General features: G+C 35.2%; 4 protein-coding genes and 1 non-coding gene across 9 annotated transcripts in view; 2 read left to right on the top strand and 3 right to left on the bottom strand.

Annotated features, from left to right (window-relative positions):
- LOC140776179 (F-box protein At2g32560-like) overlaps positions 1 to 686 on the bottom strand; it is a 3647-nt gene extending 2961 nt beyond the window's left edge. Inside the window, exon 1 of the mRNA XM_073119798.1 lies at positions 1 to 686. This exon is cut by the window's left edge and continues 490 nt beyond it. Coding sequence (XP_072975899.1) covers positions 1 to 188 — 188 coding nt within the window. The 5' untranslated portion in view covers positions 189 to 686.
- Positions 687 to 15583: 14897 nt separating this feature from the next.
- LOC140776387 (heat stress transcription factor B-4b-like) lies at positions 15584 to 16905 on the bottom strand. Of its 2 annotated transcripts, none has more exons than XM_073120078.1 (2): positions 16522 to 16905; positions 15584 to 16350 (listed from the first exon to the last, which is right to left on the bottom strand). In XM_073120078.1, exons 1-2 carry the CDS (start codon positions 16804 to 16806, stop codon positions 15760 to 15762), a joined length of 876 nt encoding a protein of 291 aa, XP_072976179.1. In that variant the 5' UTR covers positions 16807 to 16905; the 3' UTR covers positions 15584 to 15759. The 2 variants fall into 2 exon arrangements, with proteins under 2 accessions (XP_072976179.1, XP_072976180.1); XM_073120079.1 differs by having other exon boundaries at positions 16555 to 16897.
- A 22909-nt stretch (positions 16906 to 39814) lies between these two features.
- Positions 39815 to 48510, top strand: LOC140776554 (pentatricopeptide repeat-containing protein At1g80270, mitochondrial-like). Of its 4 annotated transcripts, none has more exons than XR_012106899.1 (7): positions 39816 to 40025; positions 40508 to 41072; positions 45147 to 46411; positions 46860 to 46928; positions 46997 to 47054; positions 47510 to 47832; positions 47950 to 48510. XR_012106899.1 is itself a non-coding variant. In XM_073120292.1 (3 exons), exons 1-3 carry the CDS (start codon positions 39991 to 39993, stop codon positions 46392 to 46394), a joined length of 1848 nt encoding a protein of 615 aa, XP_072976393.1. In that variant the 5' UTR covers positions 39815 to 39990; the 3' UTR covers positions 46395 to 46679. The 4 variants fall into 4 exon arrangements, 1 of the variants encoding a protein (XP_072976393.1); XR_012106898.1 differs by having other exon boundaries at positions 47039 to 47054; positions 47950 to 48509; XR_012106897.1 differs by having other exon boundaries at positions 47039 to 47375; positions 47950 to 48509.
- A 3989-nt stretch (positions 48511 to 52499) lies between these two features.
- On the top strand, positions 52500 to 52572 carry TRNAA-AGC (transfer RNA alanine (anticodon AGC)). Its single transcript has one exon. It is a non-coding gene; the product is annotated as a tRNA-Ala (tRNA).
- Positions 52573 to 53347: 775 nt separating this feature from the next.
- LOC140775845 (CDPK-related kinase 1-like) lies at positions 53348 to 62246 on the bottom strand. Its single transcript, XM_073119304.1, has 12 exons — positions 61800 to 62246; positions 61121 to 61714; positions 59661 to 59791; positions 57273 to 57314; positions 57044 to 57152; positions 56763 to 56841; positions 56356 to 56652; positions 56163 to 56275; positions 54323 to 54430; positions 54191 to 54253; positions 53939 to 54106; positions 53348 to 53820 (listed from the first exon to the last, which is right to left on the bottom strand). Exons 2-12 carry the CDS (start codon positions 61613 to 61615, stop codon positions 53683 to 53685), a joined length of 1743 nt encoding a protein of 580 aa, XP_072975405.1. The 5' UTR covers positions 61616 to 61714; positions 61800 to 62246; the 3' UTR covers positions 53348 to 53682.
- Between the last annotated feature and the right edge of the window lie 9843 nt (positions 62247 to 72089).

Below are 72089 nucleotides of genomic sequence, written 5' to 3'. Positions count from 1 at the left end.
CCAAATTCACAAGTGATAACTGACCTACAAGAACTCATCAAGGAGTTCAACAAGAAACACACAAGCTCCTGCCAGAACAAGGTGGAGAGCATCCTCGACTCATTAGCCCATGCAGAAGACAGGGGATGAAGGGGGAGAGACTTGGAGAAGAGGAGGAAGGAAAGGATTGACACAAGGAAGAAAAGCATCAGGGAAGCAAGAGATGGGATTTTCCAAAGGGGTCGAATGGATGCTCCACATGAAGATCACAAGAAAGGCTTTAAAAAGACCCAATTTTTAAAAGAAAAGAGACAACTTGATCAATTTGTAAAGAACTTTTCCTGACATGAAGCCTTGAGGACTTGGGAGGAAGGATCCAAACACTGTTATGGGTTTATTCGAGGTAATCTAGTAAATACTAGCAATAGAACCAATTGGGTTGTTTAGAAATGGACCTGATTAGGTGTAACCAGCTTAGAGATGATTCAGTAAGGAGCAATGGAAGATGGAGATGAACATGAAGTTGGGTCCCTCCACCACCTCTTCAGCTCATCAAGATCTTCCACACAACCTACCAAATCTTCTTCCTCCCTCTCTCTCTCTCTCTCTCTCTCTCTCTTCCTGGAGGAGGAAACCAGAGAAGAAGAGAAAAAGGGAAAGAAAAATAGTGGGCAAGAGAGGGACAGAGAGGAAAAGGAATAAAGATTTTCCTCCATTGGTTGGAGATATATAGTTGGTTGGGAAGGAGGGAGTTCTCTTAATCCCATTATTAGTGCTGGAGTTCAAGGTACCAATCAGGAGCAGACACCTGTGTATTGTTCTATATTGTTTGAATTCTCTCTCCTCTCTCTCTCTCTCTCTCTCTCTCTCTCACATCGCCCAATTGATGTCAGGGAAAATCGGCCAGCCGGATATATAAACAGCAAAATGGTGCTTTTTTTGGCTTAAAATAGGTAGCGGGCGTTCCACTGCACACGAGGCTCTCTCTCGATCTTTAGTTCCATAAAAGAAATTATTTTAATATAGGTTTGCTGAAATAATTGCCTCCGGAAGTTTTTTAATATTCTTTAAAATATCACACTCGTCATTCCTATTATCTTTTTAGCAAAATACTCTTGGAATATCATGACACATGATTGTTAAAGCTCATGTTTGGAGTGTTAAATATTTACAATTTAAGATTCTATCTTTTTTGTATTACGAATATTGAATATCGTTAGATAATTTTGGAACCAATTTAGACAATTTTTACTAGGGCAAAGTAAGCTCTTTTCCTAATTAATCTAAATCCAATTTTAATGGTAATTAATTAGATTTAACAAGAATAATGATATTTTTGAAAGAGCTAAATAATTTTGATGACAATTATACCATTTTGAAAGTTTTCACGCAATTATGTAAAAATTCTTGTAGCATAGCTATGCTTGTTTAATTATAGAGATAATATATGCTTCCACTTTTTCCTCTTTGCATTTGATAATATTTTGACTTTTGGGGTGTCCCTGTGCCACCATCCTCCTCCCAATCCCCTTCCCTAGCCATGCCGGCTAAGTGGAGAGTAAAGGTCTTTGTCATCTTCTACGAGGTCATTTTCCTCTCTTCTCTTCTTCTACATCCCTTCACTTTCTCTCATCCCTCATCCTCTATTTGTACGTTGCTGGTAAAAACCGTCGATGGGCAAGTACTTATGCACCTCCACTCCCTACCTTATTTGTATGCATTCATTGACTCAAAGAGGCTCCGGAGGGGTTTGGGGGTCTCTTCCTTCACCTCCTTGTATTCTATACCATCCTTAGACTGCGACAATAGAGGAAGGTTAGAGGGAGTCATCGAGTCGACGTCCTAAGTGGGTTTTGAGTGGTTGTAGTTTTAGGATTTCTTTTGTTGGGTTTCTACTTAAGCTATTATTCTTGTGGTGCTCGAGAAACCTATCTTCTTCCCTCCTCTTGAGTATGATAGTAAATGCCAGTCTCTGTATGTCTAGGGCAGCGGAGGTCACAATAGAGCTATTGGCTATCAAGCCGTTTTACTTCTATGTTCCTACTGAGGCTATTTTAATTGTAGATCTTTTGTAGCCTTTAAGCTTAATGTTATATTTTTTTCTTATTACAACGTGTGTTTCACTTTACGTTGTAGGTCCTTGTTCAAAAAATAGTCACTCTGCCACTTTAATGATTACAAAGAGTGCTTCCATAACCACTTTGACCACTTGGTCGCATGCTGCAAATCATATTTGGCAAGGTTCCATGATGGAATCCCTTTTTATCTCATTCAACTCATTGGCTCTCTCATTCTAGCCATCATTGGTTGACCAACTCACTTTGTACATGGAGGATGTTTGAGATTTGGTTGTTGATAGGATCCAAATTTGCTGGACCAGTGATTGACCAGAATAAGATAACAAACATAATCTAGCCCTGCAAGAAGATAGGTCTAATCAATCAATGCTTGATAAGGAACCTCACAGAGAAGAATATTAGATTTGAAGAACTTTCACAAAGAAACTAGGAGAACATGATGCAGTTTTAAATGGTCGAATGCATGTTGATGCAGCTATATTTTTGAGGATCATATTCCAAAGATTTAGATCCTCATGCCATATCTATAAAATAGTGATACTATGAGAGCTTCCAACCATCTTACATGCTTAATACCTTTCTATCGCTTTCATACAGTAGAAAAATGATGAGCATGATTGCAAGAAAATATCTAGTTCCAAGATATGAAAGCAAAACACATCATCTTTTCTCCATTAGATTTTTACGAAATATTTGAACATATGATAATTTTAAGGCCAAAAGTAAGCAAGGAGATAAACAAAAGTATAAAATAATCTGATTTGGTAGATAGGATAAGGGTATAGATAAGCTCTTAATTAGTAGGATTAACATCAAAATCCTATCAAAAGTCGTTCACCAACAAAAAGCTGAGCACAATTTAGAGTAGAACACGGAACTGGGAAAGTGTTCTACTCCTCCATCACTGGTGGTGTCTTTGTAAGGTCAATCTTGCTTTATGATTTTCCAGAATAAGGTTGATCAGATATAATATAATTCTACCATGTGAGAAATGCGTCCAGTTATCAAATTTGACCATCCATTGATTTGGTGGGCAATTTAAAAGCTTGATAAATTTCTAACCATACACTTTCGTAGTACCAGGACATGCAATTGACATATATAATTTTTGAGATTTATATCCATCTTAATCCGTTTCTGATCAAATAATCCATTAGACAATCTAATTGAGCACCAAGAAGCCTCCCAGGAGACAATTATGCTTACTAGAATGCCTACCATAATTTACAATTAAATTCTTCAATGGTGGTCTACTTTACGATGGATGTTTGAAATAAGACAATGAGTTGAGTTGGTGTAGTGAGAATCTTCAGCTGACCAAAGCTCTTTGATTCTCCAAATCTTAGTTCCACTAATAAAAAGAAATAATAATCCAAGTATGGATAAGAACCCACTAATGAAACATGCCATTGCCACCAAGCCTGCATGGAATCCATAAAAGTGATGTAAGGACCAATAACTCTTAATTTATCAGGATATAAAATGGCTGTCAACTAAGTGGCACCCAGGACTAGTGCCATTCACTTGCTAAGGAAACCTTAGTGGGGCTCAAGTGTATTGTCACACTTTCAAACTTGATAAAATTATTGTGTGTATGTAAGTGGATTAGATAAGTGTATGAAAAAAATATATATAGGTGGATAACATGATAAGTATTTAATCATTTGGCCAAATTAATTGAAAAGAATCTCGTAAATGGTCTAGAGAATGTTATAAATAACACGCTATTTTTTTTTACTATATTATAAAAGTATGTAGCACTTTCTTTTTATTATTTATAAATTGAGCCCTCATATGTTTAAATATACTAGGACATAAAATTTAACTTAATGAGCACTTGAAGGGATGCAATAAAAAGAGAAATATTCTGTTCATTTAAATTGATCATTCCTAAATTAATTACTATTACTTTTTTTTCTCTGATATGATCTTTGAGAATAAACAATAGTTTTGGATTTGCATCTTTGGATAAAATTTTAATATTTTGGAGGCTTGATTTGGTTCTACTATGCTGGAAACTGGTATTTCAGGTTTATTTCCAAACTATTTTAGATGCTTGATTTGGTGTATAAGTAACATAGCTTGATGGTTAAGTTTGATCATATTTGCCTATTAAATGGTATGATGTGGCTTTTGTCTATTTTTCGCACACTAGAACATCCAAACGATCGCAAGCCTGTTCAAATGCCTAACACCAATTTTATATTTCATCATCCTGATATTCCAATAGGCTCATGACCGTTCAAACAGATTGGAACACAAGAACGGTGTTAGGGTTCGAAGTGATCTATGTGTAAGGTGCTTGAGCGCACCGCAAATATCTTTATGTTCGAGCTACACTTATAATGCCTTTATGATAGGTTTTATAGTATAAGAGAGATAATTCTTTGAGAGGGCACACCTCCAGAGAGATTAGAGTTTAGAAAATTTTTATTTAAATCTCTACTAGTGTATTAAAGTTTTACATTGCTTGTGAATGTAAGCAGATCGTTGAATCATGTAGATCTGGTCCAATCTCTCTTCGTTGTAGTTTGCTTGTGTTTGGTGTTCTTATTTATGTTAATCTTAAGTAATTAGTAGTCCTCTACTTATAGTATCTTTGTTGAGTGTTTTCTATTTCGTATTACTATTAGCTTTGCTATTTCGGGTTTGTTATCATCCTTTACTATCCCATTTGGTCTTCTTGTGAGATTTACTTCTACCTCCTCTTATACAGCATCTTAGTATATTTTAGCAAATGAGAGAGCTTTATATGCAAACAATGAAAATAGAAAAGAAAATTTATAATATAGTAAAAAAATATAATGCATTATTTATTATCCAATCAACATGAACTTTGTCCAATAGTTCTAGAAATATTTCTACTCATCTAACTATGAGACTCTTTTTTTTAATAAAAACTAAAGGGGTTAGAAAATAACCTAATAAAAAAGACTTAATTTAATACTTGAACCTATGACATCTAATTTAATATTATATTAACAGTTCAAGTTGTTAAAGAGCTGTACATTTTTATATTTTTGGCTGTTATCTAATAGTTTATAAGTTTTTAAGCTAGAGTCAAGTTTACAGAAAAGACGACACGTATAGGAGAACAAGTCCTAGTCATAGTAGATAAGAGTGGGTCCTCAGGAAGATTTGATGCTGTTGGGGAATTATATTGCTACCTAACTTTAGTATACTGGGGAAAAAATTCTCTAGTTCACCAACCTTTTGCTCATGTGGCTAAAGTTAGAGCACATGTTTTTGGAGCTTCTTAGATAGTTTGGAACAAATTAATGGAATCTGATCCAACTGGAGATGCTTCAATCTTTGATAGAGCATGGAAAGAAGGGCTCACATTTGATACACAACTATCTATTTCATCTCTCAAGGAATACAAAGCCAATCTATTGTCAAAAAATGGATGTTTTATTCAGTAAAAATGGTATATGTTTGCAGGAAAACTTAACTATGTTAAGCAATATTACCAACTCTAATATATGGCAAAGTAGATAGAGCTCATACTTAAATCTCCAAACAAGTTACTATGAGTATTTTTGTTGTTCTTTTGATCCAGCTGTTGCTTTGTCATTAGTTTGATGTTCTTGCATGATGGTTTTGAAGATGAGAATTTTAGTTTAGGTCATGAGGCATGATATATATCAACTTTGAATAGGCTGGTGGGCTGGATGTAGGTGTGAAGCCAACTTTGCTTTGTTGGATTAGGGCAGCCCAGCAAACTCCTCTTTCCCTTTCCTATTGTAATTACAAATTAGGTTCCTCTCGAAGAAAATTATTTTACCCCCTAAACTTATTTTTGGTATCGCTAAACCTTCTAAACTTCTGAGTAAATTGCGACATTTAAGTCTTCCACCCCAAATTAACAATATTTGTGTTTGAACAAAATATATATGTATACATATATATTCTCACGTTCTCTCTCTCTCTATATATATATAAGCAGGGTTGTTAAATAATTTTGTCATTTCTGTCATTACGTTTATAGTTACAATTGAGCTAAAACTTCAAGAGCATTTATAGTAAATTCATAAACAATTTTTTCACTATATATCACATCAAAATTAATTATTATACTCTTATTTTAAAATATAAGTGAACATAAGAATAACTATTGCTAGAATAAAGACTTTATTTTAAAAATAATAAAAACAATACTTATTATAAAATTGGTCTTAGTTCTGAAATAAACTACTACAAAGCTCTCCGAATAACTATAGTCAATACACATAATATATCAAATATAGATGAGGCTAACACCCAAACCCAATCACTTTCACTCTCCTCAAGAAAAAATAGACACATACGACCTCTGAATTATTTAATTGTATTATTTTATCTCTTGCATAAAATAATTCTATTTATAAAAATATAAAAAAACTAACTAACTAATTAGATGGGAAAAATACCTTTACTTTCTCCTCCAAGATTGATTTAGAGTTTGACATATGAAGTAGTTGCTCAAGAGACTACTAAAAAGAAAGATGAAAGAATATGGAAGAATGCAGAGGGAATACGTGCATTTTTATCCATCTTGTCAAAATTTTAAGATTATTTATATTAAATTTTTAATAAAATATTAATGGAAGGAGTTTGGTCATATATTTAAATAATCTAGGGGATGCCAAATCAGGGTGAATTTTTTGCTTCACTCATTTTCATCTATTTTATATGGATTTTTTTTTTAATTTTGGAACTGTCTGGAAATTTAAAGGTGTTCAACTTTTTTTTTCTTTCTTTTGCTTGAAATGATGTGGGGCTTCTTTCTTGCAGTTATCTAATGTTAAAAATTGATTCCAATTCAGTTTCAGTAAAAAATTCAACATGTATCAGTATTTTTGTGCCGCGCGTTCGAACGAGCCTTGGGGGCGTTCGAACGCGGGCTCCAAACAAAGAGTAGTATGTGATGCAGGCGTTCGAACGAACCCCCTCCTACGTTCGAACACCCCTTTGATTCTGCTGTATTGACATTGGGCACGTTCGAACGCGCCCCCGAGAGCATTCGAACGCGACACGGAAAATCCTCAAATCTGAACCTGACTATAAATACTAAAGTTGGCTTTTTAGGATTGGTTGTTGGAAGAACATATATGAGGGTTGAGCTACCATTGTATTGAGAGTGATAAGAGTTGTTTAACTCTTTTGTAAGTGATGGTTTTGTGTAGTAAAGAATATTATTTTGCCCGTGGACGTAGGCACATCGTCGAACCATATAAATCTTGTCTCTCTCTCTATTGTCTCCATTGTTTTCATTGTTGGTGATTGCTTATATTAGGGTGTTAATCCATGATTAGAATTTGCTTACGGTTTTTCTATCACCATTAACATCTCTTTGGAGTTTTTCCTTCCACTATTCGTATTTAAGCTATTTGAGGGTGAAGGTCTTGCTTCCGCTTTTTTCACCCATTTGAGTCTTTTGCACAACATCTAATACGTCAAAAAGTAATAACGAGCAACTAGATATCTCATGTTACTCGTTTAAGCAAAGATTCTTTACAGCATAAATTCTAACTTTTATTGTGGTAAATATTGATACCAGTTCACCTAATTTTATTTCTGCAGACGCACTTCAATGTGGATTGTTTGGATAGTTGCATGTCACTTTGGCCTTATTCATTCACCTATGTTCCTTTCTTCTTTTTTCTTTTAGTTTACTCAGTTTGGTGTGGTTGTTTGATCTGATTGCCTTTTTGATTGAATTTGTTTATGTTGTTCCATATAAACTTGCATTAAATTCTATTGAGTTCTAGAGTGCTATTTGACCATTTTTGTGGATGTGCAATGTCATTTGAAGAGAATAAGTGCTAGTGATATGCTACTAAGTAAGCAAGTTATCAGCAAGTAATCAACACCCACGCATGGAGACACTACCATCATGGAATAATTATGTACCTTAACCATAAGTATGCTACAATAGATGTACAATCATTTAGACAATAAGAGTCTTGATAAGTGTCATGTTGTGATAACCATGTACAAACATCATATAAATTCTACTAGAATATGGTCCTTTCTTATGCAATTTTATCACTACATATTATCGTTAATTTATTAGCAATGGAATACTCCACTTGCTTTAAAGCACTGAATGTTTCTAGTACACGAGCCAAACTACCCTCCCTACAACAGCCCAACCCATTGTATACCACAAGCTAGCTTGGTACGGGCCAGGCCACCAAGCTAGCCCAAAAGCTTGGCTTGGCTAGGCCATAGTTGGCCAACCCCAACCCAAGGTGCGTCGACCAGGCCAAGATCCGAAGGGACCTATCCCTTATAGGGCTTGACAACATGGAAGGGAAGGGGAGAAGAAGTCATAGCCGACTAGAGAAAGGGATTGGCTAACAATTGTTGATGGTCTGTTGGACGACTAGGTAGAAGCAGCATGATAGAGATTTGGAGGGGTCGACCAGGAGTGGGCAAGGAGGAAAAGTGGCTCTTACTCAAAAATATCCTATGAATACAATGATTGTAAGTAGTACTTAATAGGGTTATCAAATCCATACGGAGATGGTGGTAAAGAATACACTAAACGAATATAAAGAAATGACTTATAGAAAAGTAAATAAAAAATGTCAAGCAAGTAAGATAAATCCCGACATAATCATGTAGATTTCAAGTACACAATTATCTAGATGTCAAATATACAATTATTCATAATTATATAAATCAACATATTAATAGAAAAAACATGAGTGAATCTGTGAGAATATTAAATAAATAATAATCTTAATATAAAGATCATGAGATAGAGTAAATCAACATTTTAAATTTCTTCGGTCACAGTGGAGGCCTCCCAACCACTACAAACCAAAGCCACTGCCACAACAACGTTGGAGCAACCAGCCAAGGCGGGTTTCCTGTCATCTACTTTGGGCCAATTGCCGACCAACGATAACTGTTGTAGCTGTCGGCAATCGTCGGGTAGCCGAACTAGGCGGCTACCACCATAGGGAACTACTGCTTTGTCGGGGTGGCTTTGTCAAGCTTCCCGCCACCCTCGCTCCACTATAGTTGAGCTCTAGGCCCCATCCGTAGTTATCAAGGCCGGTGGACCCACCAGCGACGTGCCCTTCCACTTAGATCGAGTCCGAGCTTGATTTTGGTCTTCTATCGCTAACCAGTTTGACCACCTTATGTGAACCATTTTAGAACTCATGAGCATGACCATTTGCCTAATACAAGCTTGAAAATGACTAGTAGAATGATTCGGTGAACCCACATTAGTTGACTAAGTCGAATCCACATGTAGCCTAGGTGATAGGTACGGAACGTCCTCTTTAATGTCAAGATCGGGTGCAGGAAAATAGTCCGCGTAACCGATAAAAAATATTCACCAAATATTCTCCTATAGTCAGAAAATTACAGAATCAAGAGTGATAGATCCGTAACTTCCTGATCTATATTTTTTTGTATTACGCTCTTTGTAGATTCGAAATACAACTATGACAAAAATATGCAAGAATGGGTGTGACAGTGGTGGTGACGGGTGAAGGTGATGATATGGTTATAGATGATAGTGGAGATGAGGGTGGATAATTTGTAGAGTTTAAGGGATAAGGATGAAGGGAGAGAAGTGGCCGAAATCCCAAGGAGGAGGGAGGACTCGATAGATGAGGGATGTTAGAAGAATACCGACGTCAAAATGCCGCACGGCTAGGGCTTGAAAGAAGAGGAAGGGAGATTAGAGTAGAGAGGATAGAAGGGAGATAGAAATTAATATTTATTCATCATAATGATTTTGATTGTCATCTACACCTTAAGAGGCTAACCAAATAAGCTAAAATGACAATTATTAACCCTAAAAATAGTGGACTCTCGCTGATCGCATTCAAACGGGGTGGATTGTGTTCAAACGTACAAAATACGTTCTCTATCGATGCGAACGTATGCAGGCATTCGCACACTAGCGTTCGAATGCGACCGAGCACGTTCGAATGCACAATTTGTGTTCTCTGTTGATGTGAATGCCTACAGACGTTCATAAGGGCGTTCAAATGCGCCTCCTCCTACGTTCGAATATGACCTACATAAACTTTTTTTTTAAATAAGCAACTAGTACAATAAGAAAAGATTCCAGTAAGATGTATCACTAGGCACGACATGGGCTTATGACCCACGTGACTAGCATCCTCTACAAGGTAGCCCGACTCACTTGATGGACCACATTGGGTAATTCAAGCTCGGACCGTCAAACTTGATTCTCAAACTTCTCTCGACGATACCCACTAGATTGGACCTACCTAGCAAAGTAGCTTTTTCGATACCACAGCACACCCCACAGCTCATAGCATTTTGCTTAGAGGGCATGGCGATTAGGTGGTATTAGTCGGTAGAGCAGACTTGACCATTTGAGTCTTGGCAGGAGTTCGCTGATGCGATTGTGCTTAATTCATTCAGTAGAGCGGACTTGACCATTCGAGTCTTGACAAGATTTCGCTAATGCAATTTGTGCTTAGTTTAGTTCAACCTAGTGTGAGTACTTTCAGGCTATGTTGACTAAACTGGCTTAGTTAACAATAGTTTGAGCTTGCTAGGAGGAGTTCAAACAAATTTGCATCCAAGTCACCAACTAGTCAGACTTGGCCCTAAAGAGTACCTTTATTAGTGGGCTTAGACTTGACATTTAAGCTAAAGTCAAGGTCTTGAGGCCAACTATTTCTGAAAAGACATTCTCATTGGCAGTCCTAATGAAGTCCAAGTTGAATTAGCTGAACTAGATCCGCGATGATGAGAGAAGGAAGACAGCCTAAGCTCATGGCCCACTAGAAATTGTACCTACCCTACCCAAGCTTGCACAAATGTCTCTGCCCAACCACCAACAAAATTTTACACTATTTTGTACCCAATGACTTGGAGGACTGCAAAAAGAAAGGGTTGTGTGTTTTTACTGTGATGACTAATTTACCTTCAATCATAAAATGTTTTCCATGTCATGTTCTTAGGTAGTTTTGAAAAAGAACCTGAGTCCTCCGATTGGCATGACAAGTTGTATGAATATATGGACGTGAGAGCCTAGTCACCTTGAGAAGAAGGTGTTGGAAGCATGGTGGATTGATACAATCCAACTATGTGGGTTGAGTCAATTGAGTCGAGTTAGTCTAATTTGCTTATTGTCTTTAATTTTGAATTAAAGTGGATAATTCGTATGTGGATCTAATACGCTAGGACTTTACTTCTATTTAATTATTATCATGGAATGAATCTTTAGTTTAGCCAATTTATTATTATTATCTTTACCTTCTATCGTAGCCGTTAAATCATCCTTAATTTTATAGGAGTATATCATAACCCTAAAATCTCTCCAAGCTCTAAAACCATTTTCCTCCATAAGACACCCTACTTTTAATTTACGACCGTCCACCACCATTCTGATGGTCGCTGTAACATCAGATATTTATCAATCTATCTAGATCTGACATTCCCTCACTATTTTATTTTTAAATTTTCACCTTGATTCACAATTTATTTTATTCGTATAAGTTTGCTATCATACCTGCAGGGTGATGAACTCTTAGACTGAAAATGGAGTAAAGGAGCAAGGTCGCTAGTGGATGATTTAGTCCACTAAGTGTGTGGGAAAAAATCTTCCTAGTGGGCAACTACCAACAAAGGGTTGAGATAGATCCGTTACTCGTGAGGCTACCACTTGTAAAAATCTCATCATTTTTTTTTATGTCTATATTAGTCTAGATCTATTTCTTAACAATTTTTTCTACTTCTCTCCCTTCATTAAATATTAACATAATCTTAACATCTTCCCCTATAATGATAAGAAGTTTCATCACTATGTAGGTTGACGAAAAATCAAACCCATGTCTTTCTTAGTTTTTAGGTATAATTCATGTTAATGACTTGCCTCTCTTTATAATATTAGTTATTTGAAAACTATTTTTAATAATCTACAATGATATTAGTTAGAATAATTTTCTATAGATTTTTACTCTGACTTCTATAGTTATTAATTATAGATAATATACCAAACAGTGGAGTGCATTAGGGGTGACAAAAGTTGACCCAACTTGATGACCCTACACGGTAACCTGACTTTTAGATGGGTTTGGGTATAGTCTAAATGGATTTACGTCATAAACGATTCAACTCATCTAACCCAATTATTAGACATGTCGTATTTGTGTTTATTACCCTAACCCATTTAACACCTTTATAACTCTACTAGCCAACTCGTTTATGATATGATAACTCATTTATGACCCGGCTAATCCATTTATGATTCAACTAATCCATTTATAACTTGTTTAAGTTGTTTATAACCTAAAAAAATATGTTTATAACATGAAAAGACTCATTAATAATCCGAACAATACATAATTGAAATAATTTAGCTACCCAATTAACCATTTATGATTAATATAATTTGTTTAATAAACAGGTTGTGTTAGTGTTTAGAATTTCAACTCATTCAATAAACAAGTAGTATTCGTGTTTGCATTACCCTAACCCGACCCGCCCCGGGTTTGCCACCTTTAGGGTACATACCTCGATATGAGTTTAACATATAAACTCATATCTTAATATGCCAAGTACGCACCCACACAGTAGAATAATAAAGGAAAATAAGGAAACATTTTGACTCAAGATTTTCTTTGATGGATCCTCTTGGTGCAAAGTAAAGATATTTCTTACTTGTTAGTATCTTTCAAATCCATAAATGTTGACTATGGATTCTGTAGATATTAACTCCAAATTCCATAGTTAATAACTATGGATTCCAAATTTGATAAATACATTCTATTATAAATAAATTGACTTATTTCATTGAATTCAATTCTATATATAGTGAACATAATAGATTTCAAAGATAGTAACTCTGAATTTCGTAGTTCGTATCTTCAAATTTTCTAGATACTAATTAACTTTAGATTTTGTAGTTACTAATTGATAATTTTGAATAATTAATTATAGATTTTTTAATTACTAAATATGGATTCCTAAAATATATTTATGAGATCAATAAATATATCTATAGAATCTATAAATATATTTTAGAATCCAAAGATGAATTTTTATATAACCTAGATATGAATATTTATGGAATCTATACTTATATCTATTATTTATAAATATTATCTTAATTCGTCTCTGTGGTTAAACATTTTATTATCAACTAAATATATAATATTTTTGATACATTAAGTATATTTCAAATATTAATAAGAGATCTTCATCCTCAACATTACTTTTTAATGCGTAAAAAATGAGTATTTTTACCTTCGTACTAAAAAATAATTTTATGGTTATCCACTCTTTGAACACTTTCTATGTAGAAAATGATTATAACATGGTGGTGTAGTTGGGTAGAGGGTAAAGTTTTTAATTGAAGTTGTTATTTGAGAGGTGAAAGAGAAAGAGAGAGCTTAGTGAAGAATTCTTCATTATAACTTAAAAAATAAAGTATGATTTTATTGTATAGGAGAATAATAGATAAGTAATATGTAGTCTCGTTCCCATCCTAATACTCCTAAAGTACACTTTCCTATTGAATAGAAAATTAGAAACAATAAGAGTAATATTTATTATTATAGGTGATAATAACTTTCTCTCATAAATAGGTTCAGTGTTATAGTCATTTTACAACAACAGAGTGAAATTGTAAAATAAAAATAGAATGGATAAGGATGTAAAAATATAAATTATATTTATTTATAGTGCAAATCACCCACACACACATATATATAATAGAAAATAAAAAGAGAAATAAGAGGCTTTATATATATACCTCTTATTTCTCTTTTTATTTTCTATTGTCATTTGTTGGAATGACTCATAAATCATGACTCCAATCATTCCTTGGATGTCTTATCGTGTTTCTGCGAAATCTACGAAAACCTCACGTTAGAAATTTTGGGATCAATCGATTGGACGGCTAGAAGTATCCAATGTACTGATCTCGAATGATTTGAGTATCTTCAAATCATTGATTCTGTGGTCTTTGATCAGAGCAGAATAAAAGCATTAATCTCATATATAATAAATAAATAAACATAAACGTAAGGCATACTATAAGGGATTTCATAGTTTATAAAACTAAAAGAAAAGATAGTTTATACTTATGGTCCACGGTAGTGTGTGAATGTACCGAGCTTGATTAAGTCTATCCTTAATTATCATGCCCTCGAAGAAGGAAGAACATCCGAAGAGACAAATAGTTTGAATTAGATAGAATATTCTCTTCTGATGTCATCTGTTCAAACAGTATTAGTATGAATATAACTTAGTATGTATTCTTGTAAATATTAGGTAAAATAAAAGCTGTGATTTGCAAATACTAAAAACACAGTGTAAACTATAAATACGTAAAAATAATAACTGCAACTTATTTTAATATAAATTAAAATTACATAATCGACCATAAACCTGTTTCTGCCCAAGGCTATCTTGAAATTAATTGAGTTAAATATACTTTGTACTCTCCTCGACTCCGAAATCACTTTATCTCTTCATATAATATTTTAGGTCAAATCAATCTTTGTACTTCTGATTAAAGTAAAACTAACTATTAGATTTTTGTCTAACTTAATCGAATCCGTTAAATTGTAAAAATTGTATAATAAAAATGAAAGGTATTTTTATAATTTAGATAAGGCTATGTTAAACTAGCCTGGAAGTCCAGCAGTCTCACTTTATTCAGAAGTATGGACTAGTTTGATATATAATATTTTAGGTATAAATATATAGCGGGTAAAATAAATTTAACATAAATTAATTTTAAGCATAGATTAGCTATGATGACTTGGCTGCCTAAGTCATAGCTAGATCATTTTGACAACCCTAAAAGTAAGTATTGTTCATATTTGTAGGCTTAAATTTGTTAGAGAAATTTCTTTTGCATTATGATTATTGGTTTATTCTCTATTGCAATCCTTTTTTTTTCCCTAAATCTAGTTAGGTATTTACCTAAAGAAATACTCTAGATCAACTTTAAACAAATATATCTCAATGTTTCGTGACTAGTATATATCCCAGTAGTTAAGACACCCAGTTGTTACAATGTTCAATTCAAAAATAGCAAAATGACTTAATTTGAACCAAAAATAGGTTGATAATCCTTTCTTGTATATTTGGATTAAGCAATGCTTATATATTCCTGTTTCTACGTGACAAGAAGGCAGAACAGTGACTCGCACTCATATTCGTGATAATGAGATCTATTTATTCCACTAATTGGCCAGGAGAAATCACAATTTTGGAGTATAACAAGTTAACACTTTCTTTTCGGGCCATTTAATTTTTTGAGTAATTAGTGAATTATTGTCAATTATATTAGAAGAAGGAAGAAAAAAGAAGAAGAAAAAAAGCTCAATCTATTTAAATCATGTCTTCTTGTGCCTAGCAAAAGCGCAGAATTTAGAGCAGTCGGTGGGTAAAGAATATATCTAATTGCTTTGAGTTTTTCTTCTTCTTCTTCTTCTTCTTCTTCTTCTTCTTCTTCTTCTTCTTCTTTCCCTTTTTCTTTGGTGATCGATCATTTGGGCAAGCCCCCCCCCCCGCCCCCCCCTACTTCCACAATTCTTGTACGAGAAAGAAACTCTCAAAAGAAACAAAGGAAGAAGGATTGATTCTTCGACGTGGGCTTTACTCAAATAGCACTTGAATTAAAGTGCATGGCTCGACCAAGAGTGATTGCTTCCACTAAAAATGTCAAGAAAGCCAAGCCTATATACACGCATCTCCTCCCGCTACTCTAAAAACTACCCTCAGATCCTTCATGCCCGTTGCTCTCCTCATGCAATCTCTTCTTCCCTTGGAGGGCAACCCCGAAGAGCTTGACGGTGCCGTTCGCCTTCTCCGAGCAACTTCCGGAGCCCAACTCAAGTAGCCTGCAATGGCCTGGGGTGGTGGTAGTAGTAGTGGTAGTAGTAGTACTAACAACTCTTTGGCTATGAGGCACAGGAGTGACATGGTTCTGGAGGAAGTAGATGATGTCGTTGTAGAGCTTCTTCATGTGTGTGAGCTCGGATAGGAGGAAGGAGTTGCGCCGCCGCAGGCGCTGGTTGTCCTCGGAGAGCGCCGAGATGAAGTCAGTGTCGGTGTTGGATGGCAATGGGAGCAAGGGAGGTTCACCCCAACTCCCCATTTGGTCATCTGGGTTGTGGTAAGGTGGTGATGAGTGGTTTAGGTGATGTGGGTGGAAATGGCCGTGATGGTAGTGTATTGGAGAAGTTAACTGAGAGGTGCTCTTTCTTCTGTGGATCTCTGAGAGTAGATGCTTGGCTCCTTTCCTGAAGAACTCATTTGCAAACTCCCATCTATCTGCTACTATCTTCCTGAACCCCTGCACAGACATTGAATCAAATTAAGATCAGCACAATGCCAGATTAATTTATTAAGGACAAGGAAGAGCATATATACAGAGAGAGAGAGAGAGAGAGAGAGAGAGAGAGAGAGAGAGAGAGAGAGAGAGAGAGAGAGAGAGAGAGAGAAGTGCTAGAGAAAGGTACTGTACACAAATAGAGAGGGTTTGAGAAGGGTTGCATACATAGGTGTTGAGCTGCCTGACAAAGCTGGAGAAGTTATTGTGCTTGAAGTAGTTGGGGAGGAGGTCTCTAGCAAACTCAGGGGGTCTCCAGACCACAAAGGTGGTCTCATCCTCGCCCCAGGAGACAATGTGATCAGTGCAAGGATCATCCACAAGCTGGTATGTCTTAGTGAGGAAGGGAGCAGGGACTGGCTTGTGAGATTGATCCATGGACATTACCATCTCTCCACACCTCTCAACCAAGAAGGCCATGGCAAGTTGGGTTGGGAGGGAGGGAGGGAGGGAGGAAGGCCAAAGGATAGAAAACGAAAAGCCTGCAGGCTCTACACTTGCTCTCTCACACTCTCTTCAAATATTCTCATGTGGGTCTCTCCTCTCTCTCTCTCTCTCTCTCTCTCTCTCTCTCTCTCTCTCTCTCTCTCTCTCTCTCTCTTCTCACTTCTCTCTCTCATCATTATATATACATAGATATATGTGCAGACTGCTAGTGGGTTCTTGAAGTACTATTAAGACAAGTATACTAACTAAATAAAGAGCAAGTAGCCATTGCCTTTCCCGAATCACTTGTATATAATTGAAACTTTTTGTTAATAACTTTCATTCTATCATTGATCTACTTAGTAATGCCAATTATGAGGGCTTTGTGAGGAGGTTTCGTATGTATTAAGCAATTAATGCTCTAAATGATCCCAAGTTCTTTTTCCTTTATTTTAAAATTTTTAATGAGTCATTACGCTATTTAGGCTAGACAACAGGCTATCTAGCTTTAATTGATCATTCTTACTTCTCCTTTCCCAGCTAGCAGATACACCTCCATCCTCATCTTCTATGAAAATACCTATCAGACCAAACTGGTCTTTATTGCTATTCTCAAGTTATTCCTAGTTTTATTCTTAGTCACTTGTTCATGCATAATCTCGTCTTCTGTTCCAAGGCAAGCCCGTGACTTCCATGTTATGGCATGGCATGGCATGGCATATCAAAGCAGTTTAAGTGGAGGAATAATTAAATGATCCATTCTGATAGGATGCACTTCTGATGCAATATCATTTTTCTACTGCCCTTTTCTTGTCATTGGCCTGCATGGTGGGATGCAGAGCTGCCTCTTCCACAAATATCATATACATAAGCAAAAAAACAAACATTCCTTAGCTTTTCACCCACATGGAAAGAAACAAATTTTTTCTGATAGGAATACAGAGCCCAAGTTTTAAGATAAGACGTGCCATCCAATTAAAGTATTGGGGATTAAAGTATGGCCTAAGCCTAAGCTACACGTACCTTTCCCATATAACAACCTAATTTTAGTGATCTTTTCCTCCCTTAGAACCCCATCTTTTCACTATTGATAGGAACAGAATATTTTGTTCCTTTTAAATGCTTAGATCTGTAGAGGGTTAGGTTTGTCTAGATAGTTGTCCATTAGGCCTTAATATAATGGACAATGTCAAGTTCTGTTTACCTTAACATATTAAGAAAAGAGATAAATATGTTTTACCCTTCCGTACTTTGCTCCTCTTTACTTACCTCTCTAAATTCTTTTGACTAAGTTAGTAACCCATAAATTTTCAGACAAGAGATGAATGGATACCATGCATTTTTATTTTACAAAGTGTTATTAGTTTACCCTGGCCACACACTTATATTTTGTAATTGAATTAAAAATTTAGGAGGGTGTAGTGATACAAAACAAAGTTCATTAAGACAGACTAATCATTTTTGTGCAAAAGCAAATGGAGTTAAAAAGTATTTAACCCTTCCTTAGGAAAGAAAAAAGATTCATCTGAGTGTTATTACAACTAAAGAGAAAATGGGTTAAAGTCACAAAAAATTAGCAAAGTTATGGATGGTGTTATAAAGAAATTTCTGTTTTCTAATGAACACATGTCATCATGTTTGTAAAAGAGACTTGTGGTGTAATAGTCCTAGCTCTTGCTTTCCTAGCTATCTCTTTCTCATCCTCATGCATCAGCTGGTGATCCAGTCAAACAAGCCAGTAGGGTTTAACATCCATTTCAAGAATGTCCTGAGCCAGGGCTTGGGTTTTAGCATTGCTTTCCCCAGATACCATAAGGTGCAAGTAACACATAAAGCATATCTATGCAGGTGAAGAAATTAATAAGCTCGATAGTCTCTAGCACTACAATTTCCAATATATATATATATATAAGAACACCAAAAGAAGGAGTGGGAAAGGTAATCTATGGATGCTTTAGAAGATATATATGAGTTGAGTAGATTTGAACATGGATACATAGGGAGAGGGATGGGAATTGTATCACAGTCTAAAATTGATCATGGAGATTGAATATTATGGAAGATTCTATTCCACATATGACAAGTTGCTTTAATGATACGTTATAGCAGACATGTTATGCATACACCACATGACCTCTCCCTATCCACATGTGACCCACTGCATCAGAAGGCAGGTCTAGATCTATCTTTGACTGAGAACAAAATTGAAAAGCCAGAGAAAAGAATCCAAATATGACAGGGAGAGGGAGATGAGAGAGATTAGAACTTGGTGTTCAGATTAGGCCCACACCACTCTGATACCTAAGGACAGTGCACAAATCTAGATAAAACTTTTGTTCCAATGAGCATTCATGCATGCATGTGAGGGAGATAAGGAGCCATGCTCAGGGGATTGTTGAGCTCATGTCAAAGAGGGATCCTAAGCTTCCCTCTTTCTCTAGGCTTTCATTAGCTTGTAGAGTTTTAAGTGGTAGAGATTAGTAGGGAGGTGGTATACTTGATTAAAGAAATCTTACACCCATTCATCTACTACATAGCCTTTGTCTTTGTCTCTAATAGACAACAAGATTAAGCTTAGACTAAGCGCATAAAAGGTGCACCCTTTTTCTATCCTACACCAAGCTTTTGATATTAGAAAAGGAAAAGGAGAAAAGACAGTCCAAAGATGGGAGCTTGCTAGACAAAGGAAACTTTACAGAGAACATTTCCTTCTCTTCTCCCAAGGAAAGGGGGGAAGAGAAAGAGAGAGAGAGAGAGAGAGAGAGGTGGGTCAGGGCTATTCAGAGCATTAAGGGGGGGGGGGGGAACTGATTAAAGTCTGTGCACATAAAGGAGATGAAAAGAAGCATTTACTATCCTTTTTCTACATCTCCTCCGGAGTCCGGAGTCCGGACTCTTAATTTCTCTTTCTTTCTTTCTTTCTTTCTTTCTTTCTTTCTTTCTTTCCTTTTTCTCTCTCTACTACAATATAATACAGAGGCAGCTGGGATTGTCTTCTGACCACTAATATTAGATGTTTCTAGCTACATTAAATATAACTAGGCCATGTTGATGTTGGTCTCTCTCTCTCTCTCTCTCTGTCTCTCTCTCTCTATAGTTCTCTCTCTGTGTGTATGTGTGTGTGGATGAGTCCAAGCTTGGGCATGCACACGTGAGTGGAGATCAGAGCTCATGTGCATGAAGGTTCCAAAAGAGACACTAACACAAGCAGCAGCTGGTGGAGATCACAAGCCAATAGAGCAATCCAGCTCTCTGCCTTTGCCTCTGTTGCACCACATGGAGTCACATGCTCCATTACTTCTTCTTTTCTTTTTAAACCCACAGGGACGAGTACTGCTGCATGTTTGGATGCAACTTGGTTTAGTTTCTGTAGCCATTTAATTCCTTGGTCTTTATCTATAGCTTTAGTAATTACCATTAATTCTATGTCCCTGTCTTGTTTCCCACTAACAAATTAAAGAAGAAAATCCAACCCAATAGTAATTAACATTAATTCTATGCCCCAACCCCACCCTTCACTTTTCTTTTCTCTTCCACTTTTCCAGTTAGCTAGCATATCATTATAGCAAGAGAAAATGTATGCAAGAATACTTACCATATATTATGTTTTGAGAAGGGTAAGTGTAGGAAAGTAGGAGGGAGATGAAAGAATGTTGCAAAGCAATCATTTTTCATCTTATCTTTCTCTCTCTCTCTCTCTATCTCTCCTGCATGCCCTCTTTGATGTCCCATAGGTTGCACTAGATTCTCATACAAAGATTAGATACTCATGGGAAAGTAGAAAAAGCGAAAGCAAGGCCATCATTAAAAGGTGGCTGCTTTCAAATCCAAAGGGTCCACGCACTAGGAGATCTTTCGTTAAAATGTCAAGTCTAAAGCTGAAGAAATTTCTGAAAAGCTCTATTTGTTCTTATACGATGAAGTGTATAAAGATCACGAGAATCATCTCAAGGAACGCGATAGAGAAGACGGACTTGTCTACGCGTAAGAGATTAATAATATTGTAGAAAGAGTACCGAAAGTGATACTTTTAATTTTTGTATATTTTTGTCTTCTCTTTTCAGGAGAATATTCATTTCCCTAAAAGTAATACGAAAAGGAAACATAATTTATTTATTAAATCTCCAATATATAAAAGTCCAACACAAAGGTGGAAGCATGACATTATTTTTCCTTGTACTGATATCAATCTTCGTATGATTTACCAAATATATAAAAGAATACTAAGATGATCCTGGGCCAGCAGCCCACTGTAATATAAGAGCTGATAACATATATGACTAGATAAGTTGTGACCCTAGATGTTATTACATTACTCGTATAGCTAATCCTTATAGAGGGGAATAGAGAGAGATCCATCATTTATTTTCACTAACCAAAGGCAATACAGACCAGTGTATATCTTCATCCAAACAGTTGATTCTTTTGGTTACCAGTAAATCCAAGTAGTAGATGATTCATTAGTCTTTGACCAAACAAAGGGCAACTGCCACTTGTTCGATAAATTGTTGTGCCTCTACGGGGCTGTTGAAGGCTGTCATTAATGAGAACTCCAATGCCGCCATCCGGTCTCCTTACCACGCAACGAGATCATTGTCTGTGGGCAGATTGTGATGCATGCCACCATGCTATGTGTTAAATCGAATAGGACGCTAAGCTTGGTCCGATGAAGAAGAAAGGGTTTAGTAAGCGAGCCAACAATTTGGTCAACTGTATGAACATGAGAGATGCAAAGCAATTTTTTGAAAGACCTACTTATGCACGAAGTGAAAGTCAATGGGAATGTGCTTCATGCATGAATGAAATACTGGATTGGAGCATCATAAGTAGCTACAACATTATCGAAGTAAATGATAGGAGAAATTGGGAGAGAGATAACAACTTCGCGAAGGGTATTGACATTATCAGCCCAATCAGCATTGGCAAAGTCATGAAAATTAAGAGGAGAGTGAGCTATGAAAAAACACTTTGACACACGTATGTATCTAAACCCTAGGCAATGATATCACTCGTTTGCTTAAGTAAAAATAAAAAAATATTAAAAAATGAAAGCAGAGATGAACGCCAAGATTTTAACATGGAAAAACCCAAACGAGAAAAAATCACGGATCCAAACTCGGATCAAAACCAATCATTAGAATAGTAGCAGTTACAAGACTTCACAAGACAACCCATCGATCCTCACGACTTTGTTCTTCTCAGTCTTGCTTGCTAGAACCCACGATTCACCGCTTCTCATAATTGATATCCAACCTCAATAGCTTTCGAGATTAATCTTTCGTCTAGATAGCCCTTAAGACGAAAGATTAAGCTTTGTAGAAAAGTAGGACCTTGTTGGTTGAAGAAAATAATGTAGCTTCAAGAAGTCTCCTTCAAAATTGCTTCACTAACCAACTTAGAGTTAGGGCATCACAATACTTATATAAGATCTCCAAAATAGAGCCAAATCCAAGTCTTATCCGAACTCACGAAAGTCCAAAAATTGCAAACTTCATAGGTGCGTTCGAATGCAGCCCGGGTGCATTCGAACACGGCTTGGGTGCGTTTGAACGGCCTGACTTGATCTCAGGTGTATTCGAACGGGCCATGATTACGTTTGAACGAGCACAGAAATAGCACTCTCTATCTGTGCGAACACCTGCGCTCGCATTCGAACGCACTTGTGAACGCTAGTTACTGTCTAGGCGAACACGTGCGCTCACATTCGAATGTGCTTGTGAACGCTAGTTATTATCTATGCGAACGCGAGCGCTTGTGTTCGAACGCGCTTGTGAACGCTAGTTACTGTCTGTGCGAATGCGTGCGCTCGCATTCGAACGCGCTTGTGAATGCTAGTTACTGTCTGTGCGAACACATGCGTTTGCGTTCGAATGTGCTTATAAACGCTGCTCTCTATCTGTGTGAATGCATGCGCTCGCGTTCGAATGTGCTTGAGAACGCTACTCTCTGTCTGTGTGAACGTCCTGTGAACGCGATATGAACTCGTAAATTTTTCTCCATTAATCTTGCAATTCTTTAAAATAAGTACTTTCTAGACTTGTATAAATGCTCATATACATATATAAAAGTATTTAAAATATTTTGTACATAATTGTCAACAATAAAAACCTAACAAGTCGGAATGAAGTTACCATAACGAGAGATACCCTTGAGATGCTAAATAACTTGTTTTAACTGCAAGCCAATGAGTGGAGGTTGGTCTATGTATGAACTGAGCTAGTTTATTGACAACATAGCTAACATCCTACTGTGTGAGAGAGAGATACTGAAGAGAGCTAAGTACTTGAAGATAATCAATTGGATCATGGCTAGAGGAACCATCATCAAGCTTGCAGATTTCTAAAGTTGGAGTACTGACTTAGCTTTATGCATGTTGGTTCACTAAAGAAATTCGAGAATATACTTACTTTAGGATAAGAACAACCCATTGGAGGTCCGAGTGGTTTCAACACCCAAGAAATAGTTGAGCTTGCCAAGATGTTTTAGAGAAACCGATTGGAGAGCTGAGTAGTGAAGAGCTGAGTAGTGAAGTTACGAAGGATCAAAGGATGCTTCCAGTGAGGTTATCAATGTATACAAGTAAATACATAATGTGAGCTCTCAAATTGTAGATGAAGAGAGAGGTATCACTCTACGAGTTAATAAAGCCATAGGCAAGGAGAAAGGACTGAAGTTTATTGTACTATGTCCGAGGAGCTTACGAAGACCATAGAGAACTTTGTATAACTTTGAAACATGAGAAGGATACCGAGGGTCAACAAAGCCTTGCAATTGTTGCATATATACACAATTAGAGAGCGTCCCTTATAAAAAGGCATTATTAATATCTAGTTGATTCAAGATCCAACCACGTGTCACGATAATAGTAAGAATGAGTTGAATTGTAGCTGGTTTGACAATTGGGCTAATTGTTTCAGTGAAGCCAACTCTGAGTAGTTGATGAAACCTCTTGGCGATAAGACAAGCCTTATGTCGAGCAATGGAACCATTCAGGTTCCTCTTAATACTATAGACTCATTTACATCAGATAATATTTTGCATAGGAGAGGAGAAAATAGGGGGCCAGGTGTTGTTGGTTGTGCCTGGCGGCATGCCAATGAGGATATTTGTTGTCTTGGGTGAAGGTGGAAGGTTCTACTTGAGAGGGAGAGGATGTGGTAGTAATTGTTACGGAGAACGATTCTTTTTTTTCATATGTTGTTTTGGGCACAAGTAATCATACGAGAAGGTTGGACTAGTGTAGGAGTGGGGGAGGAAATTGGGTTAGTGGTTTGGTTGGTGTTAGTGAGGCCGTAGGATGAGGTAGAGGCACTCATGGTGGAGATGACTAGGACAGTAGGCATCGGAGATAAAGGAGAAGGATTATCTACTTGTAGTGGAGAACGACAAGAAGCAACATCAAGAGATAATGAAATGGAAGCATATGTTACAATCCTACCACATGTGTTAAGTCGAGTAAAGTCAAGTTGAGTCAAGTTAGTTAGTTAATTTTATCTTATTATTTTAAATTTTAAATAAATTAGATAATTCACATATAGATCTGATCCACTAGGACTCTACTCCTATAAATATGAGCAATCATGCGTTGATTAGGAGAGTCGTGGAATGAAGATTAAGTTAAGTTATTTTATTATCCTGTCTATATCTTTTATTATAGTCATTAGATCGTTCTTATCTTTTTAGGAGTATATTATAATCGTAAAAATATTTTGATCTTCAAACCCTAGTCACCTTCCTCCACCAATACCACCATACTTATCGGCCATCTACCACCACCCTTGGCTGACTGCCACCCTCCAACGATCATCGCAATTTCGGTTATTTATCGTTTTACCCTATTTGATTTTGCTCCACTATTTTATTAATATCTTTTCATGTAGACATCAGATTCTAATGAAACTAGAATCATTGGAACCCTAACTCACAAGGCTACCACTATATTAAATATCACAATCTTTTATGTCCATATTGATCCAGATCTGGTTTGTAACATCATCATGTTAAGCAATGTAGGGATTGAGGAGAGGGAATTTCCAACATTAAATGTGGAATGGAATGAGGTAAGATAATAGAGTCAAGGGTGTCTTTGGTGGGTGTAGTAACTTTGTCCAAGGTCTTGCCTATGAAAGCACAATGCATAGATAAGAATATGACATAGTTTTGTAGCAAAATATGTAATCAAAGAAGACAATATATCTAGATCAAAAGAGACAATTTGAGCAAATATCGAGATAGAGAAAGAAATAATTGTGAGGAAGAGAGAAATCGAGATACACACATGGGCGTGAGTGAGGTTTGAGTTTATTGGTGTTATATGGACGAAGCCAAGGGTAACAGGGATAGCTAAAGATTCAAAAGGAAGTGTTTGGGTTGATGACCAAATAATTTATGACAAGGTGTATCAATATTGAGAATTGGTGTAGGCATGTGGTTAATAAGATAAATGGTAGTTCGAAAGGTATGAGATGAAAACCGAAGAGAAAGAGTAGTATTGTGTAAGAGCGTGAGACCAGTTTCCATAATATGATGATGTTTGCATTTAGTTGAGTTAGTATGTTTGAGTGTATATGATGGACAGGTGAGATGTTGCATACCATGGTTAGCTAAAAAAAATGAGAAAGAGCTTTGATATGAACCGAGCACTCGTTACCCAATCAAGCTCAATCAGAGGAGAATATTCTCTAAATAATCTTCTAAAATTAGAAAATTATGAAACTAGTGGGGATCGTTCCGTATCTTTCTGACCTACGTTTTTGATATTCACGCTCTTTGCAGATTCTAACTATCACTAGGATGAAACTAAGCAGTATTGTAATGGAGGTGGAGATGATGGGTGATGGTGATGATGGTGATGAGGATGGTGATAATGGTGATGGATTTGGTGGTACGAAGTGTTGAAGGGATAAGGATGAGGGGGGTGAAGATAGTTGAGATCCCAAGGAGGAGGGAGGACCCGATAGTTGAGGAGGATTAGGGGTAATCGGCGTGGAGATGACACATGGCTAGGGCTTAGGTGTGGAGAGAGAAGAGCTAGGGTAGAGGAAGAAGGGAAGAAAACTTAATATTCATTACTTATTCTAATTAGGTTGCCATCCACATATTAAGAGGATAACCTAACAAGCTAAACTAGCAAATGATAAATCTATAAATAATACATTCTAGCCAATCGCGTTCGAAAGGGTCAAACGTGTTTGAACGCACAATTCGTATCTTCTTTATGTGCAAACGTATGCAGACGTTCGAACGAGGGTGATTGAACACGACCACTACACGTTTGAATGCGTAATTCACATTCTCTATATATGTGAAAGTATATAGGCGTTAGCACGGGGTGCCCAAACGCTTTCTCCTTGCGTTCGAATGCGACAACCAGAATTCTTATTTTCTCAAGAAAACTAATAAGCGAAAATAAGAAATATGGTCCATAGGTTGTATATGTGCTAACTTTTGGTTCTAAATGGGTTCATACCGAGATTTGCCGATATGGTTGGAGTTGAACTTAGACACAATCGCCAACTTTATAGCTTCTATCATGGTGTTTGTGATCATACACTTGTTTCATTTGCTTTTGTGCCACTGCTAGGTGAAGCTTGAGCTGCTTGAGTACTTCATCTCGTTCCGCTAGCACTTGATCTATGTTGGAATGATCAAGTGCGCTCTGTCGGTCATAGTATGGCAATGTAGGGGGCATGTGTCCAGAGACAGCCTCGAAGGGGGTCATCTCAATAGCAGTGTGGTGAATCGTGTTGTATGAGTATTTCGCCTAAGATAGGTAAGCTAGCCATCTCTTCGATTGCTCCCCAACGAAGCATCACAAATATTGCTCAAGGCAGCGATTAACAACTTTGGATTGCCCGTCGATTTGTGAATGATACGTCGAGCTCATTTTCAGTCAGTATCTTGCTACTTGAAGTACTCTTACCAAAAGTGACTCATAAAGATTGAATCATGATCTAAAATTATAGACCTCGACATTCCATGCAACTGAGCTAATTCCTTCATAAAAATTTATGCTACCTTTTTTGCGATATACGGGTGTGCTAGAGTTAAAAAGTGTGCACACCATAGCCTGGAGCGTTGTGCCATCTCCAATTGCTACATCAAATCCAAAGATAGCATCTGTAGCCATTTCTATCTTCTTGACCACACATTCTCTATATGTGCGAACATATGCAAGCGTTCGCATGAGCGTCCGAATGGGACCTCCTCGCATTTGAACGCGACAACTAGAATTCTTATTTTCTAAATAAAAGTAATAAGCCAAAACAAGAAATAGGGACTATATGCAAGAGATGACTAGTGTGGTCCGAATCACATCAAGCTTAGTACTCCCCTATAACCATTTGTGTGTATTTTTTTATCTGAGTTTGAAAGTAATTTGTAATGAGTTTGCTAAATTTGTCAAAGATTCTAAGTACATTGGGCTAAACTTGAGAAGATATAAAGTGTACTTTGTAAAGTAATCAATAAAAATAACATAATATTTGAAATTTTTAGAAGATGTCATAGGGGTCGAACCCAAACATCGGAATAAACAACTTGAAATGGTTATCACAATTAATAGAACTTTTAAAGAATAGTTTATTGATTTTTGTTGCAAAGACAAGATATATTTTATTATAGATGAAACCGAACAGGGAATTTCATTGCTAGTTAGAATTTTCTTTTAAATAGGAGAGAGGTGACCAAGATGTTGGTGCCATATTTGAGAGGAGAGAGCAACTAAGGTGGACGGAGTGGATAGTGGAGTAGGTCAAGTTGAGGATAATCATTCATACTAGTTATGCCTACTCTAGTCTTTGGCCAAGGATGCCCCCATATTCAAATCCTTCACTGGAAAAGAGTTTGGAATAAAATTTCTCAGATGATGGTGAACACATGATTCAAAGCTAACCTAGGGAGATTGTAGTCATGGAGGACCGAGAACTCATCTCCATCTCTATAGAGGTTTCCTTGGTACCAGTCAGCAATGAGCCATCGGCGTGGGCGAAGATGATATTTAAATAATTTTTTGGCCAAATTGAAGAACTCGAAGGAGATCCAAATCACCATTAAGGACTCGATCCGGACCTTGGTAGAGGTCCTACCAGCAGCCCTTCACTCTCTTACACCACCAGCGTTGTCGGGCATAATGGAACTAACATCCCCACGGCATGAAAGTTCAAACCATGAGAGAGGGGAAGTGGCAGCCAAACTGCGACCAAAGCACCATCTCCGGCTACGGTGGAGCTCTTGCCATCTCTACAAATCGTTTCCACCATCGACAAAACTAGAATAGTCGTCAGCAATGGTCACGACATTGTCTTCCACACTCGTGGTGGAAGCTAGGGCTAAAAACCCTAGCTTTCCACTAGCGGTGATCCAAGCCCCACTAGCCCAAACCATCATGACTTATCACTTCCTTGGACCACTCGTGCCCGAGCCATGGCCTAAACCATATGCACTAAGACCTTGGCTCAAACCACTTGTGGCTAGGATTTGGCCCGAGTCACCAATGACTAGGGCAAACTATAGCTCGAATAAGTAGGCCGTATAGCAAAACCCACCAAGGGGCTCTCTTTCACATGGCAGATAAGATCCACATGGAGAACGAGAACATAAAGTTTAAGACCAACAAAATGTATGGAAACCACAATGGACACTTTGAAGACAAGGTGGCCAAAAGTGTAGTGGATTAATATGAACTGAGTCACGACGGATCATATCATGAGGATATTGGGCTCGATGAATCGAGTCTATTTATCTTTTAGTTGATTTATATTTATCTCTTATGTAAGACCTTAAGACAAATCTAATTAAGTCATGTAAGCCTTAATCCAATTAAGTTATATAAGTCTCTAAGGTAAGTCTATTAAGTTATGTAAGTCTCTAACGCAAATCTAATTAAGTCATTTAAGGCAAGTCTTAGTTTAAGTCGTATAAGCCTTTAGGGCTAGTCCGAGTAAAACTCATCATACTCAACCTCTATATATAGCTTCTTTTTATATTCAGCCAAGAATCCAAACATTGAGAAATAATTGAGTTTGGTAATTTTATTATTTTATTTATCATTTTACTATAGTCGTTAGATTATCTTTATCTTTATAGGAGTATATCATAACCCTAAATCCATTTTCAAGTACTCAAACCCTAGCCACCATCTTCCTCCAGTAGCTACCCTACCTTACGGCCGTCCACCACCACCCTTAGTCGTCTGCCACTCTCCGACAACCGTCACAATGCTGGATATGTACCATTCTGCCCTTTTCTAACTTTGCTCCACTCTTTTATTTATATATTTTCATTTTGACCCCCGATTTAGATGAATTAGAGCCATTAGAACCCTAACTCAAGAGGCTACCATCACCTAAATTTTTATAATTTTCTTACTTTTAGATTGATCTAGATCTTGTTCATAATATTATGGATCAAAGGTGTCGAAATGGTCAAAACGCATCACTTAGAACATCTCCAACGGTGGCTCTATATTATGGAGCCAAAAATAGAGCCAGAGCTCGGTGCACTCTAACGCATCGGGCTCCATATATATTAAAATAATAATATAATATATATTATTATATTAGCTATTTTAAATTACTTAATAGGTCATCTTAGCGTTATTATTTTTTAATAAAAAATATATGGTTAGGAAACTCTCATTGAGATCTTTAAAATAAAACTAATATTTAATAGTTTCAGAAGTAATTTTAAATTACTAATTTTTTAATTAAACACATCGAAATTATATTACACGAAATAAACATCGAAATAAGCATTACATATCATTAACTAAAAATATCAAAATTACATTACATAAAATAAGAAATTAACCAAACATAATAAAAATAATAGATGTTTAATATTCTAGTAAGTCATCTCTGTAGCCACCGGTTCCGGTTCCGTAGCCACCAGTTCCGATTCTGGTTTCATTTTTAATGTATTTTATGTTTGATGTATTTCATATCTAATATATTTTAATATTTAATATTTATATTGGGAATAATTTTGAGTAATTATATTTTAGGACACATAATTTATGAGACTCATTTTTATAAATAATAAAAAATTTAAAATTTAAATTAACTCAAAAATAATTTAATATTAGACTCATTTTAAAGGTCTCGATGAGACCTTTCCAATGGTATTATTTTTGTTAAAAACTAATTAGTAAAACTAATTATATACTCAGTTTAACTAACTAAATTATTTAATAATGGATACAAATGGAATTAAAATTATTGAATGCAATAATTATTGGGCAAGTTTGGTATTTTAAAAGGTTGAAATGACAAATAGAGCTGGGCTCCATTTTTATGGTGGGGCTCCAAATTTGGAACCCCACTATTGCTAGCTCCAAATTTGGAGCTAGTTTTAGAGCCCCATTGGAGCTCAATCGGGCTCCAAATTCTAAATTTAAGATAATTTAAGTGGCATCCAAACAGTATGATCAAGATAACAAAGAAAAGTTCTAATTCAGAAATGATTTTGAAGATTCTTTTAGTGACTTATCCTAGTATGAGTCAAGTACATTCCTAATCTTTATTTACGAAACTGAAAGCTAGAGGTTGGACCACCGATTGAGAAGACAATTCTAGGATTTTTAAAGAGTTCTCAGAGTTTCTTTGTGGAGTTGGACACTCTTGAGATAGGTGACTCTCCCGGCCACAATTCAAGCAAATACTTGGAAGTGGCTAAGATACTCCTACACCACTAACACTTCTTGAGCTCACTATAGACCCTCTAGAGCTAGCTTGCAGATGGGTTCTAGGATGGCTTAAAATCTAACCGTTGGATTTAGTCGAAGTAGAATCAAAGCTGGCACCTCCAACATACAGATTAAATCTTGGTTGGCTGCAACATATTAGATCCTTACAGACCCAAGTTACTCTATGCTGATGTCCACTAAAGAGACCCGAACATTGACTTGAGCTATTCTATTGTGATTTCTCTTCAATTTGGTCCTTATGAATTAGATTCCTTACCATGTTCACTTATTTACGTATCTCAATTCAAAGACACGTCTTGAATTACAGTATTACTTGGAACAATCCCAAAGATGAAACTAGATAAGGTGTTGAATCTCTCCTCATACTGTGCTACCATCATAGTATTCTTCTTTAACGGAATGAACTCCCTCATCAACTCTAATCATAAAGGTGAAGGAAAGTATTTCTAGTCCAAGTCATGAGAGAATGCTTCCCAAGTGAAGTGCTCACCAATAGTTCGAGCTAGCATCAAGCATTTGGTGGCCTTCCATCACTATTCTGCTTCCCTGAGGAAAACGTAGCAAAAATCACCTACTAGTCCTCTAAGCATCAAAACGTGATCAAAATCTTCTTTACATCCACAAACCACTTATTTGACACCATAAGATCGATCATACTACTAAATAGTGGTGGATTGAGCTGCATAAATCAGTTAAAAGGCCATGATACTCCACCACCAATTTGCCCAGTTGAAATAAACTGACTCAACCGCCAACCTAGCTAGTTCGCTGTAGGTAAACAAGTAGATTGCTCTTAGATAAGCTCATCTATACATCACTTATTCTGCCTAACCAAATGTCTGATAGCCCCCATGCTAGTAATTAGAGCGTCAACAACTAGCTCATCCACTAGAGTTGAAGCTCCCTTTAAAAGTAGTTGCAAGAACATAACGAATATGCATAGGCGGCATTCCTAATAAGTTCAAAATAAATCAATTTATAATTCCAAGTCCATATCTAGATGTCATTAATGTCATTCATGTTTTATTATACATGATCACTAAGCTCATTTCTACCTAATTCATACAAACATTATTCTAGAGACTTGCCAAACTATTTAGTAAATCTGGTTCTGATATCAAATAAAAACACCCACATGCTTCACACATGAGTGAAACCTATATAATTCTCATGTGATTTGCTGGTCAATATTTTCATATATTATCCGAGATAAGAAGCCAAAATTTATCAAAAATAATTCAAATAAAGAAAATTTAAATTACTAGAGGCTACAACAAGCCTCCAGAATACATGTCCGAAACATAGCCAAAAGTACATAAATATCCATGTATGGGCAACATCACTTATGTTGTAAACAAACATAAAAATAAAACTAAATATAAATCCAGCTAATTCTAGTCTGCTCCTCCAGAAACTCAATATCATCTATTAATCTAAAAAACATATTCCACTAAAAATAGTGAGACGAGATCTAATTACTTGGACATTCATGTATGTGGTGCAATGTCTTATATCATATATAATATGATCAACATATTTTAAGTACATATAATGTATAAAACATGTAATTCAATTATCATAAAGTGATAACGCATAAGTGCTAATAAAAAAAAAGAATACGAGAACAAATGTCATCATATTATTATAGTGTCGGATGCTAGCATCATCATAGTATTGCAAAGGTGTTACTTGCCTAAAATGTATAACTACTGCCATTGCTCTTTAGTTATCTGGTTACCCCTACATCTCGAGATGTTCCTCATATAATAGAGAATCTACCAACAACGTGACAATAATGGAATCATGAGTATAAAACCTACCCTAAAACTAAATAATTAAATATGTCATGAAACGTTCTTTATGGGTTTAAGTACGTTCAATTGCATTAATCCAATTGGGAAAGATATTAGTAATACATATTAAAAGAATTAAGTAATCAATCTGAATACATTTTTATTCACAGTTATAATAGTTTGTCCACTTAATACAAATATTTCAAATAAGTGTGATACCATTTTTATTTTAATTTATTTTTAGAGAAATTAATCAAAAATACCCAACATTTTGCTTTTACTATCATTTGCACTTTATCGTATCTATATTTATCATTTGATGCCTATATTATGAGTTTAATTCTCAAAAATACCTTGGGTAAAACTTAACTAAACAACTGACAGAATAAAGAACATTCTGTTAATTTTACAAATAAAACATTTAAATACCTAAATTACCCTCATAAAAAACATCTTAAGTGGTGCCCCATTTTTTTTTTAATTGGTAGCTAGGGCACTTTGGTCATTGTATACCTATAGTCAAGTTAAGTAAATGTGTATGATTACCTTCAGCAAGTTTTGATACCTACTGATCCTCTTCTATTTGTTATCCAGCAAGTTTTGGATGTTCTTTAGCGGCTTCTTTTCTTAATTTTTTCCCCGCAGGTACTCATGTTACGATTCTGCGAGTTCTCTTTGTGTTAGAACTCTACTTGATTAATTACCTTAATGCACTATAATTTTAAAATAAGACTTACGACCTCTTGGGATACTCTGAGTAGTGAAAAACTAAAGAAATCAGATAGTCGTCTAAGTGATTACTCTAGATATTATTTTTTTTCTGGAGTAATACTTCAGTTATGATGTTTGGCATTAGGAATCAATTCTAGAGTAATTAAGCCTTGAGCCTTAAGCCTTCTTTTCTTTGACACTAGCCAACCCCACCTCATCCCATAACACCTCTCCACTCAAATGCCACATCTGTGAGCTTACTTCTTACTTGCAATATTGAGTTCACAAGCTGGTTTCGGATACGACGTCCCTTTTTGTTTGGGCTTTCAAAGTCGCAGCTTCCGAGGGCAACCTGCAGGATCGTAGTTGAGTTACGATTGGGAGTTTGAAGAGATAGGGTAGAGTACTATGAAGAAGAGTAAGCTGCCGTTCACTTCGGCCTTGTTCACGTTAAGAACAGAGGTGAAACAAAAATAACTATTCTTATTTATTATTACTAAAATAAGAAATCTATGTTTATTTATATTTTAGAATAATAGTGTAATAATCATATTTGATGTGATATAAAGTGAAGATAGAAAAAAATTACTAAAATACTATTCGATTTTATTTAAATTAAGTAGATTGATAGAATATATTGTAAATAAAAATAAAATATTCTATGTATGCAATACATACGATACACATGCAGGTTTGTACTTATGCAATGTTATACTTATGTATGTAATACAGGTAGCTTCGTATGCATAACTAGGCTGATAGATATGCAATACACATGTAGAGTGATATTTATGCAATACTATATTTACGTATATAATGCAGTTAGCTCAATAGTCGATAGGTAAGCAATACACATGATAGGCAATACCTATGTAATTGTATATTTATGTGTGCAATGGAACTAGCTCGGTATGCATAGCTAGACTAATAGTTATAAAATACACGTAGAAATCTACTTATGCAATGCTACTATATTTTTCATAACTACAAAATATTTTTCCAAATATTACTATATTTTATACTAAATATTTTTTTTATTCTACATGGAAAATATTTTTTTTATTTTAGCTTAGATTAGGATATTATTAATAATATTATATTAATTTTTTCCCCAAACCTTTTATTTTATTATTTAAAGAAACACATATTTAATTAGGTTAATATATAGTTTAAATAGTAGGTATATTATTTTATCTATGAGTAAAAATTTAAATCAGTAAAATATTAGTTTACTAATATGAATATTTGCATATAATACCTTGTTTTTTAACGAAACTACGGTTTACACCATATATTTTTATTATTTTCAAGTCGAGCCCTATGATTTACTAAATATATCTAGAAATCATGGGTTAGATTTGATCTAATAATGTGAGAATATTTCATTGAGTAGATATATTTTATTTTAAAAATAACTAAAAATCTTTATTTCTAAAAAAACTAAATTGCCTTAGTATGACTTGGTTGAAGGTATTTTGTTAATGGTTTTAGTATTGTTTATTTAACCCATAGATTTAGTTAAGTTTAACTAATAGATTTAATAGTAGGGTGTTTTATACATATATTCGCTAAATTATATGGCTCAATTTACAAATAGTGATAATATATAGTGTAAACTAATATTTCTTCAAATGGTAGAGTGTTATATGCAAATTTTCCTTATTAATATTGTATTTTTGATGTTATGAGTACATATAAAAATTATTTTAATAATAAGATAATTTATAAAAATATTTATTATATCAATTGAATAATATATTATTAATAATATTTATCATTTTATGTATATAAAATTAAAATAATACTTACTAATAATAATACGTTTTAAAATGTGCTTATTTTCATGAAATATTAAACTATTTATATTTATGCTGTTTAAGTTGAATTTTATTTATTTAGAGTAAAATAAAAATATATTATAAGGGAGGAGAGAGAGTAGAGATTAGCGATAAATTATGATAAGATATTTAAGAGAGAGAGGAGAGAGAAGCAATAAATTATGATAAAATATTTGAAAGAGATAAGATAGTGATAAATCACAATAAGAAATTTAAGAAAAGTAGTAGTTAAATCAAGAGTAAATTTGTAACACTTGCCACTAAACACGTGACCTTCATATGGGTAGAACCCACGTGATTATGATGTGATATGTTGGTCAATGTTTCAATACAATATATAAGAGAAAAACCCATATTTATAGAAATAATATGAATAAAAGAAACCCACAACACTAAGACTACAACAAGCCCAAAATACATATCCATAAAAATATATAACTTAATGCCCATATAGGAGCTACAAGTCATCTAGCTTAATTTGCATGAATAAAATAAATAAAAAAAGAAAACTATAAATCAGTCTTCGCCAAATCCTCTACGGGCCTGGGGTAATCTAATAATATGAAAATAATACCACCAAATGGTGGTGAGCATAAAACCCAGTAAGTATTTACTGTTATAGTCTAAAAATAGTGCAATAAATGATGCAACAATAAGTAAATGGAATATGCGCACCGTGATCGAATCAATGTATCAATTTTTCATACTCAAAATGTTTATCTAACGTGCACATGCATTTGCAATCAATAACCTACCATGTATCAATCCAGATTAACATGTCCTCAATCTTGATCTCACATTGAGCTTCGCCTATAGGCTGTCAATACTACACCACATAATATGCATCATCTTAGACTATCAAATTTATAACTTAAGCTTATACAGAGCTATGCCCATATGCCACATCATTACTCACACCCAACTACACACAACCCCAAGAAGGGTAGATCCTACCAGTAGGATCGCTAGCCTATCACCCAGTGAATAGCATAATCGATTGTCCGCCACCGTAGACTAAGGACCTTAATTATAAGTATATCATATAGGTCATTATGGCACATCACTACTACCATTCGAGCTTTTGGCTCCATATAATTGCACCACCGTATGAAAATTTTGAGTTATTCACTCACGAACGTCCTCACCCTGCATAATTGGGTACCATTAGGTCTATGTCATCCTATCCTACCCTTCTCTCTTTATCTTAAATGCCCTAAAGAGTATGACTCTCATTGATCGATAGTAAATCATCTATTGCCCGACGAAACGGTTGCCTGATATCTCAAGCGTCACCCCATTTATGGTTGTGCACGTGTACAAATAGCATGATAATCATATGGAATAATAAATATAATGAAACACACATCATTATTATGTATTACATGCTAACACCCATGATCATGCCCAACAATAGAAATTACGATACACGAAATCTTACCGAACAACAAAATAAAATTAACATGCACGACGTGCAATAATAACAGTAAAAAAAATGTATACACATGCATGATATGAATGTGATGATATTTATCATAATGTAAGTTGTAGCATTCTCTATACTACTCGTAGATTATAAAAGTTTCACTTGCCCAAATTGCTTTCTTAATACGAGCTATCATTGTGCCAATCAAATGATCCTTATAGGGTATGGAGTCCACCTTGATAAAAAAAAAAAGTAATAACAAAATATAAACACAAATATCTATCACAAATTAATTAAATAACCCTACTGTTATCCTATATAGGCTAGGCTTGGGTAGGTCTATTTAAGAATTTTCCTATTTAATTAGTCAAGTAGGACTAGTATAGTTGTACCAAGGCTTGATGCATCATTAAATGCAATTAAAATGATCTACCTCAAATTATCAATCATATCATTATTTTCAATTCATAGTGAATCACATAGTCAAGATCTAATTAATTAGCTTCAATAAATAGAGCAATTTGCTTACTACTATTTCCCTACACTGATCTATATTAATTCTCTGATATGAGCAATTAATACAGATACCCTAAGATCACGACTCACTTGCTAAAGTTCAATTAACCAACACTAGGAATGACCATGCTATACCCTAAGTAGTGCTAAATTCTAATTAAGAGCAACTAGAAACAATACTCTCGGGCCATGGTCTAAGTCATTAAAATTGATTTATAATTACTATAACTAACAAAGCTAACCTCTAACATGATTAATTAAAGCCCACATTTGACATGATTAACCAAATAAAAGGTTGAACTAAATTAAAAGAAAATAAATAATAATTATTCTATTTGGGCCAGCCCAAAGCCCATAGCAATAGGTCAGGCTGAAAGCAACTTTAGGATTATCATAAAAACCAACAACACTAGACCTAAAGCCTAATTAACAAACAAAACCTAGCAAGCCACTTGGACTGGGCCGTAGCCCAACCCATAAAACCATGGGTGGGGCTGCATCCAGCCTAAGCCCGAGACCATGGGATGGACTATCAACAGCCCAAACCCAAACCCAAACCATGGGCTGGGCTATGTCCGACTCAAGCCCGAGCTGGGTTGGGCCACACCTTGCTCAAACACCACCCCGTGGCTGTTAGCGAGCACTACTACCGGTAGCCAAGATTGGCACGCCGGCCAACACCCTATTGACTGAGGAAGGAACTTGCGGTGCCGATTGGCTGGTAGAGAAGCCAACGGCCACCCACAACTGCCAAAAAGCGCAAATGATAGAGGGGAAGCAGTTGGTGCATCAATAGTGCTAACCAACCCCATCACACTCTCCCCTTAATAAGAAGAAGCTAGCCAAGGGGAAACCGAACCACCAGAGGCAGCCAAAGGTAAGAACCACCCTCGCCAAGGTCGGAGGATAGTCCGAGGGACCGCCCAGTGATTCTGGCCATGAGGACCCAAAAGCGGGCACCCCATAGAGACTCCTTGTGAAGAGGAAGCTAACCCACTTACCGGGTAGCAAAGCTAGTGATGATGGCAATTAGAAAACAACCCATAAGGCTATCGAGAGATGCCACGATGCGGAGCTTCAAGGGGTGAAGCTCCCAGCATGACAGCGATCGAGGTTGCTGGTTAGCCAAATAGCTGACATAGCCAAGAGGGGGAGAAAAGAAAGAAAACGCAATCTAGCCCATTTTAACTGAAATTAACTACAAAAAGGGGTAGAGCACTTACTGGCTGATTAATTAGCGTTGATGACAAGCTTTGACGGCGCTCCGATGTGGCAAGAACAAGAAAGAGGGAAAAAAAAACCATTGGTAGGGACAAGAAAGAAGAAAGAAGAGAAAGAATGGAATGAAGAGAAGAAAAAGAGTGAGGGAGGGAGAAGGAAAATTGGTTTTGAGGGTTTTGAGTTAGTGTATAGTATTATTTTGATAAATAATAATTTTATTCTAGAATATGACTATTATGACGTTTGGCTACTATTTTAGAATAAGAAGTTATATTCTGGAATAAGAATTTTTGTTATTACTAAAGTGAATGCGAGCTTCAAGAATAACTTTTATATTATTCTGGAATACAACTTCTTATTCTAGAATAACAACTAAATATCATAATAATCTTATTGTAGAATACAAATGCTATTCAATAAAATTACATCTTATACCACATACTAACTACATTACTAATTTACCTTTAATATCTATCATATCAATTTACTTTATATCAAATCAAAATGTATTCATAGTAATTTTATAAAATATATATTTTTTATCTTTTCTTTTTACTTTATATCACATCAAAATAATTACTATACTCTTATTCTAAAATATAAGTGAATATTACTAAGAGTTTTTATAAATTCAAAATTAAGTATCCGAACACTATTCTGAATTTTTTTTTTTGTCTAGAATTTAATTTTCAGAGAGTAGTATCTCAATTCTCTAGTAATTTGATGTAGCCAAACACCGGTAAGAGTAATTTGCATCTTTGTGCACAATAGTCTAAATTCATTGTTTCTTAATGAACGTTGAAATCTAAGAACTTGTGTCTTTTTTATATATAATTTAAGAACTTAGATGTTACTAATCAGTGAAGTCAACAAGAAAGCAGATAAAAGATTGCACCTCACAGTCTAATCACGCTTTACTTTAGACTAATCACCAGGCCTAACGATAAGCTTCTCAGCTGGCCTTAGCGTAAGAAAGCAGCTCGGGAAGAGCTACTACTTAAAAATCTTCGTTTTTCCTAGGGTATTCTTTAGAACGGCAAAAAAAAAAACATGCCACAATAAACCAACAACATTCATACAACACTTGATGCAATTTGTCCCGCCAAAGAAATTGCTCCCATGTTCATCCATAGAATTTGAACAACCAACCTCTTGGTTAATAAATTTGGACACTAGTCTCAGAAATTTTTTATTTTTATTAAGTTATTGTGTTCTATGTATTTTTTAGATACTTGTTTATTCTTGATACTTCAAGAGCCTGGGCATGTAAAAGGTTAAATGCTCCGACACCAAGCTGGCCTTTTAGTTACATGTATGTTAGGCTTGTTTGTGATCTTAACTTTTATTAAATATCTGTGATAAAAGATAATTTATACCTATGTGGTTAGGGTAAAATTTAAAGCTGTCTTCTTAAACTTTTGCTTGTGTTAATTATTCCAGCTATATGCAAATGACCAAAATACTATTTTTATTTTACATCAGAAAAGTAATCTTTTTGTAAATCTTGTTTAGTCTTAATGCATTTATTTCATCTAAATGTTTCTTAATTTTATGTTTTGAACATTTAAAAATAAAAATAAAATAAAATGTAAAGTAAAAAAAAATTAAACAATTTTAATAGAAATTTACTTTCACCTTCACCATAAATTAGATCTAGAGAAGGTTTCACTGAGAATTTAGTACGATAATAAGAGGGTAAAATCGATTTTCAAAAAAAAAAAAAAAGAAGATGACCATTTTAACCTCGTGGGGCAATTCAGTCATTTGGCTGATACGCCCGTTCGCCTCGATTGCAGGTTTAGGGTTCAAGAGTTCACCTCTGCCTTCTTCTAGGAATGCTACGTCGTCCGAATCCCTATTCACTCCTGCGAGCTGGGGTTTAGGGTTTAATCATTTCCTTCCATTTCTCTCTCACTATTATCGTAGGACTAGGGTTCTACTAACTCGCTAACCTTCGCACCTTGGTTCACCATGTTGGCGCTCCGTAGAGCCGCAAATCCCATAAGGTAATGCTTCTCTTTCCCCATTTCTCGATTACTCATAGCTTTCTTGTGATTAAGCGTTTCCTTTCTGTCAGCTTCTTGTTGTATGCTAATTAAAAATCCTTCTTTGAATCTATTTTGTAGAAGAATTTCTTATTAATAGACTCGAGTACTAATTATATGATCAAAATTGGATATCTTAGGATCAAGTTTTAATCATGGTTACATAGTTAGATTAGCTCTGATTATAGTATTGATCCTGTAACTGTGATTGAGAAATGCGCTTCGTGGATTTCATGGCTTCATGGTTGTTGTCACCACCCTGATAACAATCTCAGTCATGGTTGTAATTGTTAGTGAGGACTGCTCCTATAGATTTTATCTACTTCGCCAGGTTTAGATTTTTGTCTGTGCTGCATAGAGTCTGTCATGGTAAACCTTAAGTTAAATCAACATGCTGATAATTTCTTTTTCTTTTTTCTAACTATTTTCTTTGTGAATGTCAGGAGCCATAGTGCCATAACTGTGGTTGCTCGTGCTTGCTGCACGAAGTCTGGAAGACTGAGTACTAATACAGAGCAGGGAGAACAGTGTCATGTGAACCACTATTGGAGATCTGATGGTTGCTATACTCCAAATTCATTTTCTTATGGACATTTTAATTCTGCATTTGCGTTCTTGTGGAGTAGGAATCTTTCTTCTCAGACTAGTACTACATCCAGTGATGAGGAGGATGGCTTTTCTGATCTTGACATACCTCCTGAAGCAGAGAATGTGAAAGATGAGGAGTTGATGCCTGAAGGAGAATTATCTGAAGAAGGCTCAGAGGAAGCTGTCGATAATTCAATTGATTTTTTAGACGCTGAAGTTGATTCAAAGAGTGAAAAAAATAGACTAAGAAAGAGAAGCTCTGTTTCTTCTGTTTTAACGATTATACAGGAAGCACCCAGACATGCTATGGCTGAAGCACTTGATAAATGGGTTGAGGAAGGTAATAAATTGGGACGAGATGAAGCCTTTGTTGCCCTCCTTAATCTTCGCAAATGGAAGTTATATCCAAAGGCTTTACAGGTGCTTGCTTTATGCTATTGTTTTTAAGAGTGTCATACTAGAATGTAAGCATATTTTCCATACAGCTTCCTTTTCCTTTTTCTCTTTTCTTTCTCTAATCTTTCGTAGCTCTGCAATATAAATGAATCGTTATACTTCTGATGATCAATGTATGATTGGACTGTTTTCAATAGTTTTTGCTGTGGTTTGCAGTTTTGTGCATAATATTTCTGTAATTCTAAGCCTGAATTTGATTTCTCTTAGAGGGAAATTGATGTTGGTCATGATCTCCACCATGAGTTATTTTCCAACCTTAATGAAGTGGAGCTGGGATCCACCCAAAGTTAGCAATAACTTACTTGACGATGCCTATCTCTCCATGCAAAATTAGAATTTGCTATGAACATTACACTTGTAAATAGTTATACAAATAAACTAGTAGCAGGATACTAAAATTGAATTCAAGCTGCAAATTCATTTTTTTTCTTTTTCACGCAATAAAAATTAATTATTGAAAAAAATTATTACAAGAAAAAGAATTTCATTTGAACATTTCATTACAATATAAGTTATTAATTTTACTAAGATGACACAATTATGCTAAAACTATTCCTATTGAAGCAAGTCTTATATTTATAATAAACAATCATATGATTGTGTTATTTTCTATGTAAAATTAGAATATTTCCTTCATAAAATGAAATTTGGTTAAGTGATCATATGGATATATTTTTATCTTTCCTAGGTGAGATGTAGTATTTAATTTGGCAATTTAAATTATATTAGCTCTTATATCTATCTTTAGTGTGGTTTCTTATTCTTTGAGCTGCCTTGACCTCTAAAATTTTGTGTGCTAGCAAATCTCTTTCCATCCTCACCTGACACCCTACATGCTTTTCAAAACGTTCTTATAATTTAGTGATGGCTTAGGATACTGATTTAGTTATTAAATCATTGAATTATCAAAGGTAGTAATCGGCTGACTTTACTAAAATCAAGAAAAAAAGAGCCATCAATCTGAAGTACGCTGGTTCCTTGTTATTAAATAATATAGAATACTACTACTACTACTACTACTACTACTACTACTACTACTACTACTAATAGTAACATGAAAATTAAAGAGAATTTAAGTGAAGAATATAGCTGAAGTCTCATTGGAAATATCTTCAGAAGAGAGAGATTTATATGGATTCAAAGAAGTGACTTATCCTCCAAATGGCTAATGCTATATTTATTTGAGAACGTCAAGATCTTTAGATGCTTTTAAGAAATTTTAAAACATTTTTCCTGCATTATCAAAAATAATGTGTAAAGGAATATTACAAAATATAGAGTAAGAATGATACATTGAGCTTATTATTGCTCATAGGCTTTAGGATAATATCACCTTCAAATGAAGATTGTCACTGTTGAGAATTAATGCCTTCAAATGAAGATTGTTACTGTTGAGAATCAATGTGAGGCATCCAATATTCATGGATTAATGTTGCCATAAGTGAATAAGTTTGTTCGAGGATTCTAGTGTGTTAGATCTGACCCAAACCTTTATAAAGATAGTTGAAAGCTCGATTGGTGTCCTAGAGGACACATGTAAATCACATGTTGTTTAATCAGTAACATTTGGAAGAAGTTGGTGGCTCTGAAAGAGATTAATAAGATAAGAGGGCAGGCTAACTCAATAAGCATTTTTATGTGTAGTGTGATGCGAGACAAATTTTCTCATATGTTCTTCCTCTCAAAAGTAAGTTGTTTTGAACAAGTCTAAGAACAAAGCGGGTATAAAGCTATTTTACCCCTTCCAAACACAACCTAAGGCTTTGGAGTGAAAGTTGCCTCCAAGGGAGGGAATGCCAGAGTGAAATTGATCCGATTAGGCCAAACTACTTAGAATCTTCACTAATTTTTTGAAAGACAACTGCATAGACTGCTTATGCAGTTGCATAGGCAATGACGGTGGGCTAACTGCTTAAGATATGCAATATGCTGTCCGCATATGCGCTCATATATTGATTGCCAACAACCGCATATGCACCACATATGCATATGTGCCCTTATATGCATGTAAAAGCAACATGTTATAATATTGAGATATCTATAGCACTTCATAATATTTTTTTATTTATTAATTTTGTTGATGCAACTTATCATCCTTGGAAATATTTATTGAGTAATCATAGAATTAAAAAGTAACATCCCTTCATAAATAGGATATGATGAAGATTATTCTCCAGATATCATATTTCAACTTTTATGTACTTATTAGTTTATTATGATAAAATAGTCAATTCACTAGATAGGTAAACTATATATAATTTTTTTCTAAGAATTTTATTGTTGGACCGTATATGTGGCTGCATATCCAAATTCGTATACCTCTTCCGCTATGCGGTGGCTTGATTACCCACATACTATAGGACATATTCTTAACATTGATCTGCAACCATACTTGGCAAATTTTTATTGGACACTAGCTTGACGGTCAATTGAAACACATTGCATAGCCTCAAAATAAGTTGAATGCCTGGTTTACTAGGCAATTTTTTATTAGATGTGGTCAAAACTGATATAGTTTGGTTGAAACTTACCAGTTGTTTCCAAACTTCAATTGTTGTTTGACTAATTGTTAGTAATGTTAAAAGACTTATTGTATTAACTGAATTCTTGCTTATCTAATAGTGTTATTCTAAAAATACAAATAAAAGATCCTTGTTGTTGGAGGTAAATGCCATTAGACAACTAATTACTTGTCAGAGACTCAGAGTCTGACAAATTAATTTTAGAAGGATGTAGGTCATTTGTTGTTTGATCAGTAGCATAGGAAGAAGTTGATGGCTCAAGAAAAGTGAATGGAGCAATTGACACGATGGGAGGGCAGGCTAACTCAAGGAGCATAGTGTAGCTCTTGCGTGGAACTTACTCTTAATGTTGCCTAAGGATGGAGTTTCAAGGCCTACCCTTTTCGTTTCCCCCTTGCAATGGCGGTAATTGGAGGGTTGGAACACTCCAATCCATCCCCTTCTTGTCTTCGCGAGGATGGTGGCAATGACAGATAGCCAAGGACTAGGGGCACTCTTCAACACATGGTGAACAACAGAGTTGCCATGCATTACCTATAATAGCAAAGGGATGTTTCTTGTGCCTAACATTGACGGGATGAGATGTGCTGCCTGAACATACTTTGATGTCAAGTAAAGCTTTTTTGGATAAAATTTAGCCGTCTGAGTCAATTTAGAAAAGCAAAGCTGTGAGAAGTAATAAATTGTTCAAAAAATTGGTCTAGGCACCTGCATATGTGACTGCATGTCGACAATTTATTCCTTAAATCATTATACTGCACTTGCATAAGGCATAGAGAAAATTGAGCCGCATTACTTTCACATGAGTAAATGCTCTATTCATGTGTATTACCAGGTTGATGAAATGGGTTAAGCATGAATATAGATGACTAGCTATTTAAGTACTTAATCATCAAATTCAATATATAGATCTGCGTGATAATTATCTTCAATTCCATATTCCATAATTTCTTTTCTTCTTGCATGACCTGGATACTTTAACATAGACCTTTATCATGTCATTGTGCCCTATTACTTGCTTCGCCTTTTATATGTTACTTTATTTTCTACGCACTATTATATGTTTTCCATTTCTAAGATACACTTCTTATGCACTTTTGTATTGACCAATTTGCCACATCACCACTATGTGGTATATTGGCACCAGCATACTACTGTTGCCATGTAGAACTTTGGTAATATATAGGAAAACACTGGTTAGTCTACAGCTTTGAAGTTTGAACTATGGCTGGCATTAATTATACTATAGGATCGATAGAATAAACATTTTAGGTTGTTGAAGCATGCTCTTCATATTCAATTAAGATATAATTGGACGAATTTTTTCCATATATTATTAGGTATGTTTATGTAATTTGAACAGTTTTTTGTAGTAAAATCAGTTCTCAAACTTTTGAAGAATTAGCTTCTTATGCACTATTATATTAGGAAAACTTCATTTCTCATGCTTTCATTAAAGTATTTCTGCTTTCTTCATGTTCTGAAGTCTGACCATATTTTATCTCACAAATTGTAGTTCATGGAGTACCTGGAAGCAACTAAGCATATTGATTTTGTGGAGCGTGATTATTCTTCTTGTGTGGATTTGGTGGCAAAAGTGTATGGCCTTCATAGGGCAGAAAAGTACATTGAGAAAATTCCACCAGTCCATAGGGGTGAGATGATCTACAGGACTCTTCTGGCCAACTGTGTTGCCACATCAAATGTTATGAAATCGGAGGAGATTTTCAACAAAATAAGGGATCTTGGTTTCCCACTTACAACCTTTGCTTGCAACCAGCTATTGCTACTTTATAAAAGGGTTGATAGGAAAAAGATAGCTGATGTACTCTTGATGATGGAAAAGGAAAATGTCAAGCCTTCTCTTTTTACATACAAACTCTTGGTAGACGTTAAAGGCACTGCGAAAGACATATCAGGTATGGAACAGATTGTGGAGACAATGAGGGCTGAAGGCATGGAGCCTGACATTTTGATTCAAGCCATGGTTGCAAAGTACTACATCTATGCAGGCTTGAAGGATAAAGCAGATGCAATTTTGAAGAAGATAGAAGGTGATGGCGTCAAGGAAAATCGTGATGCTTGCAAGGTTATTCTTCCTCTATATGCTGCTCTTGGCAAAGCTGAGGAAGTGGAGAGGGTTTGGAAAATGTGTGAGACTAAACCTCGTCTAGATGAGTGTTTAGCTGTTATTGAGGCTTGGGACAAGCTTGACAAGATAGAAAATGCGGAGAAAGTGTTTGAGAACATGTTTAAAACATACGATAAGCTTTCTGCCAAGTACTACAATGCATTAATGAAGGTTTATGCAAATCATAAGCTCCTCCATAAAGGGAAGGAACTAGTTAAGAGAATGTCAGACAATGGTTGCAGGATCGGCCCTTTAACTTTGGATGCACTTGTGAAGTGTTATGTTGAGGCTCAAGAGGTGGAGAAAGCTGATTCCATATTAAAGAAAGCATCCCAACGAAATCAAATGAAGCCTCTTTACAGTACATACCTTACTTTGTTGGACAACTACGCAAAGAAGGGAGACATCCATGGTGCCGAGAAAATATTTTACAGGGCACGGCAGGTTGGATATCTTGGGAGGATGAAGCAGTATCAGTTATTACTTCAGGCATACATAAATGCCCACAGTCCAGCCTATGGATTTAGGGAGAGGATGAAAGCTGATAATGTTTTTCCAAACAAAGCTGTGGCAGCACAACTAGCATCTGTCGACGCATTTAGGAAGACACCGATTTCAGAATTGCTTGATTAGTGCTTCTTTTCATTCAGGTTTATGCCATATAGAGAACTGATTTCAATCTTTTAATGGTATATAGACATGCTCTGTGCACGCAAATGATTTTCCAGATGTTCCATTCTTGCGATAGGACTTGGATGTGTTTGCCTTTCTTTCTTAAGCTTTCAGATGTAATTTAGGTAGATGTAGGTGTTTAAACTTGTGATTCTAGATCTGACACTTGTTTAAGATTGTTGTTAGTTTTCTCAAACTTTCTTGCAATATTCTAGAAAGCAGAAAGTACAAGTATCTTTAAAATCAGCAGATATATTGATGATTTCCTTCCTATAGTGTTTATTGCTCTAATTCATCTTTTACTTTGACTCTAATGTTCATAGATGAGCAGAAGTAAATGACATGGTAACTGGCTCGTTAGCGACATGTCATAAGATTATGAGCTTTGTTTGATTCAGTAATGTCTGAATTATGATTTATATGCAGGACTTACTGACGTCCCAAGAGGCTGCAACTGAACAAAAGCTACAATAATGTTGTCTACTTGGGCTTTTGGTGAGTTTTGCAACTATTGATCACTGTTTCTATGCCAGTTCTCTAAACAAATTCTCCCTTTCCTTCAGTCACCTTCTCTTTGATGAGCTTCAATCTCTTCTTACTGGCAGGAATGGAGGAGATTTCGTAAGTAAATATGCTTCTTTACTTACTGTGGTAGCAAATTTGGAGGAAAGAAACAATAGTATTGAAATGGAAACACTTGCATTACCCACTTAATTCATACAATCTCCGGCATCCCGGGCTAATGCATTGTGTTATACCCAGAGGCCATGTCAGGCATAGAAGACTCTTCTTTATTTCTTTCTTCTCGTTCTTTATTCTCCCTTCTTAGTTGTCTTTCCGTTTGTCTTTGTGCTACTATGCCACAAAGGGAAAAAGGTTATAAATTTATATAATTCTTATTTCCTGAGAATATGCGAGGGCACTCCCTCAGAATTTCATTAGGTATTGGAGGATTTTGCAATTATTTTTTAATTGATAATTTTTTTTAAAAAAATAAGTGTACATATTTTTTATAGTCGATACACACTGAAGCTTGTCCAGAAATTAATTAAGCACTGCACTTTACATGATCACAGGTGCAGTGAGCATCGTGGAGGTAGAGTCACAGGTGCAGAGCCTCGAAGCATTGGGCAGTTCAAGACTCATCCTTACGAATCTCGAAAGATTAGATCGTTGCTACTGTATTCTAATGTACATAATCAACATCCAATCTATTCTAATGTACATAATCAGCATTCAATCTGCATGAATCCAAATAAATTAGATATAAGGAAATGATAGACTCTGGAGCTAGGGTTTCTGTCTCCCCTAGATAGATCTCAGCCCATACGCTTTGAAGATCGGATGAATGGGCTCAAGAAGTGGATCGGCTAATCACATGCCGGGCGATGAGATCAAGGTGAGTTTTGTTTTTGATCATACAGTAGAGGGCGTAAGGATTGGATTGTCAAAAGTAGGGAGAATCTTATCGAATGCCTTTTCAAAGATGATAGAAACTCTAACTTTTGCTTTATAGTGAAATTCACTGTGACGATCTAGGGTTACCCTGAAGCAAAACTCGGAGGGGAAGACATCACTAGAGAGGTTTTGGAGGTTCTTTGGATGCGAGGAGATAAGGCATTGGGCAAAACAAGAAAGTGGGATACCAAGCATTATCATGTCGGAGGAGGAAGAACAGAGCCACCATTGGAAGAGATGTGTATGATTGTAATACTCAAAAGGGGAAGATTGTGGAGCACAATCTGAAATTGGCTTTGGCTAGTATGTGGCCATAGAATAACGATTACAGGGTGAGACGGTTCTCTGAGAATGAATTCTTGGTAGATTTCCCAAATTTACAGAGGATAGAGGAAGTTGTTAGTAGGATGAATGAGATAGATCTAGGAGTTGCTGTTCTTTTATTCATGCCATAGAAGAAGTGGGGAGCCGCCCCCGCCCCGAGGTAGACAAGATCCTAGTTAGATTAAATGTATTGGAATTGCTCACTATACCAAATTGATTGATCACTTTGGACTTTTGATAATAGTTGATGAGAGGACAAATATGAGATCAAATCTGACATTTGCTAGATTGAAAGTGTTGGTAAAAAATTCTAGCGATGTTCCTGCTATAATTGCTTTGCTTGTTGATGGATTTATTTTCATGGTAGAGTGTGAAATTGAAGGGGATATGCAAAAACAGGAAGAGAGAGAGAGAGAGAGAGAGAGAGAAAAGCCTATAGATAGGTTAGGAAAGGGATTCCTCTAAGGTCTGAATAATGCAGTAATAACTAATGGGGACATTGGCTCGAAAAGGAGGATAATAGAAAGAAAGGAAGAGATGGGGAGCTCAATTTACTTTTCCTATGGGAACTTGTCCAAATACTAAGGGGAATTATGTGAAGGATGATATGTGTCACATCAGCTAGGAGGAGAAGAAAAATAAGAAATGACACTACTTAACTAGTTGGAGAAGATTATAGTTAAGGTCTTATGATAAAACCAGTTGTTTGGACGTAAATTTTGTTGTGTTTTAGGTGGTTTTTTTTTTTTTTTTTTTTTTTTTAAATGGTGGTTGATGTGGATACTGGATATGTTGCTGCTGCTATATAGATTTTAGGGGTGTGGTATGTAAGTTTGGTGAATATCACTTGGTCAGGTTTTTTTGTGTGATCTGGTGGCCTGAATAATGTGATATATATGGTGTTTATGTTTTCTTTTTGCTGTGGTGTTGAGATAGTCTTACTACATAGGATTGGAGTGCTGTTACGTTTTTAGTGAAACTAGGTCAATAACCTTTTCTTCACAAAAAATAAATGTCGTTCTCAAAAACCCAATTTCTATTATTGGAAGCTAATAAATAGAAACTAATTTCTTCGGATAATATAATAATTAATAGCGAAAATTTTCATACCGCTTTTAAATTGGCTATCTTGATCCAGTGCTTGTAAGTGTCGTTTTAGCTGGTATTCCTTTATTTATGTGCTAGTTTCTTGGTACCAGTTTCAACTTAATCCCTTAAGTGCTTAAAGGACTAATAAATCATTAATTACATTAATTATAGAGAGAATTACGAAAGAGAGAGGTTCATATTAGAGAGAGGAGAGAGAAAAGAATGTGGGATTCGGATCAGTTAGGATAAATTAAGTAGCAAATAAATATATTCGAATAGAATTGAATTGAATTTGAAAGTAAGTAAATGAATTAGACTATAGACCCATATTACACACCAGCAAATACTAATGAATATTATAGCCCCTCATGAGATATCATTGTAGGAAAAACCTCTAGGTGAAAAAATGGCGAGTGAGGAAATGGGGAAAGCCCCACCCATTCCAGAAGGTAGAAAAGATGTTCAACTCATAAAAGCTTCCTCATCAAATCCAGCAAACATAGAAGGGGAGGGCCCCGATGCTCTTGGGTTACCATGGCAGCGGAGGGTTCCCATTCGAAACTAAGTAGCGGTCATATTCTAGAGGAGATACTAGCCAAACTCAAGGAGCAAAGGGAGCACTGCATCAAGTTGGACTAAGAGGTGCTTGATTTATGTCGTAAAAGATGGAGGTTAACCTTGTTCGGTAGGTTTCTACCAAGGAGCTTACCTCTTGAAATGCTGAAGAGAGTTCTAACCAAGCTATGGAACGACATCGATCGCTTCGCAACCTTGGATATGATGGAAGGTTTCTATGCCTCAGATTTGAAAAGGAGGAAGATATGGACTACATGCTCAACAAGGGGCCTCGACTATCCAAGGCAATCTTAAATTTGATCCTTTGGAGAAATAACTTTAGGCTTACGATGTAGGCATTCGCCTCGGCCAATCTAGATTCAACTCCACAACCCCCTGAAGGAGTACGAGGAGTTGGAAGCTTTAGTTCCTATACCACCTTACTTCAAGAAGCCCTTAAGAGTGGACGAGACCATGCTAATCATAGTTGAAGCCGATTTCGCAAGAGTTTACAGTAGAGATAGACTTGAAGAAACCTTTGAAGAAGGTTGTATGGGTTGGTCCTAAGGAAGTTGTGATCGACTTGAGGGTGGTGTATGAGAACATCCCAATGTTTTGTTACTACTATGGCTTGATAGGGCATAGAGTGGCGGGGTATCCACAAGGACATGGTAAGAAAAGTGAAAAATGAGGTTGTGGACAACATTCGTACTACAGAAAACAAAATGCAATCTCCGACGACCTCGCCGGAGGAGGGCCACTCTACATACGGGCCATGGTTCTCGATAAGTCGGAGGTTGAGGAAAGGAGTGCAAAAAATGGCGAGAATTCCTCTAGGAAACTAAAAGCAGAAAGGAAGTACAAAGAAAACTATTCTTAGAAAAGGAGAAGTCGTGACTAGCCAAGCCATGTCGGTGCTTGCCACCAACAAAGGAAAAGGAATGTCCAAGTCGACCATGCCGGGGTCTAGACTGAAGCAATTAGCAAGGCCCAATCAATTAGTGAGTGAGCCCAACAACACCTTTCTAAAGGACTGTGTACTAGGCAAAAGATGGCCAGTCCAGCCTAGAGCAAGTCATCACCGATCAAGGAGAAGTTCGAGGACTCAAAACTTTAGGGGTGGGGGGGGAGCCGAGCTTGAGCGAGCTGAGCCTAGCTTAGCCCATCTCGGCTCGACGACTCATGGGATTAATGAGCCTACGTGGGCTTCCAAAATTTAATTTTTATATTAGGCTAGCTAATTTTGTTACATTTAGAGGGAATGATAGTTATAAAGGCATATCCATATCACTTAATTTCCGATATGGAACTAAACATCTAAGAGACTATACGGAAGAAATGCTAGATTGATAAAAACTGCTTTTACCAGCTATGCTATATGTTGTCATCTTCACATATTATATATCGAGCCCTTAACGAGCCGAGCTTATGAGCTTCACGAGCCGACGAGCTTTTTTGACAGCCCTACCAAAACTCCTATAGTTGACAAAGGGAAAGGTAAGGTGGGAGTTGAGACTGCACATCGTAGCTGACCATGCTTAGGATCTAATGAAAAGACCACCAATGAGCGACTGCAAAATGTTGATATCCAAAACCATAAACAATTGAATCTAGAGGAGGCAAGCTCACAAAATAACAAGACCTCAAACTCCTTTTTGCTCATTGAACACAAGTATGGAGCTGTCACCACCAATGGAGTCTCTATCTATTTAGGGACTGGCATCACGTATTACCAAAATTACATTTGTCTCTACAAGAATAGACTTAAGAAACACTAAGGTTCCTCAATACCCCAATGGTATCTATATGGATGGTTTTTGCCACTTCCGAATCATGTCTGCCAATCGTGGAAGACAACATGCCAACAACCCATGGTGAAGTAATCCGGAGACTAAATAAAGTAGGCTCTAACCACACCTTTTACAAAAGAACACACTTTAATGGAGCTCGATGAAACTTAGTCAGATCATTTGGCTTTGATATATGTGGGGAGTCCTCAACTAGACCTAATCTCGTCCCCCATGGAGGCGAACTACCCTTCTGGACCGCTCTTTCGCCCTAAATGAGGGTTGAAGGAATGACCTCCCTAGTTTCCTTCCCTTTATACTGTTTTTAATATTTAAAGCCATTATATAGAATTGTAAGGGTACCATAAAGAAAGAGGTCCTTGACAGATAGGACCGCTCTTAATATTTAATTATTTTATTATTTATCCTAAAGGTATTTTACTCTAAAATTTTAGAAAATTATTAGCTAATAATATATTAGTCCTTTAAAATCTTGTGATTATTAAGTTATCTAATGGGTTGATTAATTATTTTAGTTCTATTTAATTTCAAATTTCTTTCTATTAAACTATATATATATATATATATATATGTTTAAAATGTTTAGTTAATAAAACATTGTTGTATTACTATTCACAAATTTGTCAATATATTGTTAGTTATGATATGCAAAATCATAAGTCTTAAATTTGATGGAGTTAAAAATAGCTAAGTCTAGAAGACGTAGGGTTAGGGTTATCGTGCTTTTATATATTTATTTATTTAGAATTATCTAGAACTATATATATATTCTTTAAATATTTTAAAATAATTTTTAATTTTTAATAAATTTTGAGATTAAATAATAGTACATGGGGATGTAGCTCAGATGGTAGAGCGCTCGCTTAGCATGCGAGAGGTACGGGGATCGATACCCCGCATCTCCATATCTTCAAAGTTTTTTTAATTATTCCAAGTTTATAAAGATTTGTATAAATTATTCAAGTTTTAAATAAACTATTCAGATGATAGAAGAGTTATTCTAGCCATAATCACGTGATAATAAAAATGAACAGTTGAACACACTCCCATCTCAATTTTATTCTAGTTAGCTCCAGTTTATTACTTCAAAGAATTATTTTTTTTCTTTATTCTAAAATATAATTTCTTATCTCGAAAGCCTCGTAAAATAAATATTATTCATCAAAATTATATTTTATAACTAACAAAACAAAATTAACAATTTATCCTCTATATCTATCCCGTCAATCTACTTTATATCAAATAAGAAAACCTTTATCACCATAAATTTTTAAAAAGCAAGCCATTTTTCTCATATTCTTTTTCACTTTATATCACATCAAAAATAATTATAGTAATTTTATTAGAGTAGAAGTCTTATTTTAAAAATAACAAATGAGAACACATTCTAGAATTGCACCTAAAGTGAACAATAATGGAGCAATATGTGAGATTTTGCATATAAATAAGCATAACTAGCATACATAAAGCATGATGCAGGGGATATCCACAACATAAACATATTTTCTGAGGGAATTTATAAAAAAGAAAATCCAGTTAGTACCAGATTTTCTAGTTTAGGACTTGATCTGAAACGTTGTAGTCCATTTCTAGTCTAATGCATAAAAATGCAACTGCACAATGGAAAACCAGTCAATATGCACCACCATATGAGCACATAACTTAGATTCAGACTCACACTTAGTAGCTTTACCTTCTGTTTGTAGAAAACATTTATAGCTCTACCTTGTTTCCAACATCAAATTGTCATAAACTGGCTAGAGATCAGTTTGATCAAGAATAGAAACTACGGTCCTTATCCTCAACTGTACATTCATCTAAAGAGAAACCATCAACACGGCGAAAGGGATTCAAAGAAAACCTAGACACAAGAAGAAACTTTTTACTGAATATACTAGACTGAGTTGGTGATTTTAATTCTTGCCACTTTCTCATCAAGTATTGCTATCCAGGCGCAATTATTCAACTCCCATGTGGCTCCCAAATCTCTTTGATTGATGAAAGAATGGATTCCATTAAGCTTTTGGTATCGCGCGGGTGGAAATCCCATGTAAAAGTTTAACAAATCCCAGGAAACTGAGTTTTCCATCTGAATGTCTGATCCAGTCTTTGAGAACGACATGAACAGGGACGGACGGGCTAAGTCCAAGTTCCTGGTAGAAGCAACCATTCATTCGAATGTTAGGTGCATCACAAAAGTACAAGGGATAAATAAAAGCTGTTAGTTGTGCAATTTGATAGTTAAATGGCTAATATCGTAATTGCAATTACCGATGCAAGTTCCTCAATCATGATTGGCCGGTTGCCATCCTTGTCAAATAATTCATATGCACGGTGAGCATGCTGATCCCAAGAATCTAGTGCTTCCATCTGATAAACACTTATTGCAGCAGCAGCAAACTCTTCAAAGTCCAACTTTCTGTACTGAAGAGAGCTCACCTAGGATCGTGATGAACATGAATAAGTTCCTTTTGCTTTGTTTTAGAGGGATCAGATCAAAATATGTGAGTAAGATATACCAACCAGGCTAACAAAATCAAGAACCCTTGAATCCTTCATTGCCTCAGTTGAGTTTTTCAACAAAGCCTGTCAATGCCAAAGCCTTTAGCAGCCCATTAATGAAAAGGAATATGGATGACTAGAGTAGTTACTGACTGTCTTCAAGTTCTGTAAGGAAATATAGCCACTCTTATTTGGTCCCAACAATCCAAATTGTTCGCGGAGATAGGAGAGTTGAGTCACCGTCAATGTCTTGGCAAGAGCCTGCAGACACAAGATATATTAAGCAAAGTTCCTATGCTATGTCCCACTGGAGTAGACAACTTACTGTCAAAAAAGAACAATTCTACACTGAAACTAAAGGGTTTCGATCATATGGATATGAAAATATATATGTGGAGGATATTGATCAACATGTATCTGAAATACAATACAATCACTCTGCTTCAGGTTATCTTATATTGAATACTACATTTGTCTGTGGGTCTCTGCAGTCTCAGCTATTCAAACTCAGACATCATTTATCAAGTTCTCTCTTCAAGATATTTGACTGAAATAAGAGCATTTTGATTCTCTGATATGTTTCCTGTCTGACATTGTAAGATGCCTACCTCTTGATGGATATTTGACTTGTTAAACATCTTTGATTGTTAAACAGCAATAACCATGGAAACTATGGTGAACTGGTGAAGAAATGGCTAAATTGACAGAAGGAATTTAGTAAATAGAATCACATTTACAGACAAAGACGCGAGATAAAATTTAAATATGAACAAGACCGATTTCAATGATAAAGATAGATAACACATGCATCGTTGACCATCATTATACCTAATTATTAACCTAAAAAAGGAACTTTCCAGTTTGTTGTCTATCACATGATAGTGTCCTTGTTTTAACTGGACTACATAATTGAAGACTTGAGGATCTTAATCTAAAAATAGAAGTATTAAGAATCAAAGATTTCTTTTTCCAGTGAAATGAACTCTGCTAGAGCACTTACTCAGATTTGAGAACCTGATCTAAAAGATTGAGAAACTACCAGGACTGCAACTTGATGTATTGTAAACCATTTTTAATGGGTGCCAAATTCATTAGCAAAGAAATATAGGCAATAGAAAGGCTTCCCATGGCTGACAAGTAATCTAACTCAAGTAGAAGAATCTTGGCTTATGCAGCTGAGGAACAAAATGGGTCATATAGAAAGTCCAAACAAGACTGACAACTTTATGTGATGTAATACCTCCATCTGAGGGACACACATAAGAGAAAACGATACAAATTCCATATCAAGAGTCTCCATGCAAGCTTACACAAGGACAAACATATTTCTCTTCCATCATGAGAATGATGTCATCTTACTTGAAATATTTTTGTCATATTGTCAAAACAGTGCAAGGATGCTACTTATATCTTGCCAAACTTAGCAAGAATATAATAACGAGATATTGCCTAGACTACTTTAGCATCATGATGGATAAAAACTAAACCAGGAGTTGAACTGGTTATACTTCATATAGTAATGCACATTGGGTATCAGCAATTCCTTAGGATTCGACAACAAAGAAAGAAATCTGACTTCCTCTCATGAGAAGTATCATATATTTCTTCCCTGAGAAAATCATAGTATGTTTCGAAGCCCTAAAGAAGGTACTGCTTAGACTACATGCGAGCTCAACAATTAGAAGTGCCTATATGGACAGATTTAAATTGGCCGATTACCTCATGAACCTTTGCATAGAAGTTATGTAACTGATTAAACATACAAGTTCATATCAATATTGATCTACTGAATAATCAACTATTTTAATAAGAAAATGCAGTCATAAATTAAATAATAATCAGCTAGTTTATTAAATGCTACAATTTATTGTGGAGAATAGTTGCATGAAGTGCCTAATTTACTTAAGAGTCACTATGACCATGTAAGAGGACTAAATTGTTACTAAGGCAAAATGTAAAGAGATAAAGTAGTAACTGTAAAGCATCAACGTACCCTCAAAGCTGATTTCCTTAGGGAAGATGAACTTATATATGCTCTTATGAGCTTAAATACTATGATGTCCAAAGGAATCTTCACTTCTTGAGTACCACAAATCCAAGGATGGCCTGTATAAGGTTTTGAAGTTTTCTGTTAGTCAGAAATTCTAGCACTACATTAAACTGTAGTAAGGCAACATGAAACTTACTGAGAGCCTGCGAAGCAGTCATTCTCTTCCGGTAATCCTTATTAAGCAACCTCTTGACAAAGTCTTTAGCCTCAGCAGACAGAGAAGGCCATGGAGCTTCATCAAAACTTGGTTCCACCTTCAGGACAGCTCGAAATATACCTGACTCTGTGCGAGCCCAGAAAGGGCGGCTTCCACAGAGCAAAATGTAAGCAATCACACCAATGCTCCACATATCTGCCTCAGTACCATAACATCTATGAAGAACTTCAGGAGCAACATAGTAAGCACTTCCTACGATGTCATTAAGCCTTTCATCTGTGTATTCAGAATGATGGTAACGCATGATATATAAAGTTAGAGTAGGAATGAGTAACTTAAAAGAGGAACAATTAATGAGCTTCCCTTGCAACCTTTAGAAGACTAACCTGGCTTTACAAAATCGGACAAGCCAAAATCTATAGCCTTCAAGGTAGATTTATCATCCTTTGAAGTAAAAAGAAAATTCTGAACCACCAAACAAAGAACACACATTATATAATTCAAATAAAATTTTAGTGACAAAATTAGTAAGTGTTTGTATGAGATAGTCACTGTCTTCTAATTCATAAATATCCACACTGAAGTTTCAAAGACAATTTAGTAAAACAAAAAGAAATTCTCAAATCAAAAACATTTTAACAAATCTTATATTTCATCATGGCACTACCTCTGGCTTAAGATCTCGGTGGACAACACCTTGAAGATGACAGAAAGAAACAACATTCAAAATTTGAACCATCACAGCCTTTGCATCTTCTTCAGAATATTTCCCACCCCTATTCAGCATAAAAGTTATTTCTCATCAATGCCATAGTTGAGAGATTAACTAACAGGCATTGTCCTCAAGTATTACTGGGAAAACTAACAAAACCATTTAACAATGAATTTATAGGTACCTTGCCAAAATTCTGTCCAGTAGTTCACCGCCTTTGCATAACCTGTTGAGAGAATAAATCATCACAGTAAGCTCCATTGTGTTTTCACGAACAATTAATATTTGGATAATAGCATGTAACATAGCCCACTAGACCAAGCTTTCATTAACGCAATCCTAAAATCTCTAAACAGATATATATCCATGCAATATGAGTTGGCACCGCAATGCTAATTATCAGAGAATGGCACAAATTCACTGGCCCAGGGATAAGGATTAGCCCATGGATAATATTTTTGAATTTAAACACACAACGCACCATATATTATTAGTGCTTTAAAGATTAAAATCAAAACTAGAGAAGTTGATTTTCTGATAAACAAAGCCCTATTTGCTGATTGAACTACTGATCAGTAGCAAGCATGTAGTATTCTTGTTGAATAATGAACTATAGCTTATAATGATTAAAATCGATGCTTGGATTTTTGTTCTCATGAGCAAATTGCAGTTTCAACCATCACAAATAACCTTTGTCCTTTCTCATTCCCCCGTCCCCTTTTTTATAATTCAAATAAGTTACTTTTACAGAAACTGGGGCAACGATTGATCTGCATTTAAAATTATAATCTCAAATCATCATAATAAATTAATAATTACTACTGATGACAAAATCCTCGAGCTCTTTATAGCTACAACTTACAACCTTAAACAAGTGAACTTCACACATAAGATTGATTACATCACATTTCGTAACGTCAACGCATTTGTTTTCGAATGGCAAACACTAGAACATGGAAACTAGTAAGTCTGATTTGGATTCAGTGCCAGGAAATGAAAATGCTACATTATGTAGCCAATGTGATTTTAAATGGCAGCCCCAATGGTATATTATGATAATGCATTACATTTTTAACAAATTTTCAGATGCATAATGTGAATATTATTATGTAGCTTCTACAGATTCAGTCATTAGGCAGAATTCATAGACCTGTTGTGCAACAAACAGTTATAGCTGAGCTATTATTTTTCCAAACTAATAGCAGGTCCTGTTTGACATGAGATTATGTAATACCACTTCATGGTAACACATGACATGATAATTCGTCCATAAGAGAATACAAATTATTTAAATGGAAGATTGTGAAATATCATAGGAAATAAAAAATGTCATATTATGCTTCAAAAACAATATTAAGTTTTCCAGTCAATGAAGATCCTATACAGTATAATTATGAAATTGAAAATAGTAGAAACCTTTGTCTTATATAAACCAACTGGATCATGCAATTTATTTTGGAAACCCATGGTAACATTCTTTACAGTAGCAAAAACATGGTCTTACATACGTAAGAATAATATCTTCCATAAATGGATATTAATTATAGAAAGAATCTAAAAAGTCAAAGATAGTTCGTGTTTCTAAACTAGGAAAAGATAATAAACGAGGATCTAAGTTTCTATGAATTATAATAGCAATCAATAATATAATAGTAAACACGTGAAAATTGGAGATGAGAAAGTATATAAAACAAAGTCATGGACAATAGCATGGAAAAAGTTTACATTGCTTTGAAAGGTTCCACCTCAAGAGAGTGGTCAGCATTGCAAGGTTTTGTTTAATGACTTTCAATCAACTTAAGCAGCATGGTACAGACCAATATTAACCCTTCCTCTTTTTTGTTTGAACTTTGAATGGGGAAGAGGAGAGGGAAGTCAATAAAGCTATTGAAGATGGTGACGTGTTCGTCGCCACTACTGCTGCCTCTTGCTGTTGCCTCTCCACTGCCACTGCCACTACCACTACCAATCCTGCTTGCCGTCGTTGCTCAAGAGAGGAGAGAAGGAAGAGAGCTCGATTGAGTTAGAGTAGATTGGGGATTCTTTTCTTCTTCTTTTTCAAGTTAGTCATTAACTCAATATCCATTTGACAGTCTGACCCACATTATTCGACTTGCCATAATGACTAAGTGAGCCACAAAAAGGACCAGGGGCCCTGCCAAAAGACAAATGGTGACTTGCCTATCATTTGCAAGCTAACTAGGTGCATTGTGGGCGGCTGGCTTGCCCTTCTATTAACCAAGATGAACTCTTTACAGAAAAATAAGAAGTAGATCTCTAGTGTTGCCCACAATTTTCCCAATAAGACAAATGATATCTTAAAATAGAAAAAGGAAATTTAAAGGAACAAAGTCAGACTATTTAAACATTAAAAAAACTGTTTGCCACCTCAAAATTTAGAACCAAATATTGCAGAGAATGACGCACTATATTGACGCCTATGACAGAACAATCAAAAAGCTTGTATAGTGTATATAACTACATTTCTTGTCATAGATTATTGTAATATTCCAAAAACCAGATGAAACAACATTCTAATAAAATAGTAAAATGATTAAAAAATTCAACTTACTCCATGACTATATACACATTGTCTTCATCCTCATAAGCGTCATAAAATTGCACTAGATTTTTGTGTCCAGCCAAAGAACTCAATATTCTCACTTCTCTTCTAACATCTTCAATGGCGATAGCTGTAGTCATCTGCCAAAGAAATTCTTCAGTAAGACTATATTAAGTACACTTTTGATATTTTTGAACCACCATTACTCGCTATCATGCTGAGTTCAAGATATAAGTAAACTGACAAAAATATATAGAACCAAGTCACCAACACCAGAAAAAGACAACCAAATTACTCAACAAGGCTATGGTAGTTGACAGTATTCAATGGTTTCAGTAAAACTCCCTACACTATTTTGTCTGTCTTGCCCCAGATCTATAACAATCTTCAATGGCTTTTTGTAAATTCCTTTCTTGAGGAAGAAACAATTGAAATTAGGTCATTCTACATAGATTACATAGTAGTATTTGTGTTGGTTCATGTAGCAGAAAGGAAAGACATGCTATGATCATGACAGAAGAAAAATACCAAATAAGAATTCAGGACTAGATGTCTTTGGTGTTCCATACAGCCATGCAAAGTCATGTAGCAGTTGAATGTATTGTACATGAAAACAAAACTTACTCGATCGGCTCTTTCATCTAATTCCTAAATAAGCATGAAACTAGATAGTTTCAGAAAGTTAGTCCACATAATATAGATGCTGGTACACCATAATGTTGTTGGGTTCACTTAAGTGTGGTAAGTAATATCTCAAATTTTCAAAGTCAACATATGCTACCATGCATTAACTGCAGTCTTGGATGAATAAAATTAAGCCAAAGAATGCAAAGAATGCAAGAGAGATGGCAACAATAGTCACATAAATGAGATACATAATGATGTAATTCGTTATCCATCAAAATCAAAGTAAGCAAGAAAGCCATAATGTCCAGAAGTGTAATTCAGTAGAAAAGAAAAGAAAGAAAATAACTAAAATATGCAATTATATTTTTGCATTTAATTTCAAATTAAATCTTTTAACTGTAATGCTCTAGTTAAGTTTAATCCGTAAAAGCAGTATTTGCTGCGTATTCCCTATATGCTGATGAAGCAAATTAGGATTGCCAACTCCCAATAAGTAATGAAGAACCAGCTGGAATTGTACATGCCAGCCTTTTTAGTTAATGCTGGATTCAAGTTGCTACACCTCTACAGGAACTTCATTAAATGAATCATCAGAGGAAGATCAAGATTTCGTATGTAAAAAAAAAAAAAAGCTAGAATACTTTAATAAAAAAATAAGGGGGAAAAAGGAATCACTGCATAGGTTACGAACTACCAGTACTTGTTACAGGGTAAATATACATTAAGATAACGGAAATGGAAGTACAGCAAGAGCAGCAATTATATGGGTTGGCATAAAATGCCTCAGCTAATTCTAGTGTTGGAGCAATGTGACTAAAGATTAACAAGACAAATTCACCAACCTTTGCTTTTGGAATGACCTTAATGGCTACCTCCTCACCCTTCAATTCCCCCTTTTTCGCCTTTGCAGAGCAAGTGTAGCCGAAATGCCCTCGCCCGACCTCCTCTCCAAGCTCATACTTTGAAAAGAACTGCTTTGAGAACCCGAAGCTCTTGTCCAACCCCAATTCCACCTCACAGCCCTCGGGGATTGAGACCTCGTTGGGCTTAACGGGGCCATGCCGCCGGGCAAGTAAAGCCTTAATGTGCTTCGCCGGCGAAGGTGGAGGGAATGGCCGCTTGAAGAACCGTAAAGGCGACGAGTTTAAGCTCGAATTGGCAGGCGAGCTCTTGTAAGAGCCTGGAAGGGGGCTTGGGCTATAAAATGGGAACTTTGGCAGTTTGGCGATCCCTGATCTCGGTGGAGGTTCCTCAATGTCAGGTACTATATGGTTTTCTTTACCGTTTTCTTCTCCAATTTCAGGGCTTTGGATTTGTTTTCCATGGCAGAGACCCATGGAAACTAATATAGCCAACAACCGAACAACGACCCAGAAATCAAAACCAGGAAACTAAGCAGGAAGCTTCAGAATTTTAGGAGCCTGCAACCACAATTTCTACAACAAGAAAACAGGATTGACAAACTGAAAGCCTCAGAAAACCCACTGCAAAAGAAACTGGGAAACAGTTCGAGAAACAAACCTCTTGCCAATCCCTCCACAATGCTACTAATTGGGCACTACCCATCAAAGGGACAGATGAGATGCATCCTCACAGAAATAATCAGAGCCCAAGAAAGACAAACCAAGTTCAAATTTTTCAGGATTCTCCTTTCCCTTTGCAAGACCAGGGAGAAGAAAGGAGGAAACTTTTTTCCCAGTGGGCATATGATACCAGGAGCAAAATGGAGAAGAAGAAGAAGAAAAGAGATGAATCTACAGAAATGGGTGAGACCCAGATGGGAATAGCCTGGGAATCACCAAAGGGGAAAGGGTCAGGGCTTCACTCTTCAGAGGTGGGGGAGAGTTCTGATCTGAGGGTGGAACTTGGAAGGAGGAAGAAAGTAAGAAAAAGAAGCCCCCTTTCTTTTGCTTTTTGTCATTAGAGAGCAAAACACATAGGTGGGGTGCTTGGGATTATGTCTCTCTCTCTCTCTCTCTCTCTCTCTCTCTCTCTCTCTCAGCCTGTCCTTTTAGCTCCCCAAAAATAAAAATAAAAAAGTTGGTTGCACTGTGTTTGAGCATATATCCAAAGTTGACCTACACATTGGCCAGGATAGAAAAGATGGATTAAGGAGGACAATTAACCCCTCACCTACCTCAGAGGAGTAGATCCTCTGCACCCCTTGACTGCAGGAATTTGTTCTTTAGTTCTTCTCTCAGAGCTGTGAAAACATTTCTACTTTGGGCCCCACAGTTTCAGTCTATCTATTAAAAACAGCATCCTCTTCTGCTGTGATAACTCTCACCGATCATTATGGCTCTACCTACTAGATTCCTGCATGTTCCACCTGCAAAGAATCCACTCTCCTAATCAATGTGGGAAATGCTCTCATACACCCAAAGGTGGTGTGGCTTTCTTCTCTCTACACCAAATGTCCATATGAAAGCAAGGAGTACTGCTCATATAAATAATAACAAATAAATAAATATACCATTGCAAGGCAAAACATTGCAGTGCACTGTGGTTGGCCTTAATAGCCATTATTCGATGGGGTGCAGTGCAGTCCTCATCATGTTCTTCAAAATATGCCTACTATTTTCCTTTCTTCATACAAGTAGTTGGGGGTGAGTGGGGCCCAAGTTGTACACAGTCAAACTTTTTAATTGAGACTTTTTTATTTAGCCAAGTTGTCTATCAAACTCCTTGATAGATGAGACTTGGATGCTTTTCTTCCATATTTTTTTATCAGCATAGCAATACTGACAGGGACACAGCAACCCCTTGTTTAGTTTCATTTTAAGTCTTTTCTTGCATATCACCCCTGCATCATCTACCTAATTTGCAAACTACTTTTCCTTTTCTTTTCTTCTCTTTTTCTATAAGAAAGATAATTATCACTTAAAAAGTATTCTACACTCCTCACCGAAAAAAATGCCCTTAAAAAATATAAACTTTACAGTTTACACCTTGAAAAATAAACATTTACTATTTATCTCGTGAAGTATGGAAAAATTAAACGACGTGCACCGATGATGTGACGCCGGTCGTGTTGACCGTTTAGTTCAAAGGGCAAACTACATACGTTTATTTTTCACTAGCATAATATGATGTTGAGACATAATATTACACAATATGAAAAATAAAATTATGTTAATTTTTTTTTAATGTTTATAACAAGAAAATTAATAGTTATTACCCTGATGCTAATAGCTTCACTTTTGATTGAAAAAATCCAGTAATTAATAGTTATTGCCGAGGTGACAGTGAGGCTGAGATACATACAGTTGGGAACTTTGTGTGCAGTTTCTTGTGAAACATCTGTATATATACTAATAACCTCATATAAAAATATTTGACTGCCAAATTCTCTATTAGATCCAAGCAAGAAAGCAAACAGTTCCATCTCCTGGGATGATTCAGCTACAAACAAAAAGAAAGAAACACATAAAACAAAACAAATAATTTCCACTACCCACTAGTGTATGGAGGGCTTTCAAAGTGGATTAGCAATATTTTTTTTCTCTTTTTTTAGAGAAATTTAATATAAAAAAACTCTATTTTTTTATTTTTATTCTATCATTTTAGCCTTTTTTTTGTTGTATTTATTATTTTGAAAACAATCTACAATCGGTAGTTAGCATATAGATGTGATGCATACTCAAAATTTAGCATGCTATGCTACCTTTGGTGATAGTATTAATGTGCTATAAATTTATAGACAATTTTATCGAATTAGTTTTTATAACTTTAAAATTAACATAATATTATTCTTAATTCTTTGTATTTTTTAAGCAATAAACACAAGACACATACATCAAACGATACATAATCATGTAATAAAGTGCTTACGATAATATATTATGTATAATATTCTTTTAACTTTATTATTGCAATCTAAATATTTTGTGTTTTTTATATAAACGCTACGACACACTTGTTATAAAAAGGAATTAAATCTACTGAAAAATAAATAAATAAACATAGCATTGAGTTTGTATTTTTTTTAGGGCACCACTTTTATAATTGGATTAACTAACATGTTATCACTTAGGGGTATTTTTTTTTTTAAACATGAGAGAGAGATTTGATTTCAAACTAGCTAATCCAAGTGAAGGAAAGGACAGAATTTTCTTGGGCAAGTGAAAGGAAAGAAAATCTAGTGCCTGGCATTTTGTGTGCCTAGGGCACTGTGACCTTTACACAAATATGATCACTCACATGAGCCAAAGACATAGGAACCAAAGGCATAGGCTTTCTACTAGTTCTAGGAACCCATAAAGAAATAACACTATGTCAGTGTTTGTACCTAATTAAACACAATGCTCCAATTGGGCGAGTACTACCATAGGAAACAACACCAAACAATAGAGAGGGTGTTAGACAAGCCAATATATATATATATATATAAAGAGTACTAATGTGAAGAATAGAATATAAAGGAAGCCACCACTTAAACAAATAAAAGAAACTCTCAATTGGGTGAACTTAAAAAATTGCAAGAAGATAGAGTAACATGGAATACATGTACTTTGCATTCCATTGGAAGGAATTCCTTGGAGACCTTGCAAAGGTTTTTTTTTCTTTTTTAATCATAAACTTAACCAATATCAAGGTAATTAAGTTTAAACCTGGAACTAAACTATAGGGATATAATATTTTATACCTTTCTCTATTGTGCTATCATCGGATTACACCTTTGGTGTGTTTTAAATATGCTTCATTTGACCATAAAATATGCTGGCGTTAGTTGAGACTAACTTTAGTATTTATGTGAAGGTCATCGGTTTGGTTTGAAATTAAGTTTCAAACTCGATTAGCTGGTTTTATTTTTTAGTTTTAATTTTTTTTATAATAAACTTAGTTAGATATAAAAAAAGATTAAAATATATTTAGTTACTAAATCAGATTAAAAGTCTCTGAACTAGTTCAGAAACCCCTCTAGATTCAAAACAAACGAGGACCATGAAAGAGTAATATTTAATATTTAATTTTTTATGCTATTTTGTTATGGGTGGTAAAATAGAGAGGTGGAATAGAACATATTTACAACTAATATGTAACGATAATACAAGTAAAAGAGATAGCGTAGAATATAATTTTTTGTAAACTATAATTTGGCGTATTCTAATTGCATCTTATGTGCAATAGAGTCTTCTCGAAGTTTAAGTTGATAGAGAATATTATTTTTTTACAAGAATAAAGAGTGAATATGAATTTATGCTAAAATCTTTGGAGACATCTATACAAAATTTTGAAAAATAATTTAATTTTTTTGGTTAGCTGTCAATTTGATTATTTTTTTCGTTTAAATTATCATGTGATTAATTTTAGGACATTTATTTTTATTTTAGAGTAAAAAAAAGTTGAAGATAAAAAGTAAATAAATGGTCTACACAAAATTAAGCAATAGTTTACATAATTTAGATATAATTTACCCTTAATTTTATTGTCTCTAGAATAGAGCAGTCATTAAAATGCAAGCATTAGTATAAAACAGGTAAGAGCTTCTTATTTGGAGGAGAAATAATTTTAAGCCTCTTTTATATCATACATTCTATGTTCTCAAATCTCAGTAGCCTATACTAATAACAAAGAGAGTTACACATTGTATGCATATATAACTTTACAGTAACTCTTTGACCTCTTCAATTCCTTAATGACTAGAGAGTCAGGAATTCTGAATTGACTCCACAAATCATTAGCAAAGTCAACTACAATTCATGTATTAATCAACAACTATGCTACATTAGAATTTTTCTCTTTCTTGTTCACTTTGTTTTGACTTAACTTTATGGAACAAGATCAGTGATATATATATAATTCTCTTCTAAATGTCTATTTAAGCTGCAGTTAAGCTGTCCCCATATTCATATGAATAAATTGAGAAGTCTTAGTCTTCAGGATATTAATTGGATTAGAACAGTGAACACAGAATACAAGTTTGTTGGGTGGTTATTGCTGGTTATTGTGATCATGCTTAGAGAGTTCATTGAAACACCTGCAATATTAAATATTGCATTGGATTGATAATGTATTGGAAAAACTCTATCTTCTTATAAAGAAATGTATATTTAGTTATAAGAACTTCTTTTTTCTTTTTCTTTTTTGTTGAAAGGAATTAAAGATTAAACATGTTGACTCACAAACTACTCTAAAAATTTAAGTTGTTAGAGAATAAAAATTTTTACATTTTATATTCTAGTACTCATCTTTTTTGAAGATATTTTGAGAGATCCAAAGAATGGATTTGACTTAAATTATTGAATGTTTTATATTTGAAATAACATACGAGCCTAACAAGATTCAAGCTCAAGACCTCTACTTCAATACTATGTTGACTCACTATCTAATTTAAAAGTTTAATCTATTGAAGAACAATAATTTTTATATTAATGTTCTAATAAAACCTTATAACTGATAATTTTTTGTTAATTGTTCCTCTTATTTCTTGATTGAGGAGCACTCTGTGATCTCTTTCCTATGTACATTCTATGATATTTTTTCTCTTCAAATCCTATATTCTCACTCTTTACTTATTTGAAAATACTCTCCCACAATTACTTAGTCTCATATTATTTTAACCATGCAGAGCAAATTAAATTAGTACCCTTAAGCTGGTCTAAATCTGGTGCACCAATTCTCGAAATTAAGGAACTCTAGGAATTTCAAAAAATTTAGATTTAAATTGGACAAAATCCAAGTATGTAAGCTATGTCTAAGATTGATTACTATTTTAAGACCCAATTCCATGTATGATGAAAAAGCTTTGCCGAAGATTATTTTATAAATAAAAGTAAGATAAATCTAGGTATGCTAATGTAAATCACAAAGATGATAAAAAATTCAAAGTTTCATCTAAATTAGGAAAATACAACTAATAAAGTTTATACTTATGTATATGAGTATGTTATGAAAACTTAAATGTGATAAGTAAAAAAAAAAATTACCAATGTTTATAGTTGTTTGGCCAAATGCCCAATCCCCAAGATTTTTTTGCATTCAAAGCATACACTAGCTAACAAAAAGCAAGAAATATTTTGAGAGATGGAAGAGATAATTTGATGGCAATTCTAGGATGAGCAAGCCAAGTGGAAAGAAAGATCTCGCCTCATGCCAACTCATGCAAAAATATAAATTATATCTTTCGTTATCACTATATTGCTAATAGGGCCTGCTATATTAATGACGATAAGGAAGTTTGGCAGATGATTTCTCGTCGGAAGCGACGACACCGCTCAAATTATTATCATCATCATTTCCACTTCCAATGGCTAGGATTGAAAGATCAAGGAGAGGAGACACCGCACGACATCTGCTTACCTACCTCATCCTACAAAGATATTCTCCTAAAACTAAAATAAAACCGTCACACCCTCTGATCATCTCTTCTTCTCACTTCCCTTTAATCTAGTCTACCTTCTCATCCTACAAATAGCAAAAAAAAAAAAAAACACATTAACTCCCTCTCCTCTCGTCCAAACTCTTTCATAACATATTGTGGAGACGGAGACCACAAAATCTCTTCTTGTAGATTGTCATTTTTAACTTCCTTTTGGATTGTTGGGTAGCTCAATCAGTTAGGGAGATAATTTCTAACTTTGGAGTCCCAAAGATGCTCGACTTAGACTATAGCTAGCTAAAAGAGATAATAGAATATTGAGCCATCATCTTTTGTAATGATTTCACTCACATCCCAAAAGAATGTGGGTGATCGTTGGGTTTATTAGTGTCCGGTTGACATTCAAATCATTTTGCGAGTGAGAGGGTCATTGCAAACCCCTTAGCAATGCAAAAGGACTCTAGTACCAACTGGAATGTTTGGTATGAAAGCCTTGGAGACTACTCTGAGAAGAAAGAGGTTAGAATATAAGCCTAGTGCGACCGACATGAGCAAGCAATCTGCATAGCCGATAGATGTGAAAATAAGCAAACAAATGATCCACTCACCTATTAGCTATGGCCTAATCCTAGCTAGGAAGTTGTGTTGGTCTTGAGGCAAATTGAAACCATACTTGAAGAGCTAAAACACCATTGCTAGAAAAAGGCAAAGGATTTGCCAAATATCCTCCTCTTTTTCAATATTCACTGAGTAGATGATTATGAACACTTTCTCCACCACTTCATGATGACCAAGTGGAACGAGGCCCAATAAGCAATTGGGTTTCATACTTAATGGTGCAAGATCCCAGACCTTGGTTTCGTGACCACATCGAGGTCAGCTTGACAATCCTCTCACTTTATATTCTTCTACTATGTCATTTTCTCTTCTTCCGCAGTTCACAAACTCATACAAAAGTCTATAGATAGGGCCATTTGAGCCAACATTGACTCAATTAGAATAGTCATTCTTACTCTTCTCCAATCCTAGCACTCATAACTCTGTAGACAAAGCCACATTCTTCCCTTAGCTAGCGAAATAGATTGGAGTTCTTTTCTCAATGGAGGAACTGCACAAGGCGGAGGAAGATCTGGGAATCAACAGCCCAAAGTCAAGTAATCAATGAAGCAGTATTAACTTACTTTTTATTTTGTTGTAATGCATAATATTTTGACTTTTTGATAATTATATCTTAGAATATTTCCTTTTTTTTGTAAAAAAAAACATCTTAATGATCTGATAACTAACTCGGGTGTTTTATGCTTGCAAGAGGGTGAGCAAAAATTAGTTCGTCTTCTTCCCTTATGTTGGAAATATAATGATTGATAGATAGGCCTACCTTGATACAAATGGATTCAAAGATGGCATCAATCCTTGGATGGAATTCATCTCTTTTTCTCAAAAATACATCAGAAAGTAGGCAGGCAGCTAGTCCCTCACCATCTTTCTCTAAGATACAAGTACGCAACTCCAATAACATGTCGCTAATGTTTATGGTCCAACTAATAACTCGCTTAAGAACTTCTAGAATGACCTAAGTTTTTCCTTTTACACTTGAAGATGACTTACCTTGTTGCATTTGCGCTTACTACAACTCAACCAGATCACCAAGCGAGCGAAATACATCCAATGCTTCTTTGAGAGAGCATAATCTATTTAATTCCTTTCTAAGATCTAAGCGACTAATAGATTTATCTTTCAAAGGAAAATATTACACATGTACCAACACAATCAACTAATTCTTAATATCAAAGCTTGATTGTTTTGTGGTTTCAACTAAATGAGACTCGCAATTCCTCAGTACGACAATAGATTCTCATCTTGAATGTTTTAGATCATTCTTTAATCAAATTGGATACTAAGATAATTACACCATCGTCGAAAATCTCCAAGTTTGAAATAGTTTGGACAACATAACCAAATTAGATAATTTGATAATTAAGCTTGATTTCAGCAAAACTTTTGATTCGGTGAATCAAAAGCTACTCATAAACCTTCTTGTAGCAAGAGGTTTCCTACCATGTTGGATCAAATGGATTTGAATGTGTCTTCAATTTACCTTAAATGCCATATTTATCAATGGGTATCCTTCATCTTCTTTCACAATAAATAAAGAACTTAGACTGTGTAATCATTTATCACCCATGTTATTTATACTTGTTGCGAATCTACTTCAAAGATGTTCAAAATTATATTAAATCTCTCTATCTTGAAAGTATTGAGTTTCAACCGAAGAATTAATATTCTACAATTTGCTAATGATATAATTCTCTTATGTCAAGCAGATAAGGCTTTAGTCACCAACCTCAAAAGCATTTTTCTCTCTTTTAAATATATTTTAAGTGAAACACCCACCTCCATCTTTCATGCAGAATAATATAAGTGACTCTCACATGATCTGCTAGTATAATGTTCTCGCAGAGTATTCAAGAAAGGTCTAAATACAAAATATCATAGGCCACAATAAGCTCTAGAAAAACATGCTCATATATAAATTAAAACATAAAATTTCTCATAGGGCTAAGTTCAAATTGAAAGAAATAGAACAAGTAACTCGAATAGAAAATTAGATCAACGACTCCTCAATATTTAGATCCTCCTCTACCACTAAAATATTTTTACTAAAAGGTGGTGAGCACATAGCCCAACAAGTATAATCCAATAATAGTTTATAAATAATATAATGCATGATAAATATACTAATACATACTCATAATTATCAATATATCAAAGTAAACATGAACAATATAATTTGCAATGAATATTTATATAATCATAAAGTACAAAATGCATAATAGCATTGTAACTTAAGCAACTTCTCATTTTTATCAAAATAAACAAGTCATTTCTCATTTAATCAAAATAAGCTCACATAGAGTTAAAAGTAGTTATATCTCAACATAGTCATACAATCCACATGCAAGCATAATAATAAGGAGGAATAGTTATCTAGTGGTAATATCGCCTATACATATCTAATAATACTATATACAATCGATTGACTGTGAACATCAGACTAAAGATCCTAATTATAAGCCCATATACCAACTCCATCATCACAATAGCTCTAGTAAATCATCGCACATAGCAAAATTATTACTTGTAGTCGAATCATCGCACATAGTAAAATACACATACAACAGGAAAGAGCACATAGCTTAATAGATGCCCTGACTCTGTGCCATCGAGTATCACTAAAACTATAACCTTACCTCACAAATATCTTTCTACTATCATTATAGTCAAGTCTCCAAATAAGATGGTGCAATCACCTAAATGCTACACAAGCTAACCACTTCAGATATAGATAGTTGTATAATAATATTATACAATATGTTTCACTCTTAACCTCGAGCTGAGTAAGTGAGTTTAGTTGAGACTTGACTAATAATGATACGTGCAAGTGGTGCAATATCTTTTATCATATAATTTATGTTATAATTATCATCAAGGTTTACACATCTATCACAGATAGATGTATAAGATATATCATGCAAAAGATCAGTAGTATTTATGGCCATCATCTATTGGCTCATTTGAAAGAACAGAAATAACATTTTTTTTTTCTTAAACTTGTGAACCTTCTAGCAGAGGTCTGGAATCATTGTTCCACTCTTTGCTCCAAATATTTTGACATCCTTCACTACTCTCACAAGACTTCTGATCCCCCTTCTCTTTATTAGGTGGAAACTCATACTGTTGAAGTTTAGTAAATGGAATACATAATGGTCATTTACTAGTCCGTTTGAACCTATTGAGGGCAGGGTTCATTTTGCATTCTCCTATCAGTGCCCCTCTTCCTGTTAGTAATTGCTCTAGTTGTTTCCAATCTGCCTTAGTTGCTGAAGCCATGACTTTGTGTGATGTTCTCCACAACCTATAAGATAGTGAAAAAAAATCTATTAATCTAATATGATTCTCTACTTCTTATTAACGCGCTTAACTAAGTCCACAAACCGACATGGTTTATCGAGCTCCTCATATAGGACTATTTGTTGTTGCTCACTTCTATACCAAATTATACAATTTATTACATTTTTCGTGAATCCAACAAATCAGCACATTCTTTAGGTTTTGGGAGTAAAGGGGTTTACTCATATGCTCTTATACAAATTTGGGTTATTGATGCTAATGGCATTTTTTGTACCAGTAGGGATTGACTAATGAATCTCTCTTTTAAATTAAGAAAAAAAAAGTGGTTTGCCTCATCATCAAATTTGTTGACTGGGATATATATATATATATAGAAGTTGTCGATCAACCGATTTATATCTAAAAGTTGTTGCCCTAGTTAGTAGTTTTATAACTCATCTAGTTTTATATTTAAGTTTCGAGGTGAATTAGACATGTAATAAAAAAATGGCAGACTTCAAATAGTCAAAAGCTTCCAAATGGAAACAAAATGCACAAAGAATAAGACCAACTTTTTATTTTATTTTTGATAAAAAATT

This window comes from Typha angustifolia, chromosome 14 (genome assembly GCF_048772165.1).
Source record: "Typha angustifolia cultivar Huaian chromosome 14, ASM4877216v1, whole genome shotgun sequence".
Lineage (NCBI taxonomy): Eukaryota > Viridiplantae > Streptophyta > Magnoliopsida > Poales > Typhaceae > Typha > Typha angustifolia.
This window is presented reverse-complemented; position numbering and strand designations above follow the sequence as displayed.

Excerpts from the sequence above, each read along its gene's own strand:
- LOC140776387 (XM_073120078.1), bottom strand. The coding sequence starts at position 16,806 with ATGGCCTTCTTGGTTGAGAGGTGTGGAGAGATGGTAATGTCCATGGAT. Across the intron at positions 16,351-16,521 it reads CTCAAACCCTCTCTATTTGT|GGGTTCAGGAAGATAGTAGC; the intron begins GTACAGTACCTT and ends ATGTCTGTGCAG.
- LOC140775845 (XM_073119304.1), bottom strand. The coding sequence starts at position 61,615 with ATGGGTCTCTGCCATGGAAAACAAATCCAAAGCCCTGAAATTGGAGAA. Across the intron at positions 54,107-54,190 it reads TTCTTGATTTTGTTAGCCTG|GTGAGCTCTCTTCAGTACAG; the intron begins GTTGGTATATCT and ends TCACGATCCTAG. Across the intron at positions 53,821-53,938 it reads TGATTGAGGAACTTGCATCG|GAACTTGGACTTAGCCCGTC; the intron begins GTAATTGCAATT and ends TGCTTCTACCAG.
- LOC140776554 (XM_073120292.1), top strand. The coding sequence starts at position 39,991 with ATGTTGGCGCTCCGTAGAGCCGCAAATCCCATAAG. Across the intron at positions 40,026-40,507 it reads AGAGCCGCAAATCCCATAAG|GAGCCATAGTGCCATAACTG; the intron begins GTAATGCTTCTC and ends TGTGAATGTCAG. Across the intron at positions 41,073-45,146 it reads TATATCCAAAGGCTTTACAG|TTCATGGAGTACCTGGAAGC; the intron begins GTGCTTGCTTTA and ends CACAAATTGTAG.